Below are 72,089 nucleotides of genomic sequence, written 5' to 3'. Positions count from 1 at the left end.
AAAAATATTGACAAATTTCTACTGATGCAATTTTATCATTTTTACAGGCTTGACTCAGGAGCACTCAATACTGAAAGTAGCACCTGATTCATTTGGTGCAGAATCAATAACACGTGTTTCATGCACATGTATGTAAACAAATTGCCGCGGGTCATATGGTGTTCTCCACACATAAGCTTGCACCAAGGTTAGATGTGCACGAAAAATTATAGGTGTCATTATCAGCACTCATAAATTTTAAGTTATTGAATTTTGAATATGATAGTGTTTCCATATGTTTACCATTGGAGTGGAATTAGTACCGTGAGTCCTACAATGACCTCTCCCTGTATGATGCAGCCTCTATCAGCTAATTAACTGTTATATGCGTAGTCTTACTTCTATATATCTCGCCGTGTTGTATGGAACTATCTCCTTGTTTAAATAGATAAAACGCAACCTAACTATTTAGTTAGATTCTTACTACAGGAATAAAACATTATCTCTTCTCTCGTTACGTCAGATATCGTCACATCGTAATTAAAACGGACACTAGGTGCTAATGCAGTTCTCAGGTCGCAGGCTGGCATTTCATACCATATAAATTCTAAGTTATTTCTTTCTATAATGCAAGAATAATAATGTATTTCGCTACACACTATTTCAAATAACGAATCGATCTATAGCACAGTCTTGTCTCACTTAATAAACTAAAAAGCCCCTGCCGCCGCGTGAATTATTAATCGCTATTTTGACTAATGTCGGACCTTTGCACATATACAGTCCACATTACGCAATCTTCCTTGCTGCTCCAATGCTAATACACGTCTTCGTATGTTAAGAGAATTCACATCTTAATTATGGGAATGAATTAACGAATTCACTTCTAGTCTTATCTATAATATTTGCTAACTAACAATTCAGTGTCATCACTTCCTACAGACCTAACGATATAAATTCCAACCACAAATGATTCATATGACATACAGACGAATACATCCAAACAATTATCTTATCAAGAAAATGACGTACGAAATTCTTAGACTTAAAGGAGTCATATAACATCAAATACAATGAATTCAAGCAAATATCTTTAGACTCCTATCAGGGAAAATTCTATGAATCTAATATACATAAATTCAAACATTTATCTTCAGACTCCTATCAGGGAAAATTCCATGAATCTAATATACATAAATTCAAGCAAATATCTTTAGACTCCTATCAGGGAAAATTCTATGACTCTAATATATATAAATTCAAACATTTATCTTCAGACTCCTATAAAAAATTGTGTGAAATTAAGATACTGTACCTTGCTCTCTTTTACCCCTTTTAAGATTCATCTCTCAAGCATATATTGTATCTTAATCGTTGATAATGTAGTGATTCAGCACAATACATTGAAAGCAATTTTAACTGTCTTCAGCTCTCATATACGAACCCCGCCCCTTTTTTTCCCCGCCTGGATGCAATATGTCTCCATATATTTAACGTCAGTATCTCTCTTAATCTACTCTCCGATTTTTCTCTATTCTAATGACTTAAAAACACCGATACCTTTAAAATGAAAAAATCGAAAGTTCTGACATTGAATCATTTTGTTTGGGTACTGTTACTTAACATAAAATTATTATGGACGTAAACATTGGGCTCGGTTACTATACGCTTTCTTAGGAAAGTAATGTCCTGTCTAAAACAATTTTTTTTAAAAAACTTCACAGTATGTTCCAATTGGAAAATAATAATCTGTAACTGTGGAAATATTGCCACAATTATAAAATGATTTCGCTTAATTCTTATTGAGTTTAGAATTATTAATTTACGTGTCATAGCAATGCATTGCAAAAACATAATTCAGTAGTAGTATGCTAATTGAGCGTGATGGCGATCGTCCGATATTTAAATTATTACCATCTAAGCTGTTGTATAAAAACAAAAACTACTGAATAAACTGAATAAACTTACTATTAAAATCTTACTAATGTGATAACTGGAATTGATGAAATATTACATTTATGATGCTGAAAAATCGCAACTCAGAATAATGTGAAGTTCTTAGAACAATATAAATGATGGAACAAAATTATATTGTGATCAACTGAACAGATTGCAGTTAGATGATAGAACTATTACATTAGTTCAAAACAGAAGCAACACTGTTCACCGTAAAAGATAACATGCTCTTGTTTACAAGCTTGAATGGGATCAAAGTATGGTTGAAGTTCACTACGACGCTAAACATCATTCAATTAAATATAAATATAAATGTCAATTAGCCTACTTCAAACCTAGAAATATACATCCTTCAATGTTTCGGGAAAGATACCTATTTACAGATTGCATACAATAATGAGAGTACTGAGATAAGGGCATAAAAGCAAGATAGCCAGATGATGAAATTGGTACATTATGAGTATATAGAGTATATATGCATTCGATACATTTACGGATTTACGGCACGTTTTTAAGATCTCATCAGTTAACCAGGTTAATATACATCGATACGTAAAAGCAAAGATAGAGTTTGTAAGGCTCAAATTTATATTCCAAACATTGCGTGGTGATATTGGAATGGCAAAAATTTACATTAGTTAAAGAAAGGATTGAAAACACGAACCATTGGAAAATAAAGGTACAAAATGCAGATGAATATTGCTCGCTCCAAAAAGATATTTTTCAATCATGAAGTACTCTCTGGATATCGGTATTTCGTTTTCAATGCCGGCAGATGAGTGGTATGTAAGATAAATTTACTATGGTCTTGAAGGACCAACTACTTAGACGACGATCATTCTATTCTGGGATCAACTCAGACGTGACAAACGGAGAATGCATTGTGCTGCATTTAATGAATGGCATACGAATCATCTACAAATACATTGCCAACAACGTTGGAAACGATCTCGCAACAGAATGGACTGTGTTACTCACGTGGGTGACCAGAAAATCGTAGATTGTTGACATCCTAGCATGGCAAACATAACGATATAAACAACTACTTTTTTGGACTGCTTTTGTCTGTTTCGCTTTATTTACAATAAACATAGATTCAACGACCCCAAAACAAGAAATGACATAACATGCAAGATGGTTTCATATATATATATATATATATATATATATATATATATATATATATATATATATATATATATATATATATATATATATATATATATATATATATATATATATAGTTACAATTCTATGGTCTTAAACTAAGTAACAGAAAAAAGCAAATCCAACAAGATCTTGTTAAATTTAAGAAACAACTTAATTCTCTAAGTTAAAAAATGAAATTTTAAGAGGAACTTACATTAATGTGAATGAAATCCGAAATATTCCTAAACGTTCTATCAAAAGTCAAACATAATAGAATGTTCATCTACTGAAGTACCAAAAGTTCTTATATACCAATTTATATTGTACAAAACATCTTTGAAGGAATTCACAATAATTCCAAAAAATGTATTTTGATCAAACAATCACATAGGCACTTTGTAATTCCAATAGGTAATTTAAATGAATAACTCCTCTCAAATTAAATCTAAACAAAACATTGAATACTTCGGCTGGCTGAAAATAAAATTGGAAAAGTAATAAGAATATGAATATGAATAAATGTTCATTTATTTCTCCTGGTATACGTCTCCCCGACTCGCAGTACATCCTACCTGATCAAAATTTATAATGATGGCTGGGTATAGAACTCGAACCCAAGTAAACAACACATTAATAACGTTATGCTATCTTAAAATATAATCTAGCATCATAGATAAATTGTATCTATGTAATATGTTGTCTACACATGATTAATACACTCTTCTGACATGTAAAAAGTAAAATACACCATATAGATATACATAAGATATTCATAGAATTAAAGCGTGAAAATAAATGTTTGATGAGGGGAAATATTTTACAGCAAACGAGTCAAGCATCTGATGGGTAAAAATTGGAACCTTTAAACTTATTCAGAGAAAAAAGCACCTGTGTTGGAAAAGTTACCAGAACACTCAAAACTAGAATGATGAAGGATTTCAATGAAATGAAAACCAGGTGATGATTTAAGTGCCAAGTCACCAGTCTGGACTGGTCTTGAACTTTAGTACTATACTGGGATGATTTATGTCTCTAAAACAGATATTTACCTAGATTAATTAGTTGACATTTACCGCCATATCTACACCCAATCACGATCTGCTGAACGCAAGTTATATTTGATAGAGGTAGCAGAGCGCCATGCAGTCCAGATCAACCAATGCCACATAGTCTGTGCCATTTGCATATTGTTTACAACATTATTGGGCTTTTATGTGGGTGTACAGATTGCATTAGAGGTAAGCAAAGAACATTTTCCTACAAGTTAGACCTCAAAACATGAATCTGTGTCAAATCATTACAGCCTAAGCGAAATTGGTACGTACCATATGGAAGAATGGGATATTTTAATCACTGGGATGAAGCGCAAAGAACGATCTCTTCAGTCAGGCTATAATATAAAGTATGTCCGAAATATCAAACATTTCTTAAAAAGAATGTCTAAAACATCACTTATCATTGAAATTAGGATAACTAACAGCTTAGCATTTACAGAAAACATGCACCTTTTTTAATCATTTGATACGGAACTAATTAGACACGACCTTTTGTAAAGTAATATCACTTTTGTATGAAGCAAAAACAACATGAGATAGACAAATTAAATTTAAAAGGCGTATTTATATTGAGATGCATGTGACTTGATTAGAGTTAGACGAAAACCATTTTAGCACGATTGAACTAAATCACTTGAGGTCGACTAATGAAATTTGTTATATATGTATCAATGAAGATATAAATTACCTGATTGTATTGTCATGTCATAATAGCGATTTTAAAATACAGCATCTTTTTAATCGTGACCTCATTTAATCTTTATTCCTTTGTAAAAATTTTCTTTGTTTTCTTTTTAATGCAGTGATTTTTTAAATTACCATTCTCATACTATTATGTTTATAAACATTCTTTGCACCATTAGGGAAAAAACACGTAAGATAGACAAATTAAATTTTATAAATAAATTAAATTTTATAAATATATTTTTACGCATATCTAGAATGCTTTAATGCCATGTTAATATTTTTTCAACGCCAACATTAAATTCACACAGTCAGTACGAAACTTATGTGTTACTCTGGACAGTACGCTCACATTGCACCAACATGTCATGAACATATGCAAGGCTGCATATCTTGAGATGAGACGCATCAGCTCAATTCGCAAATATCTTTCAGTTGATGCCACTAAAACACTTGTGTGTTCATTAGTACTTTCAAGACTGGACTATTGTAACTCAATTCTGTCTGGTTCATCTCAATATCTGCTCCAGAAACTTCACAAAGTTCAAAACACAGCTGCTCGGATCATACTAAGAGTACCACGATCAGAGCACACCTCCCCGCTGCTCTGTATCCTACACTGGCTATCCATTCGATCCAGAATCAAACACAAAATTTGTTCTCTGTGCTACGTTTCACTGTCGGACTCTAGTCCAACATACCTATCCCACCTCACCCATGTGAACACACCAGCAAGATACTTACGCTCCTCTTCTGACAATCGTATACTCATTGTTCCCACTATGAAAACAAAGTCATATGGACAGCGTTCTTTTGCATACCAGGGCCCAGGAACGTGGAATGAATTGCCCACTGAAGTAGTGAATAGGGATACCCTACGGACAATGGGAATTAGCATTAAAAACACCCTTGGGACACTCTACGGACAATGGAAATTTAACATGGCGAAAAATCGTGGGACAATCTACGGACAAGGGGAATTTAACATGGGAATAAATCGTGGGACAATCTACGGACAAGGGGAATTTAACATGGGATTTTTTTTTTTTTAAATTTTTAAAAAAAGGGGTAGGCAATTCAAAGACTATCTCTTTTCGAGAAATATGGCTGGCCCTGAAAAGGGCCTTTGGGTTTTCTTCTTCTAATTTCTTCTTTTCCTCCACCAACTTCTTATTTTAGCTCCAACACTCTTTCTCTTCTTTTTTTTCTCCTTCTCTTCTTTCTTCTCTTCCTCCTCTTCTTCTTTCTTCCTCTTCTCATTTTCCTCTTCTTTTTCAATTTTTTCGTTCCATGTTCTTATTCTTATCTTTTCCTCTTCATCCTCCTTCTCCTCCTTGATCTCTTTCATGACACCACTAATCTTGTCCTTTGCTTTCCTTAAATTGTTAATTTCCATCTTCACACGATGGGGACTATAGGAATAATGGTCTTCAACCAGTCTTATTAGCATCTGTTCCATTATTCCTAAGTTGTCTAAAACGTCTTGCAAGGTTTGTAATTTGTCCATTTGGTTTGACGCCATCTTCTTCTTTGTATTCTTTGCAGAATGGTTTGAACAACTAATACTGTGGGTTCTTATACGAAAAGCGCGAACGTGAAGGAAAACATCCCCCTAAAACATAAAATGGATCTTACCTAGATGATGACCAACATCGCGCGGACGTGAAGGAAAACATCCCCCTACTTTCTCATTTTATATAATATAACCCTAACTATACTCTCCACATTTGCTAAGAAACCCATACTCTACTATTCACACAAACATACCTGAGCTCTTACAAACACACAAACACATACACTTCCACTATTAATAAAGAGTTAGTGTTTATTTTCACACTACTCTACCTACACACATTGGCAAATTAATAGTTATTTCTTTTCTAGAGTATTGGGTAGCCCTGAAAAGGGCTTTTTTTGTTTGGAACTTCATGGACACCTGGTTAATGGTGGCACCTTCCAGGCCTGGCGCCACATACACATCTTATCCCCCAGTTACTTTTTACCTTTTGGGGGGAGAGAGCAGAGGCAGGATATGTCGCTTCAGAATCCCAATTTTCACTCTCTGGGATTCTGAAATTTTTTCTTCTCTCCTTTTCCTCCTCCTCTTCTTTATATCTTCTTTCCTCCTCTTCTTTTTTTCTTCTTTCCTCCTCTCTTATCCTTCCCTCCTCGACAATGGCTTCAGCGGCCAGTTCATTTAATATGCGCCTGGCATATTCCAGATGCACATGAAGTTCCAACAGTTTCTCCAGTCTCGTGTTCATTTTTGGTGTTGATCAATCAACAAGGGTAGCTGGACTGCCGAACGAGTTTCATTTTATACTGAAAGCGCGGACGTGAAGGAAAACATCCCCTAAAAACATAAAATTCATCTTACCTAGATCATGACCAAGAAACAACAACAACGCGCGGACCTAAAAGAAACACTCACTCACGTTTTTATGCTACCCATCACTTCAATAGACTATCCACATACGCAAGGCAATCCAATCTAACCCCAAATATACACCTCAAACAGCCAAAAAACTAACATCATTTTAATCTACTATACACATCAATCTATTTTTTCACTTACAAACACAATTACACAAACACACAAACTCATACCCTCACATTCTTTAAGAAAGAGTTAGTGTTTATTTTCACACTACTCTACCTACACACATTGGCAAATTAATAGTTATTTCTTTTCTAGAGTATTGGGTAGCCCTGAAAAGGGCTGTTTTTTGTTTTGCTATGGCATTCTTTTTTAGTTTCTAAGAATGCGATGTCCTCTGAGGATAGACTTTCTGGCAATAGGTCTGCTTCTTCGGAAAGAGAAGAAGAATTCTTTGGTGTCGATACGACAATCGACAAAGCCTCTGTCAGCTTCAGGTTGTTGCTGCTGCTGTTGTTGTTGCTGCTGTTGCTGCTGTCTCTGAAGTCTGTACTTCTCTGTCCATTCTTCTTTCTCCTTGTTCATTTCTTCTCTGAAGAGCTCTTCTATCAGGTCTTCAGTGATTTTTAACATTCTCACATTCTCTATTTCTTCTGGCTTCGGTATCAGACTGTGTCTGACCCTATGCAAATTCACGTAGGCTTCGTTGAGCTTAGCTAGTTTGGAGCACATCTTCTTAGGAGGATGAGTCGACAATGGATGGCTAGACTGGGAACAACCCGGTTCTTAAAGTTAAAGCGCGGACGTGAAGGAAAACATCCCCCACACGGTTTTCGAGCCGCAACGTTCATGAGAGGGATAGTAAGAAATGAAAGAGCATCAATCCAATATTCTTATAGCTAAACAAACCACAAAGGCATTTTTTTCAAAACACAACATTTTTATTCAAAAATCACTTAACACTAAACAACAACAACTCTAACATTTTTTAACATTAATCCAACACTATAACATCTAACAATTTTTTTCAAATCACAAACATTTTTTTCTTCAAATACGATCTACTTTAAACAAGGCTGACAACGTTGTGAATGAAATTGTGATTTCCACTGTTGGAAATCATTAGGCCATTGATGGACACTACGTTTCCTAGCTTGAGACAAAAGATAAGCATAATGGTCACAAAACCATCGATCTACTTTCACATCGTTTCTAGCAGAAGAACGAGGATCAAAATGAGTCACTAAATGTTCTAAGGAATAGCCCAGGCTGCGATGATGCAGAAAATACACACAGTACTGTCCACACACCAAGGAATCTGTGCCTTGTAATTTCACGTTATTGAATCGGGTGGTTTGAGCATTTCTTCTCATAAAGTCGATGATATCGTCTTCCAAAGGGGGCAATCCGTACGAATCGAAATATTCCACACATCCTTCTTGAGGAAAGTAGACGGCTACCCAGTGGGTTCCTGGGAGATGACTTTCGTCCGTGTTGATCACGTAAGCTTGATGGTCTTTAGGTTTGCGATGAGGGAGTTCATCTTTAGCACAGACGACAGGATTCCAAGAAGCCGTATACGAACTATGGTTCAAAAGGTAATAAAGTTCCCAGGTATCCATTGATTTGTGTTTTTTTTCTTCTTCACAGGTAATAATAAGTCGTCAATTCGATCCTGACTTTTTGCTTGAAAATGTCTGACGAATAAACGGTTATTCGTTCTGTTTCCTCACTCTGATTCAGGAGAGCTTCGATACGATGGATCTCTTGAGTGGTTAATGGTGGACAAGAATGTTCACGCAAGTCTTTATACCACTGGTGCAACACGTCTTTGTTTGAGATGAGACTCCAAGCTTCGTCCAGATACTCGTCCAATTTTTCTTCTTGACTCAACACCAGGCATTTATCGTGTTGAATTTGACTGGGATGATCGTTTTGACATCCATAACAATTTTTCTTGATCAATTCCGTCATTTTGTCGACCAAGTGTTTGGCAAAACAGGAGACTAAATGGGCTTCTTGTTCTGGCCATCTCGACTTCATCATGACAATTTCTTCGTCTTTGTCTTGGGATTCTCCTTCCACGGTCTCCTCACATTTCATGTCCAAAGTTTCTTCACTAGGTAAAGAGGGATAACAGTCTTCCATGGCTTCTAGTAATCTAGAATGACTTCTCTCAAACTGTTGATTTCTATCGTATTGTCAAATTCTGCATACAGGATCACGTTCAACGTTGGATCAGCAGGGTCTCGATTTGCAAACTGAATTTCCACACGAATCTGGCCAGATTTTATAGGGTGGAAATGTCCCTCGTCGCTGCCTTGGTCTGGAGTGAAATCGAAAGCCCACAAAGCGTAGCCTCCTGCATAATCTTCGTACGTAATACCGTGACTGGTATTGGTTCCTAACTGTCCGGTGGCTTCGTACAGGGACAAGTACGATCTCAAGTAATTGTTCTGGGCAAAGTTAGGCTCAAAGGGTCGTGTACACAAGGTCTTGCCGTCACGACTGACTTCGATTTTGGACACGCTAGAGTGTCGAAACTCAAAAGGATTTTCGTTGTGAAGTCCATTGAAAGCTGAATTCCTGACGATACCAACGATCAAACGCTTGGGTAACTGTCCTTGGAACAGATGATCTTCGATCATGGATCGCTGTCCAACAGGAATGGTGAACGTTTTCACTTCCACACGTCGTATGGGATACTTGGCGGTCGTTCTGCTCAACGTCTGACTGATGTCGTTTCCCACTTTAGGTAACACTTCCACACGGCGTACGTAAAGTCTGGCTTCTTGGATAACAGTTTTGTATTCGTTGGCATGGGCCATCAAATGGAAAGCGGCAGTGCTACGATTCAGTCTCAGGCGAATATCAACTCCGTTCAGTAAATACTTTTCTTGTAACCACATGTCCAAATGCAAACGATCCATCAGTTCTAAACTACGTCCTTGCAAAATTTTAGTTCTACGTGTGTTAAACCCCACATTGTGAGGATTGTCATCTTCTGTCAGGGCTGTGTCGCTAAACGTGCCTGCACCTGCCGTGTCAGGTTTCCATACCACGCAAGCATCCAGATGAGTATTCTTGGCTTCTTTTCCGTACGTCAAGAGATTTTCCAAGTAGGCACGATATGGGTAAGTATCCATGCTGCTGCTGACCAGTTTGTTATTCAAGTACAAGTCCACTTCGCTGAACAAGGAATGCATGAAATTGTTGACGGGCGCTACCCTATCATTGGCTCCAGGATTGGTGTTGTCAGTTTTGATCACTTTGACTTTCAAATACAGGTAACTGCTATTCAGATCGATGTAATCTTCGGGTTGTCCTTTGATTTCGAACTCGATGGGAGCGGAATCCGTCAAAGAGGAGACGGGATGAAATTCCACCCACTGGGATTCTTGCATCGTCATCATGGTGGGGGGCATGGCAAACATATCCAGTTCCGTCTTGGAACAAGCACATGACTCTCGGTGCATCATTTTTTCTGTGTCTCAATAATCGAAAACGTCTAAGTCTCGAACGGTTCTTCTTTTCTTGGTTTTTCTAGCTTGAAGTCTGGTGAAAGGGTGTTTTCTTCGTCGTCTCTTTCTGCCTTGTCCTTGCTGAATGCCTGACTCGGTAACGTGCAGGGCATTTATAGGTGTGTCTCGTCGGCCCAAAATGTCTTTACCCGTTTGCAGCAGGACATTTTTGCCTGCCCTCATGAAGGCTTCTTTAGGGTTTTGTTTGTCGATGATGACATTTTGGAGAAATTCTTTGCCTTGCGTCAGTGCCGCATCTTTCAAGGCGTGCAATCCGCGTGTCACCATCGGTTTCAACACCGGGGCCACCGAACGAAAGGCCGATTTTAACATGTCTCCTAAACCGTGTCCTCGCTGTCGTGCAACCCCTTGGTACACTGGATACATGACTTACTTACGAATCGTGAGAGAACCGTTTTCGAAAATGGAGTTTCACCGTGACTTTTCCTTTGGTAAATGGAATATTTTGTCCCAGATCTCCTTTTATAGTAATGTTGACCGTGTCCAAATACGACTTGCTGACGGGCAAATAGTGAGGATGGACAAATTCGCGGTGGACGTGGTAAGTGTTTCCACCTTCCTCGTCAGCGTTCGCGGCAGAATCCACTTTGAAAGGAATGACACGCAGTAACGGTACGGTGGTGTGTCCCACCACGTTATACTCCACCACATCGGAGTACACGAACATCAAATTCAGTCCTTGGTTCAGTTCTACTGGGGTACGAAATAACTTGCTAAAAGACTCGTTGTCGTAAACAATGGGTAATTCGTTGTTCTTGAGTATGCTCATTCTCAGATTCATGTCTCCGCCCAACATGTCAAACAATTCAGGACAAAATAAAATGGACATGATTTTACTCCGCTCAAATTTCATCGAGAAGCGACGAGCTACTTTGTGGTACTCCATGGTGACACTTTTGTTGACATGCTCCAAAGCTTTCCCAAACACGCCATTAAACTTGGCAGCTATGATGTTGACCAAATGTTGACCACTGAAATAATAACCTGGAGGAATGAAAAAGTGGTAGGTCCACTTTTGAGTTTTCTCATTATAGGTTTTATTGTCATATATGACTTTCTTATTCAACTCCTGTTGCAATGACTCGTCATGAACTTCCACATGAAAAAAATTTTGATTGGGAAGGACATTGAGGACTTGGGTCGGGTGAATGATTTCCACTAAAGCCACTTCCCAATGGGCTTCGTGATCTAAGGGGATGGCCTGAGGTAATTTGGCCCTGTAACAGCACAACGTGTTGTGGGGAAACACCTCCATGGAACTGTCACTGGGTAAGGTTAAGTAAAATTGGTTTTGGTGACTCATAATTCCAGAGTTCTGTGGCTGTCCGAGGGGTTAGTGGATGTCAGAGGCGTGTCTCCGTCCAAAATGGGGTTCTGGTTGTGGTTGTGGTTGGAGTGGTGACTGGCACTGGCACTGGACACAACGTTCCCGTTCGAGGAGAATTTCAGGGAGGGATTGGGAAGCAGGTAACCGATGCAACTGCTCAATAAAATGGTCCACAATTGTTTGTCTCCTTGTTGCAAACTCAAATTGGCGATGGCTGCCCCGATGACACAATACACCACGAAGATTTGGCAGAAAAAGACGATTTGCGTTTTAGGCACACGTTCTCCACACCACACCCACAAGGGTTGTTTTTGTAAATCTTGCACAGAAGAACTAGGGGAAGAAGGACTGGTCGACGTAGCTGCGTCTGCTGTGTGAAAGGGCATGATGGTCACTTCTTCTTTTTATAGTCGATGACTTGCGAAGCGTCGATCCAAGAATCGAAACTGGGTGGATATCCTTTCCAACGTACTTTGACTTCTTTGACACGTCGTTTGCCCACTTTACGGGTTCTGCGTTCGAGAATGCTTTCGATGTCGTACACGTCGTCTTCTTTTTTGGTGACACGTTGTAACTCGGGCAAATAAAACGTTCCTTTGAGTACTTCTCCGTTCATGTCTTCCAATTTATAGACGGCAGGATGACGGCCATGCACTCGTCCAGTGACGCGAAACAATTCGGTCGTCCAGTTAGGTAAGTAACCTTTGTCGAAAGTGCGTTTGGTTTTGCCAATGCGCACCCAATCTCCTACGGTCAACTCTCCACTTTTCTTGGGGACAGCCCTCGTCGGGGACGTACCAAACAGACGCTCAAACACCAGCACTTCGTTGTCGGGAGTCACTTCTTGCGGGGCACGTCCGATGCTTCGATGGTAAGATTGGTTGTACGCTTGCACCAGGTGCGGTAAGATGTCGATGTACTTCAGAGTGTGGTGATGCGTAAAATATTTCCACATGCGTTCTTTCAAAGTACGTTGAAAACGTTCCACGATGCTGGCTTTGGTTTCGGGATTCTCGGTGGTAAAAAAATGAATGTCACGTTTCTTTAATTCTTTTTGGAAAGCTTGGTTCAGAAATTCGGTGCCTTTGTCCGTTTGCCATCGAAGAGGGTGACGACCGCTTTGTTTCAACACCCGTTGCAGGGCTCGCACTAACTCGCTGCTCGATTTGGAAGTCAAGGGCACGACCCAGGCAAATTTGGAAAAGACGTCGATGACACAAAACAAATATTTGTAGCCGCGATTGTAGCTGGCCAAATGAGAGACATCGGCTAAATCGGCTTGCCATTGATGATCGATGCCTTCCACTCGGGTGCGACTTCTGGCAAACTTGCGTCGAATGGGTTTGTGTAAAGTGTAGGTAGCTTGTTCTTGTAACCATCGTTGCACTTGAGGTAAACGGAGACTTTTCAGTCGAGTTTTGGCAGCACGATACAATTTTTGAACTCCTGCGTAACCTGCAGGATGCGAGGGATCGTAGTAAATGCTGGCTAAGACTTTTTCCATTTTTTGTGTTGGTTGATGTGTTAATAAGGCACCCACTCTTGGAAGAGGCTACTCTTTTTCTCTTGGGGTATTTTCTTGGATTGCAAGGCTTTGCGTGTGCGACCAGCAATAGGTGTCGAAGAGGAGGAGGATGTCTGTGCAGGGGATATCGGTTCTTGTTTCACTTCTGTCTTCACTTTCTTTTTCTCTTGTGATGAAGAAGGGGTGGCCATCATCTTTTTAATCCATCCAATTCTGGAGGTAGGTGGTGTTGTTAACTTGCGTACTTTTTCTGGTGGAGTTAGAAACCCTTCCTCTTCTTCTTCTCCTTTTTCTGTCTTGACCACTGGTACTGGTACTGGTACTGGTACTGGTGATGGTGCTGGACTTTTCATCAAGGTCTTAAAATCTTTCAGAGTGGGTAGAGCTGTTTCGTCTAAAGCTTTCTGGTGAAAGAGTTGCAATCGTTGCAAGAGTTGACCGTACTTTTGCGATTTTTCTGTTTCGGACAAATCTTGGCGATCCATCAAGGACTGCAATTCGTGTTGTAACTGGGACATTTCGCTCAAATTGGGATTGGGAGGTAAATGCGGGGTGCGTTGTTCTTGCCACCGATGGTATTCCATCCATCGTTTGTAAGGCACTAAAGCTAGTTTTCGTCCTTCCATGGGGTTGTCAGGGGTCGATTCTGAGATCTTGGGACTTCCGAGGGCCTTTTTATCTTGCTCCCACCAGTCCTCCCAACATGGTTCCCAAGACTCCTTTCAGTATGGGGCCTAACAAGAGAGGCAAAATGCCTCCACGTTGGACCAACATCTTCTTTTTTGACGAATGGGAATTTTTTTTCGAACCATTTGGCGAAGAACGTGACGATGCTTGCTTAAGCATTGTTTCTGGTGTTTGGACAAAGGGATCGTGCCTTTCAAGACGTTCAAACAACATTCGCACACGGTATCGATGACCTCTCTGGAAGCCGTTTGAATGAGTTTTTTTCGTAAGGGTGGAGAAGCTTTGGACAGGACAGATAACAGGTCCCCATGTTTGACTAAACGTGGTGGCAGTCCTTTCCTTTTCTTTCCTTGGGGTTTTCTGGAGGGTGACATCTTTGAGTCTTTAGGAGCACCAAAAAACACTGATACCCTACTCGGTCACAGGCCTTTTTTATACTGGAACGCGTCGCCACTGATTGTCTTTACGGCGTATTAGTTTGAGGACAGGCATGACACGTCGTGCAGGGGTACGTAACGGACTAAATCGAGCCAGTTCTTGCTTGGACAAATCCAGTAAACTTTGTAACATGCCCGATCTTTCATGGACTTTGATTTTGGGAGAAGGTACTTTGTGAGCAGCAGCCACTGCCGCTAAATTGGAGGGTCCTGCCACTGGGGAAGTTCTTTTGGGGGTCATCAACGGAGAAGTTCTTGGTGTAATCAACGTCTCCAAGTACTCTTCAGTTCCTGGTGACATCAACGGAGAAGTGGCCAAACGTGAGGCTGCCGGAGACGCTGTGGCAGGTCGTGGCTTGCGAGTGTAAGGTTGCGTCCTGGCCGAAGTGCCTCTCTTGCGACTAGTTTTCTTCTTCTGTGGACTTTTCTTTTTCTGGGGACTTTTTCTCTGTTTCTTTTTCTGGGGGCTTCTTTTCTTTTTCCGGGGTGATGGTGGTGGTGTCTGGTAAGAGGAGGGTCCTGCCACTGGAGAAGTTATTCTTCTTGGGGACCTGGTCTTTTTCTTTTTCTTCTTGGGGATTCGTTGGACTTTTGTCTTGGGGATAACTTTGGGGGCATTAGGATCCCATCTTAAGAGTGAGCGAATGATGACCCCTCCTAGAGTACCGCTCCCTCCAGGTTTCAAAATGATTTGTTTTTTGGTTTGAGTGTCGATGCGGGGATCGGCCAGTTGGACCAAAGCGACTTTGTTTCGATCGAAAAAGCGTTTGGTTTGATGAGGAATCTGAATGATTCCTTGGAGTAATTGACGTGCCGTCACCGTGAACCATCGTAAGACTTCTTTGAGACTAGCTTCTAAGACACGGGCTCGTGTTTGTGGATCTTTTTCTCGACTGATGCCATACAAGGCACGAATCAATTTGACGGGAAGATGCGACTGAAGGGACGTCATGTTCACACTGTGTGAGACAGACGAAAAAGGGTCTGAGGTTTTTATAGATTTTTTTCATGGGGAGTGAAATGAAGTCGAGGACGGAGACGTGTACAGGACAGGCCCTCCGTCTTGGCACCAGTGGTGAAACAAGTGGGTACGAAATCGCAAATCCTCGGGGGTCGTAGGTTTCAAATCGACGAGTAAATAGGCGTGTGGCGTTTGAGTGGCATCGTCGTACGCCTGAGTCAGCCAAGGCGTTCCTAACTGTTTGGCTAAGACTTGCACTTGCGATTTATCTCGAGGACTTTTAAACAAGACCACGTATGCGCATTGAGACTGATGGTGCGATGGGCTTTACTTTGTTGAAACAAATTTTGGGTGATGTAAACGACACTGGCATTACGGTGATGCCCTTTGCGCGTAAACCACAATTTAATTTCTTCTTCGTCTTCTCCTAACATGTCGTCGAAAATGACCAAATGGGTTAGACGGGAGTCAGAGACGATGCCATCGTCTTCTTTAGGAATGCCTTCCACAAACACGATGGAATCGCCTTGACTTTCTCGCAAGAGGCTGTACGCCGATTGCCACTCTTTGTAACACCACACGATCCGTTGAGGGGGTCGATCGATCAAATGATGTTTATGTTCGATCAAACGTTTGACGAATTCGGTTTTGCCTGAACCGCTAGGTCCAGCAATGAGCATGTTAAAGGGATGGCGAAGATACAAAGCCTCCCAACTGGCACGATCTAAGTGTTCGTCAATGACTTTGACAGTAGAGGAAGAGGGAGCAGAGACAGCAGAGGTAGCCATGGTGTGAGAAATGTCACTTGTGACACTAAAAACAAACAAGACAAGAGTTTATATACTTTTTCAGAACACGTTTATTGAATGTTTCAAATATGAACACGAAAGACAAAAATACATACAACCCAAATAGTGATGTACAGGAATATAAAACACAGCAAAACAATCAAAGTGAAATATAAACAAGTGTCTGTACAACATGTTTTGGGTAACGAAGATGTCCTAGGGACAGTGTGTAATGTTCTTACAGTCTCTACTTGAGGTATTGTCACACAAGTGTCCTCCCGGAATGACCTTTCAGGTATGTCCATGACAGTCCTGTCCTGAAGCGAGTGGTTGTTCTCGGTGACGGGTTCTTCTGGCACCGTCACTAACACAGGTTGAAAAGTAACTTTTTTCCTTGAACAACTCTTGTGCATACTGGGCCACTTCTTGGGTCCAAACCTCAAAACCCCCCTTTTTCCAATCACGAACATCTGTCCAATGAGGGTGTAAGTCACAAGCTACACACACATCGTCATACACGTCTTGGGTCGCTAAAAGTTGACGAATCTTTTTTTCCTGTTGAGGTCGAGAAGTATCCAGCTGAAAACGCAAGGCTTTGAACAAAAGGAGTTTTTCGTGACCATTTAAGGCCATGGAGGTGGTAAGTACTGATCGTAAAGAGTCCACAAGGAATCGGCTGGTAAACGAAATCCCAGAAAACAAGTCACTAAGACACACACCACTTGTCGTCCAAAATTGAATGGATACAGTTCTTGTAATAATTGATGGTAATGATCCACGGTTTGAATATGGTCATTGAGTTCCTTCCACGGAATCTGTTGGATGACATGTGACATAAACCGTGGCATGGCAGCCTGTTTTTATATTCTCTTTTTTTCGGATGCAATAGACGTACTTTCTAGCCAGAGATCTTCGTTCTCCAGTAGGGAATCTAAATCTTGCATACTGTAACCGAAACGTTAGAGTTCGTTTAGGTGTTTCCTCTTCCTCTAAGTAGATTCCACGTAAAATATGTTGGTAATCCTTTAACTTGTCTTCCTCAATGCATTGCACTAGGCGAATCTCGAAGTAACCATAATCATGAACATGTCGATCATTAGCGACCTCAAAGTTTTGAACAATGTCTGACCATTGAAAGAATTTCTGACGAATCAGTTCTCTTATACCCTTCAGGTACCAGTGGTTAAAGATCTGGTGACGTATCGGATGCAATTGTTCTTTACGTTTCACTTGTATTTTGACCAGCTCTCGGTAAATGCGTTCTCTCAACTCCACAGGCAAAGCACGAATGTTCTCTTGTAAAGTATCCATGAATAGGTCATACTAAATCCTCCTTGGTCTGACACAAGAAATGTACTCTTTGCACAAACATGGTTTCACTTCAGTGTCGAATTTAAATCGTTGAGTCACTAATCTACACATTACAATTCGTTCAGAAGTTTCCTCTTTCACCAAGTTGACATTGTGTTCAAGATGTTGGTAATTCGTTAACTCTTCCTCTGGAATTCGATGCAGTACGTTTACAATGTAGTAGATAGAATCGTCAATACCAAACCAATCCTTTTTATAACCAGGAGGTCGTTGATCAATGTCTGTCCAATGGAACACTTTCAACTCAATCAGTCCTTGTATAGCCTTCAGGTACCAGTGGTTCAAACACCGGTGACGTAACGGATGCAATTGTTCTTTACGTTTCACTTGTATTTTGACCAGTTCTCGATAAATGCGTTCTCTCAACTCCACAGGCAAAGCACGAATGTTCTCTTGTAAAGTATCCATGAACAGATTATTATGGTAAGAAGTTACTTCAATGTCTCGGTCCCACTAAGGGTAAGTAATGACAATTCGGTGACCATCGAGCATGTTCTACGTAGGCCGAATCTTGCGGTTCCCAGTGGTGAAGTGACACACCGCAACTGAAGCACTTGACTTTATCTCCTTCGCCCAAGTAGAAAAATCCGGCTCTGGCTAATTCTTCGGGGGTCGGTCCTCCCAGATACTTTGGCCATTTTCCTTTGAACGATTGAAGACGATTTTCAAAGTCGCAGTATTCCGACAAACGCACAGGAAACGAATATTCGTTTTTCACAGGTTCGTTTCGATGAGGGTTGAGTGAAATGGGCAGGAGTTTGCTCAGGGCTGGATGACATCCGTAGGGAGGTAAACGTGAAGGTCGACATTCCCCTTTAAAACGAAACCCAGTAAAATGTCCAAGAGGACGAGCAGCATCGCTTTCGCATCCCACAGGTTTGACACGCACAGCATCACTTTCCATGACAGGGGTAGGGGCACTAAAGTTCCCATGATGCTTTACGGCATCGCTCAGGTCACAAGGTACAGCATCGGTCCCATCGCAAGGCTCACAATCGCACTCGTCTGCAAACTCCGTTACGCAATTACAATGGTAACCACATGGACAATCGCAGTTTCCTTCCGGACATTTTCCGTCGCAATGTCTGGGTCTTATCCATCCAGTAGAGAAAGATACAGCTTTTTTACAATCCCCAAACTGGAACGATGTCTCTTTCAAAGTATTCATCTTGTTAGCTCGGTCTTGGTAGTCACAATGAACTATCGATCTTGACCATAGCCCCCTTTTTATACTAGTCGCAATGCAGTCTCCAGTTTGTACATCTTTCCTTTTTTACGTTTTTTATGTCTTGTTTCGGAAGGTACCGTCTCTAAGGTACCGTCAACATTGTACCGTAGTGTAATGGGTGGAAAGGCCATAGAAAGGTAAGGGCAGTGCGGAGACCATCGAGTATGTTCCAGAATAGCTGAATCTTTATAGATACATAGATCCATTCGTAACTTCAGTCCGCAAGCGAAACACTGTACCTCGTATCCCAATCCTGACTCAGGTCCCAAGTAGACAAATCCTGTTCTAGCTAAAACATGCGAAGAAGGTAATCCTTCCCTATCCGTAGGCCATTTCTGAAACGTGTCCAATCGACGGGCACAATCACAATAGTCAGGTAAGAAGACTTGAAAATGGTAGGGTTTGAACTTGGAGTTCTCATCGGTTTTCTCACTCGATTCTTGCTGTGGCGAAGTCATCTTTCTGGTGGGTGGCTATCCTCTTACAACCAATGTTTTATACCAACGTGTCCATACGGTAAGGTGAAATGATTGGGAAGTCGAACTCGCTTCTGGTACACGATTTGATAAACTTTTTCCAAAGGTCGACTGACGATGTGGTGAGTGGGTAAACGTACAATCTTGTTCGGTTGATAGGTGGCCACTTTAAAGTGTCCATCCTCTCCCGATTGCAAGGCTTCTTTCAATACCCCAAAGTTGACCACACGACTGGTACGATAATTCAGAGTCAGTCCTTTCACTTTGCACGTCGTGTGCACTTCTCCTTGTTTGTCCCGGTATTCGTAGCCGTAATTTTTGGGACCGCCACTGACGAAACTTAGAATCTTGTCGTCGGGATGCTCGTCTGTCCAGGCTCCTAAACGGTCTCCTTCGATGTTAGGGTGATGTTGAATCGGGTGATGGATGTAAATGCAACTGTCCGTGTCAAAGTACAGGACGCGTTCTTCTAACAGTTCTAAAGCTTCGTACAATTTTAAGCGAGCATGGGCTGTCACGTAAGCCGCAATGATGACATTTCCAAAAGGATCGTCTTGTACAAAGTCCAGATCTTCTTCGTAATTGACCAAGATCAAATTCTCTCGAACGACGTCCACGTGTTTCATGTATTTGGTTTTGTCGTGAATCATCTGGAAGTAGCGGGAAGGTTCTGTCAAATATTCCGTCTTGGGTAAACACGGTCGTTGTGCCATTTTACCCCACAAGCAATTTAACATCACTTTGGCAAACGATCGCCTGCCTTCGTTTTTCTCGATGTGGTCTAAAGTGATGCCTTCTTGTTCGTAATATTTCTCTTTGAATTGTATTTGGTCTTCGGGAGTGTGACACCAGGAAGGATAGCCGCTGGCTTCTTGCTTCAGTTTCAAAAAGGCATCCACGTAGTCGGCGAAAATGCCTTTCTGACTGGGATCACCCTTGCGGTACTGTTGTGTCTTGGGAAAGTGGCAAATCTCGTATACTTCTAACAGTTCGTATCCCATGTCCAGAGCTTTGAACAATTCTACGCTGACCCAGGTTCCCGTCAAGGCCCGTTCTTCCTGGCTGTGATGACAAGGCTGGTCTTGGTTGCACGTTTCGGCACAAGTACGGCACAAGGGAAACATCAGTTTGCCTTGACAATGGTGAGGTAAGACGGGATGGTAGAGGTTCGTGGGAGGCAAAACTTTGCACTTGATCAAGCCTTCGTATTGTCGAATGTTTTTCAGGTCGATGTGTTCCGTCAGCAATTGCGGGTGCCCTACAGGAAAGCGACAATATTTACACACGTAGGGATACAGCGAACACACATCCAAGTATTTGATTTCTTCTCCTTTCTTTTCGTCGGCTTGGTACAGCAAACAGGTGGCATTGGTCCTTCCTCCGTACAAACTATCCCTCGGGTTCAGCGGGTCCATGAACTGGTAACTTTCCACGAGGCGTTTAAACTCGGGATCGGTTTTCATACGGTGATCGTACTCGTGTTCCCACATTTCCACCACTTGGTATCCTTGCTGTTCTAACTTTAGGCGTCGCTGACAAGTGTCCTGGTACAAGTCTTCCATGGTTCGTTGCAAAAACTGATTTTTAGTGCCACGGTCAGGGTAACAGACGGGACATCCGTGAAATAAGCAACCGTTAAACTCGTACACGATCTTGGGGTTTTCTAAGTCCCAGCCATCAACCGAATACGTTCCAATGGTCTTTTCGCCTCCTCCGTTGCGGGCATGCTGAATCCATTTGTCTTCCTTGTCGCACAAGTAATGTAACCAACGTAGGGCTTTGACCGAGTATTGACGCTTGACATAGTGGGTCGTTTGAGGACTGATGACAGCCACGGTATTTTCAGGCATGAATCGTTGGCGGTACACTAAGGAACACGCTTTGGCAATGGTGCAAGCTTCTTTCAAAGGATCGACCCCTCCGTGTTCCATGAACAGTTCTCGAAATTTTCCACAGCAACGCCGTAAAATGTCCACGTCGGAACGACAATACTTTAGCATTTCTTCCTGAAAGTCAAAAGGGTCCGAGGCGTGAATCTGGTACCAAGCGTAGAAAGCTTCTCGTTGTTCGGTACGCATGTTGTCGGGGTCGTAATAGTGAACCTCAGGCAAATGGGGTAGAACAGCATGTTGATTGGCTTCCGTATTGAAAAAGTGTGGAAAGTACCCTTTAGCCATTTCTGTCATTCCAAACGTTTTAGGCATTCGACTCAAAGGCATGGCCAAATAGCTCATCGAATCTTTAAACTGTACTTGTCCCACTTGCATGAAAATGATTTTGGCTCCGTTCAAAGTCACTTTAGGACGCTCGGTGCCTTGTTCCGTATAGTACCTCAAAAGAAACTGTCCATCGTATCCGGAGAAATTGTGAGCCATCACCGTGGCATGACGATGACAATCTCCGTAACGTTCGATGTCCTCTTGGCTCCACGTCTTGTCGACGGGGTCTAAGACCCATTGGGCAAAATCGGCTAACGTGTTTGGTCCCCGAAAGATTTTTTCACGCCCTCCGGGTATCTTGCTACAGTGAGGGCAATGACTGAAGATAGGTTCTTGAATGCACTTCTCGCACGCTCGATGAGCCACGCAGAAATTAGGAATGTGAATGCCGGTCTCTTGCATGCATTCGAAATCGAAAAAGATGAAATTGCCTTTCTTCTTGTGACCGTCCTCTTTCTCTGGTGGGGGTTGGTATTTTTGCACGTAGCATTGGTGTTCCAAGTCCACGATGTGGTGACAAATGTGACATTTTTTCTTTCCTCGACATACGTGTGCCTTGGCAGCATTGGTACATATGACTTGTTCACACGTAGGGCACAATCTCAGGAGTTGACAAGCACATTTCTTCTGTGAACCTTGCGTTTTCAGATGTTGTTGGTAACAGGTAGGGCTGACAAACGTGCGCAGACAAGTGGAACAAGGCACTGGTTCTTCGCTCAGACAGGGTGAAGAGGCCAAACTTCCTGAGCATTTCAATCCACAATGCTTGTGTTGCTCTCGATTATTATAACCATGGTCACATTTCTCACAGTAATAACCGTATCCCAGAAATCCGGTGATACTGGTAATCGTATCGAAATGGTCATCGTGATGATAAACATGAATGTATTTTCCGTCCTTAAAATCTTGGCCTCGAAACAATAGAGGTCCGCGCATTTCTTGAGGGTGCACTTTCAAGGTGTATCGTGGAGCTAGGACATCTTGCAATTTTTGCATCTCAGGAATGCCGCAGGGTGTGTCTTTGGGCAATCCGGCTTGTTGTAACAAGAGTTCTGCTTCGTTTCGTTGTTTGGCTCGGTCGGAACGTTGAATAGTGTCCCAGGTTCTTTTCCATTCTACCGTGTCGTTCTTGTTGGCATAGGTTCGTCCCACCACGATGGCACGGGCTAAACACATCTGGTCTTGAGGGTTGTTAATTCGGACGAGACTTGTTTTGGTGTTGCGAAGGTCGTCTACCAATAACATCTTTTTGCGTCCAGTCCCTTGAGGAGGAGAGACGTGGGTCATGTCCAGTGTGGCTTTTCCATCGGTGATGTCAAACTGGTCATTAGATTGTTGCACGTGTTGAATCTTGTCCATGACTTTGGAAGCAGTCAATTCTGCAGGGGTGCTAAACTCGATCCAAACAGGGGATTTCAAACCGTCGTGTTGTATGGAAAGTCTCAAGCGATCGTCTTCTTTGGGTTGACATTGCTGCTTGAGTGCAGTGAGCAAAGAATCCCACACCTCGGTGATGAACACTTCTGCTTTCTCTAACGGCACTTCAGCCTTGAAATCTTTAAACTTCACCGTGTATTTGTAAGCCGTGGTTCTAAATTTTCTAGAGGAGCGCTTTTCCGTCTCTCGAATGGAATAGTACTTTTCAGGGTTGACAAAGGGTGGTGAACTTGGTTTAGAGGGTTCGGATTCTGGTTCACTCATGTCCTCTTCAAAATCACTGGCATGAATTTGTGCCAAGATTTCAGCCCTGGTACGAGGCGATAGATCACGTTTCTGCCTCTTACTTTCTTCTTCTTTCTTCTCGAATGAATGGGATCGTTTCATCTTGAAAGCAAAAAGTCAAATGACTCAAGTTCAAACACCATAAACTACTTTATAGTCATAGCAGACCAGCGTATATAAAAGGGTGTGTGTCTTGTCCTTTCACTATTCATTTCACTCTCAAGCCGAACACAACGATGGAAGAGACTGACCAGATGGAACGTTTCGTCAGAGCTTTGCGAGGGGTCATTAGAAAATTCTCTTCAGACCAGCCTACGGACTACTCTCCTTCCTTTAGAGATAAAAGTCAAGATACTTGCTATATCTGTCAGAAGAAAGGGCATTGGTCTTCAGAGTGTCCAGACCGTCAAAAAAGAAAAAAAACAGGGGATAAAAAAGACAAAAGTCAAGATACCTGTTATTATTGTAAAGAAAAAGGACATTGGTCTCCAGATTGCCCAAAAAAGAAACAAGAGGAGTCAGAAGAAAAGAGGAATTCTTCAGAAGAAGAGAGGGATTCTTCAGAGGAAGAGAGGGATTCTTCTGAGGAAGAAAGAAGACAGGTGAAGAAAAAGAAACAAGAGAAAAAAAGAAGAAGGGAAGAAAGCGAGGAGGAAGAAGAAGAGGAAAAGAGTGTGACGGTGAAGAAATTCAAAAAACAGAGAGACTAAACAAGGAGACAGAAGAAATCAATGAACTTTTTATTAAAGTGTTGTGTTGTGAATTGGATTGTAAAAAATGGAGAAAAGAATAAATGAATGATATAAGGTAAGAGTCTTTGAGTTCTGATTTTAAAATAAGAAGCTACACTCACGCACTCATACACAGACACGTACTATAAGGGTAAAATGGGTGGGGTTTTTTGAGTTATTGGCAAATTGAAATTGTATTTCTTTTCGAGAAATGTGGGTGGCCCTGAAAAGGGCCTTTTTTCTTTATGGTGCAGGGGTGAGTTTAACCAATCAATTTTAACTGCCTTATGCCTTTGCCACGGCCAAGGCCTACTTCTGAACTGCGTAATGCTGATGATGATTGGGTTGAAATCACTAAGGGTGGTACGGTAGGCTTAGTCACAGGGTTGACGTGTTTAGCTCGGGAAGGTCGTATTCTCTTCGGTCGTGATAATGAAGTCTGATACATTTGTTTCAGACTTCTTAACTCCGCTAAAATGTCCAACAGTACCGTGACCGTTTGATTTTCACCCTCTTGTTTCTTTGCTGCTACTACTTCTTCTTGCTGTTGCTGCTGTTGTTTTTTTCTTACCTCTTCTTCTTGCTGCTGTTGCTGTAGGAGAAAAACTTGTTCGGCTTCCTTTTGTCGTTGTATAAATTTCTCCAATTCTTCTTTCTGTCTCTGTCTAAAATTCTCCACTTGCGGTAATGAAGAAGGTAACGAAGGTTCCGGAACAAATTCTTGCGAGGAGAGAAAATCCACAAAATCCCAATTCACCTCTTCTGAAAGTAAGTCCGAGTTCCCTTGGGCGGTCTCCCCTGCTGGTGCACCCCAATGGATCGTTTTCTGAGTTTCCGTCATGTTGAATCACTGTCGCATAGATTGACTGCACACAAGCGCTAGCGAATCTATATTGACTACGTGACGTCACAGACTGCTCTCTTCGGATTGGATGCGGGCTGACTGAATTCTGTAACGCGTGTTAGGATTGGTGAATGAACTCAATCCGTTTCAATCCTTTCTGTCCCTATAAATAAGCGCCGTTCACTGCATTGATTCACCTATTCTCGGAGCCTCAACATGTGGACCGACGTTGAATCTTCAACCCTTGTGTCAACAATGATGTTCAGGACGGACATGCTCATGTATGTCCGATCCAAGTGGACCGTTGTCCACAGGACCAACAGCAGCCTGTGGATAAGAAGAGTCTATATAGAGAGACAAGGTTGCCTCAAGAGGACTCTGATGTATGGCCCTGCTGTAAGACGAAGTTTGAGGACAAGAAGATGTCGCAAATGCCCTTTATGTTAAGGGCATATTAACATAAACCAAAGGCCCTTTTCAGGGCCAGCCATATTTCTCGAAAAGAGATAGTCTTTGAATTGCCTACCCCTTTTTTTAAAAATTAAAAAAAAAAAAAATCCCATGTTAAATTCCCCTTGTCCGTAGATTGTCCCACGATTTATTCCCATGTTAAATTCCCCTTGTCCGTAGATTGTCCCACGATTTTTCGCCATGTTAAATTTCCATTGTCCGTAGAGTGTCCCAAGGGTGTTTTTAATGCTAATTCCCATTGTCCGTAGGGTATCCCTATTCACTACTCACTGAACTTAGACACAAAGACACAGTGATCACATTCAAGAGGGCTCTCAAAACTCACTTATTTCGACTGCAAGAACAAACTTAAAGACCTAATAATGTTTCCTACCTGAAATATTCTCAGCATGTTTTTTATTTTTATTTTTTAATGTTTTTCTAATTTCATGGTGTTTGTTTTTGTAATAATATTATTATATGTTTTTTATCTTATAGGTGTTGTCTAATGTTGTAAAGCGCTTAGAGCTTCTAAAGATTAGGCGCTATACAAAGTCCTCATTATTATTATTATTATTACTATTATTATTATTTTTATTATTGTTATTATTATTATTATTATTATTATTATTATTTCAGTGTTTTTTGAAAACTCTCATACCTTTAGGCCTTTAGCAGTGCTATGCCTTTTTTAAATTTACAATCACATATATGTAATCCTCCTAACAAGCTTTCAACAAAAAGGCTACACTCAAAAAGTGCCAACAATGAAATTAATAAAAGTAAATTCTAAAATTAAAAATTATGTAAAGATTACCAAAATCATTTGAAGTTGTGCCAGGTCAGGTTATATATTTATGTATAGGAACAAGTCTACCGTATTTCATTTATCTTAGTGTCCAACGCCACACTCCACCAACCCTCCCGTCCATAACGGTCGTTGTTAAAAGAAAGCCCAATATGGGGATTATAACGTGGGGACAGACCAACGAAAAACATCATATCAAGATGCAAGCCGTTCGATATATTACAAACTCGACTTTGTAACGTGAATGCATTTCTAATACCTGACACTTATTTGTACACTTCTTCTAACTATAAAAATGCCTTGTAGTTTAAATGTCCCAAAAGTTGGCTTATTGTCAGCGGAAGAGACATCTGCAAGAGTCACACCGTCACTGCGCACCTCACTTCAGCTATGAGTAAGTTAACGATATGTTTGCTTATTTGTCATATGCGGAAAATGCTTATTAAGTGTAAATATTTTTTACAACAGGTTTGAGTAGCACACTAATTCCAGACATAAAATCACATAATCAAGTAACTGGAATGTGTCCAAAAATACTTCTTTCTGCGCATCTCTGAAATCGACGGAATAAATTAAATACATGTCTGCAAATTACATTTCAGTTATTACCCGATCCTTTAAATAGTTTTAAATACTTGACAGTTTTTCCTTTGTTTGACGTGAATTGAGGCACATGGAAAGTTTTGCGAAGTCATGGACGCTTTCAAACTCCTTAATACATTTAGAATATAAACCGTCTATGTAATCAATATTTTCGCACAGGAATTAATCATTTCAGTTAAACATATACGAGAGAGAGAGAGAGAGAGAGAGAGAGAGAGAGAGAGAGAGAGAGAGAATCGGCTTTGATCGGGAGTACATGTTAGGTCGAAATGGTTTGACAAATACTAAAGTCACTCCAATAAACTTTCTTTGCAAACACTGATTATAGGACGGCAGAGCGATAAACCCACACGACATACGCTTATGGACATCTTCACCAGACAAGTTTAAAAGTTATCTCTCCAGTCAAACAAAAATAGAAGCAAAAAAAAAAAACAACAACAACAAAAACAAAAACATCCCAGAAAAAACCCAACAAGCAAACAGTTAAACAAATAACCAAATACAAAACAATGACAACCTCCTCGATATTTTGCTTTTACTCTTAATTACAAATGGCTAACCATATTCCTCCTAATAAAGACTTTACCTGATAACAGCTCAGAAATTTGGAATTTTGGAAGAAAAACGAAACATCCGTCCAATAATAGAGTGGACCAATAGAGTGGACCATCTAACATTCAGTTAACGGTATAATTAAGTTATACGACATTTCCATCACCGGTTATTCCCCCAGCCCCAACAAACTATTTTCAAGAAACACGGACACTATCTGGTGACAGAACGACAGAGGACGATATTTTGAACATGGGTAGGTGTATTAATATTCCACATGATAGCTCAAGTTACAGTTACAAGCCAATGAAATTTCTTATTTGTTTGAGATTCCTTCGCCCTTTCTTCGGAATGTCTTTCAGCGTATCAGAAATATGAGTTGATATCTATAATCATCCACGCAACGTAATGAATAAAAAGAACGAAAAAGCGCCCTTAGTTCCGACTACGCTTCCCTCTTCCCTCCATACACACAACCAAACCATCCAGAGACATTCGGGAGCTGACACATTCCTTACCCTCTTCTCCTTGCTCGTGAGGCACATGAGTTCATATTACAAAGGCAAACAACTGCCAGATAGTTGAGAAAGATTAATCGCAATATATTCGAGAGAAAAAAATCGCCGACCTAATAAAAATTATACTGACCTTTAATTTCCATCAGGCATACTTTTCCAGAGGCTTACAATCATGAATGAAACAATGATGAAGGAAGAAAGAGATATCGCTTAGCTTTTATGTGACTGGTATTTATGTAACGTTGACTTAGCTAAATGGGGGGTGGGGGGTGGGGTGATTCTCAGACAAAATTCGATGTTTTAAGTATTTTCCGTCGCAAGATTAGTTGGTCTAAATTTCACAGCGGAAGGCACGAATTATGACCCCGAGATAGACAGCAAGTTTTTTTTGGTCTTTAAATTAATTTTTCAAGGAACGGGTATCTGGAAATTTGAGAGACATGAAACCTTAACGGTACAGAGATTTTGCAACGATCAAGTCTAAAGCACAGAGTATTTATCTCAGTCTCATGTAATTTTTGTTTGACAAAAGTTGTAATTATTTGTTTAATTTCATACATCAATTTTCCTGGTAAGAGTTCAAAATATAATTGTTTGCATTCATTTATCTTAAATCTTGTATGACTTTGTTATTTAAAGAATTTCATACATTATCTTCATGAAAAGAATCTTGAAATATTTGTTGAATTGATTCGTTTATATGTAATGCGGATCACGTTGGCTAGTAATTGATATTGCTCTCTCTGGAAATGTTATGCCAATCAATTGTTAGTCAGCAAATAGTGTAGATAAGACAAGAAGTGAACTTCATTAGTTCATTTGCATAATCAAGACGTGCATTCTTTTAAACGATAAATCGAGCACATGCCTGATGCAGGTCGTATGGATTTATTGTGTCTAGTTTATGGTATAGTTCAGTTAGGAATGCTGTATTGCCCATTAGGGAGCTACATTAATCTTCTTTTAATAGAGTTTTTGTATGAGTTGTCAAGCTGATAACTCATCCATATTAACCTTTGTTTCTGTTGAATTACGATATGACGATACATGACTTAGCGAATGGGGTAATGATCGATCTAAGAATTAAAATGCTGTGAAATATTTAGGTTCTCTGTTTATTTAGTATAAAGGGAAAATATCTACATATAGCTCCATATATGCACTGTCTGTGCTCAGTTCTCCGTTTGTTCCATCTAGTAATTTCATAATTTTACTATCCACTCGATCTGGGCAATAACACCGTGGTCGATCATGCTCTAGATAACAAACAAACCATCGCGTAACGAAACATATTGTTTATCAAGTTTTTGAAAAAATACCTGCATGTGTGTATAGTGTTAGTTTGACAATTGATATCTATCCTCCGACTAGTCAAGGATTAATTTATAACGGATCAAGACTAATTTATGAGTTATGAGATAAAAACTAATTAGATGAGACTTTATTTGTACTGTCTTCTAACTCTAACATAGATAAGAAAAATATGATAGTAATTTGAAAGACCCAGAAGCCGATACAAGTTGAAGATCTCATTGTTTTGTTATAAACTCAGGGTAGTAGCTCCAAAGACTATCAAAACATTGCCATAAACGTATTTTTTGTTGTTGTTCAGGCACTCAGGAATTTGGATGGGTGTAGGTGTGTTTACATTGAAAATAACTACCTGTGGGTAGTAATGACAAATTTGAAATTACTATATGTGGGTGGTAGTGACATATAAAAAAGGTAATATTAAGACAAATCCATACATGATTTTAATTATGTACCGTCGGTGGCATTTTTGTGTTATCATGTAAGCTGACTCTATACTAGTCAAAGCACATTAAAACGATTGCTCCAGTACCCATTTTAGATGCTATCGGTCCTCCCATTCTAGACGTAATCAGTGTAATGCATTATTACGGACTTCTCTCTTCTAATAAAAGTTTGTTCTAACATATGTAAACCCTAATACATATTAAATACTAATCTGAGTGAATGTAAACATTTTTTTAAAAATCATTATTTTAAAGGTGGCACACCAGGGGCAGATTCTGGTTGGGTGGTGGGTGGCACAGCCAAATCCCCTTCCCCACTCCAGCCCATCCACAAAAAAGAGTGTGCGAAACAACTGGAATGTTTCCTATGGTATGTTTTCTTCACAGCTGGAAGGTTAAAAGTATACCACAAAAGCACGTAAAATGCAGGAGCTTCCGGTCGTTTCACACAGTAAACCAGCATGGGGCGACGGCGGGGGTCTATTATAGAGACTACTCGCCTACTTGTTTACGCTTCCGCCAGAAAGATATTTCTGAAACCCCTCAACCCCAACCCATCCTTAGACAGCGCCTAAGATAACACTTTCATAAATGTACCGTACGTATGTTTTGCGGCTTTTCTAATACTTGTAAAAAAGTATTTTTATATACAGAATCTAAAGAGAATGTTGATCTAGATTTCTCTAATTCAATGAGGTAATAATTTAGCTTCCTTGTCAAGCCCACGTTAGAGTTAAGGGAGACAAAAAGCTATCCCTTTTCAGGAGTTCAAGGCTTAGCCTTTGGTAACAGTTTGTTAACGATTTGGTTGACGTTTATCATCTACATATATCTCCCTTACACCTCACTAGATTCTCGTCATATTTAGCATGAATAATTATGAAACTAAATTCTTTTTACGACATGCTTACATCATAGCAAATAACGTCACATTCATAGAAACATTGGGCTCAGATTCTTGTTAAATATTTATTTCCAATTTGCTTATATTTTCATAAACTCTTGATAGATTTTCAACTTCCTGGAGAAAAAGCATTATGAAGCTATGGCAGTTCATTCCGCGACACGCGCCCTTGCCCCTTTGACCTTTTGGATCTTTAAAATGAGCGTCCATTTGAATGAACCAATACTCACATTATTGACATGATTTTCAAAGCGACTGCATTTTAGAAACCAGTCTGTAACTTTGATAACCAGAAATATTAGATTTACAAGTCTCCATTATTACCGCAGAAATTACAAACACACCCAAATCTTTTAAGTACATCGACACCTATCAAAAAAGGAAGTTCATCAACCTTTTGGAATCCCCTTTTCACCATGAATGCCTTGCTTCTTAAATTTAAAATAACGCTAATATCCGAGATCTTACAGAAGCATAATTTGTTCGCAGTTTGTTGACTATCTGGTCACAGTGTTGTAAAGGGTTTTTTGTTGTTGAGTTTAATTATAGTGGCGTGCGCACAATTGTGCATGTGCCACTTTTTTCTGACTGCACCGCAGCCTGTTAGTTGTTCTTGGAGAAGGGAATGGTGCCACCTCCCCCAGGGCTTTTATGGATTCAAGGAACCCTGATAGTTTGGCCTCAATCTTTGGGTCCATAAAGGTCCCTTACAGTTGAATGGTAGGCTGTCATTAGTGGGAAGGAGAGCTCGGGAACGGTCCTGCTTGCTTTACATCGCTGGTTTCTTGTTGCATTTGTCTGGTGTTTCTTGCGATTTTTTTTGATTTGTTTTTTTTTTATTTTTTTTTTCCTTCTTTTTCAAAATGTTCTAAAAAAGAGGGGGGATGTTTCTATGCTGTTTATAGAGGATCTTTGCAGAAATCATGTATGAAGAGAGATTTTCAAGGTTATTATGGTATTACTAGTCGAGGTGTTTAGAGTGTGCTTCCTAAGTTATGCTATTTATAAGTTTTTAGATATTGCCTCTTTAAGTTATTTATTTATTAATGTTTTTAGAGACTGAATGTTATTTATACTTTATTTAGCAAGATACCGGAGTCTTAGCCGATTACACGGTTCGTTAAGGACATCTAGGACCGGAGTCCTAGCTGATTACTCGGTCCGTTAAGGACATCTAGGATATCCGATTTTGCGGTTTCCTTAGTTTTTTTTATAGGTGCTTCGTAAGTGAATTATTTATTAATACTTTTATAAAATTGAATGACATGTTATGGGTTTTTATGTGGTGGCTTCTAAATTTATTTAGCTAATTACTGGGTCTTTTGGTTTTGTAGGGATAGTAATTATATTTCATTCCTAAGTCCTGCTGAGCCTAAGAATTTGTTTATATTTTTATATGCTGCTTGTTTATTTTTATTAGAGTCCATAAGTAACTCTGGTTATGTGTGTGGTTATCCAATCTCTTTTTGGTTTTTGATAAATATTTTCCGAGCGGGTTGATATTTTGGGCATATATTGAATACATGGTGTAGATCTTCGGTGGTGTGGCAGTTAAAGCAGTTAATGGTTGCTGGTTTGGGTTGTAAAGGGTAATGAAACTGCAGATATAGCAGTCAAACCTGCCCTGCAGTTGCCCATGTAGAAACTGAAGGATCAACATAGACACTTCAGCCATTATAGAAGTCGGCACGAACTGTATGTTTGTAAAATATGTGGGATGAAAACTCCATAAACACCGTTTCCAAGCATAAAGTACATCATTAGAGAGTTACATCTCTCGTTTAGCACATATCGTAGAGATGACTTGGTGTTGCGCAGGTCGCACATACCTCCTGAAGGGTGAACTTTGACCCCTGTTGTTGTTGTTGTTGTTGTTGTTGGGTTTAACGCCATTTTTCAGCACAAGATAGGCTGGCTATACATGACGGACAGTATAAATGGTGGAGGAAGAACCCGAGAAAACCCTGGAAAGAACCACTGACCCACGAGAAGCTACTTGCAAGCTTTCTCGCGTACCCAGACTGGACCCGAACCCACGCAGACAGAGGTGAGATGATAGTGATCCGTAACGGTGAGCGCTTTAGACCACTCGATAACTCGGGGCGCCCTCGACCAATGTGAATACCTTACTAGCGTCCACTCACAGCGGAACACATTCTTGTTAACTGTGTAGACTTTCACCATGTAAGACAACGGTTGATTAATGTGAATTCTGTTAAAAGTTTATGATGATATATCAGCACAGTAAATATTGGACTTTTGGGGGCAATGTGGTTGATATAGGAAATTTGACAACGTACTTTTAGGATTTTATATTTTGCCTTTATCTTTTATTTTAAATACCTTTTACAAAATTTTATCATCTTTACCTTTTATCTTATGACACTACATGTTTACGCTTATCTGCAATGTTTTGTCTTACTATATTTTAGTATTTTTGAACATTTCTAGAACCCAAGTTTAAATCGACGCAATATAACTAGTGTTGTTATGGTATGACATTAAACCCTATCGCTCTGGATATTTAATTTGTATTATTCGTTGGATTTTCTTAATGACTGTATGTTATGATATTTAATTTTTATTATTTTTGGTTTTTCTTAATGTATGTATGTCATCTATATTTAAGTTTTTTTTACTTCTTGGCTTTTCTGATTGACTGTATGTTATGTATATCTATATTTTGTATTTGACCTTTTCCAAAACCAAATTCACGTGTACTTGATCAGAAACATTTATTTTGTAAACAACAGAATACATAGCTAAAATCTTCTTTAAGTGTGGATTAAATATTCAGGTCACAATTAATGTGAACATGTTTACCTGAATTGAGTAAAATATACAGTTTTGATTCTGACCCTAGAAATATTTTGGATGGGAGTTTTCATTAAGTGAAATAGTATTTTCAAAAATGGTAATTGTAACCTATGTCGAAAAGAGTGGTATATCATCTTGTTTATCTATAAATTACACAATTTTGCCTTAACATCTTACTGTTGAGTTCAGTTTTTAATTGAGGTGGATGTATTATTCTCTAGAATTACAAAGTGCTCAATAATATACTTGGATGGGAATATTAATTTGGAATTATAGTGAATTCAGATACGGATATATTTGGATTAAATTAGTGTGAGACATCAAAAGACTTAGTATATTATCATAATCCAGGCGATTGGCACAATATCTTACTCGAAACTAAAGACGCATAAAAAATTCAGCACTAGAACTTATTTTGAATAAAACCGAAAATAAATTGGAACATTATGCATTTAGACTTGTGTACAACTGTTATAGTTATTTGGGAATAAATTCATGATACTGTAAGCTCTTTTTAAATTTTCACTTTTTTTTTCTATGGAATTAATTATTTGTTGAGTTTAACCAAATTTGTTGGTTTTATCGGTCTTTTATGTTACTTAGTTAAAACACTAGACCTATATGCATGCTTACACGTACATACATACATACATACATACATACATACATACATACCATCGGGTACTATATAGTACACGTACACTGGACTAGAAACGTTTGTGGATCAAATATATGACGTCTTGACCAGTATGACCGCCCTCCCCCCATAATATAATGGTAAAAAATCTTTCTTTGCCTTGATAAATGCACTTATGATAAAATAATGCCAATTTATTTGTCTCTAAACAAGTTTTGGTTGGAGCACTGCGATAATAACATTTGTAGACCGACAGTATAGCACGTGTGTGTGTTCGTGTGTGTGTGTGTGTGTGTGTGTGTGTGTGTGTATGTACGTGTACGTGTTCATATCAACAAAACATATTATATAAACTGCAGGTTTGGTAAAGTTTTGAAAATTATACTCTCTTGTCTTTAAGTTCTTTGGTAATGTATGATCGAGTTGTTTTACACCTGCTTTTCTACAGGTAATTATACAGCAACACTACTTAGTCTGGCGGGAGAAAATAGAGGTAATAATTTTTAATGTGAAACTCTATTCGGTGTCTCACATGCTGAGTGTTACTGAGTGTTGCGTTAATATTGTTACATAATGAAATGCATGTAAGTGAATCAAGAAGTGCCAGATCATGTTTACGGGAGTTATTGTGAGTTTCATGATCAGTGTTCGTATCCAAAGAAATATGTGAGTTTTAGTTCCTCGAAAATTCTGGATGTCAAAATTCAACAGTATATTTATATAAGATCCTCGGTGTATTTTCACAGGAAACTGACGATACAGAGTTTTCGTTTTCTTAAGAGTGAATAAAGGCAAGGTTGGACAGCGAGTGCTATCTGAAAGTTTATACATAACGTCCCTTCGCCATGTTCGTAGTTCATTGCATGATATTACATGGTATTGCATGGTATTGCATGATATTGCATGGTATTGCATGGTATTGCATCATATTGCATGGTATTGTATGATATTGCATGGTATTGCATGATATTGCATGATAGTGCATAGTATTGCATGATATTGCATGGTGTTGCATGGTATTGCATGATATTGGTAGGTTCAGCTACACAAGGTGAACAGGAAATCGCGCGCAGAAAGCGCTCCTGTGAAAGAAACAAAAATATCAGACGATATGCATGCAATAGTTCAGGTTTTAGAAGGTGATGGTAACACTAGAGAAGTGAGGGTATGTATGCATATATATGATAAAAACAAGCAGAGTGTAACCGACAGTTTGAGCTACATAAAGAATCTGCTAGAAATTAGACAATCGAGTGATATGGATAAATCGAAAGGCTGCGTCAATTGACGATTTTGGAATTAATAATCCAGGTAACTGAAACCAACATTTCCATATTGCAATATGAACAATTTGTCTTGAACAACTTTGGATGAACTAAACGTTAATTGTGCAATATTATAAAAGAAACGCGAAGGACGAGAAGAGATATTGCTCGTTTGAATGAGATGTTACAAAATATGGATGAGAAAATTAAAAGATTCTAGTCTAGCATTGACAAGGTAAGGGAGTTGGAAATGTGTCTGGAGGCAGATTTACATGCAGCAGCTCAAGCGATTATAACAGAAAAGCTGCAGGCCCTAAACGAATAGCAAATATTGAAACCGTAAATACGCAGATTCGTGAAATTCAATTTCAACTAACAAACTTTATAAAGCTTTCTTGCTCGTGTGCAAAGATGACCAGTTCTTCTTGTCTACGAATACACCACCGAGTGTACCGAATACACCACCGAGTGTACCGAATACACCACACCGAATACACCACCGAGTGTACCGAATACAACACCGAATATAAATGTAATAACCATCCTCAAGAGTTTCATAGAAGAATTTTGTCAGATCAAAATAATTACAGAAATAACGGCTTAACCAACGTCAGATATCAGACAGAGGAAAACTAGGTGCAAAAGTGTTACAATCTCCGGCATCAAATACTCCAAACACTACAGCACGAAGTGTAATGCGAGCAACAGAAAACGATAAAACAGGAGAAAAGAAAACAAATGAGTGAGACTTCAATGCAGAGCTACCGAAGCAAAGTGGTTCCGAAATGTAAGAATGACAAAGGTTATTAGTTGCATTTCTTTCTTACAACGAACTGCAGGAACCGACTTTTTCGAACCATCCAGTTACAATCAATAAACTGGAAAGAAACTTCCCCAGAGTTGTTGTTGTTGTTGTTTTGGGGTTTAACGCCATTTTTCAGCACGATAGGCTATACATGGCGGCCAGTATTAATGGTGGAGGAAGAACCCGGAAAACCCCGGAAAGAACCACCGACCCACGAGAAGCTACTGGCAAGCTTTCTCACATGCCCACATTGGCTGAATCTTAGACTCGAACCGCCGCAGACAGAGGTGAGATGGCAGTGATCCGTAACGAAGAGCGCTTTAGACCACTCGCTTCCCCAGAGTACCTGGAGCTTTACTCTCTTGGAGTTAAAAGAAAAGTGTGGAGTTAGATTCATAATTCTTTTCGAAATGTTAGGGGTCATGTTCTCTCCAACAGCCCACATTCGAAACCATACTCAGCAAATCAATGAGTAGGACAAGGAAGAACGCTATCAGCGTGCCAATTCTTAGTCATGATAAATGACCTAATATCTTTATTGATATCAATACAATGTGGAATACAAGTTGGTATTTATTGATATCAATAAAATATAGAATACAAGGTGGTACCTTAAGCATTCCATGTGTTCTACTAGCTAATGACAGGACCATGCTATCATCATCATTTAATGGCATGGATGTTGTGTTTCGCAACTTACCTGCTTATGCATCTATGTGGAGACTGCGATATAATGCCTTAATTTCAAATAAAAGAATGCGTTAAGAAAACACGTTCATGCTAGGAAATAATTAGATTTATATAGTTTCGTCATGAAAATATGCTGGGGGTACTCTCTCTTCTGACCTTTCTAATAAAGCTACAATGAATAGTGCCGGCGAAAAATGGAGATCGGTAATTTATTCTCTTATTGGAATTAGTATTGGAAAGAATTATATGAAGCCAGTTTTAAAATCTGGTAAAAAAATAGTTTTGCTTTCTATGATGTATGGGTGCGAATTGTGGTCAAACATCACTCAGTCACAGATATATGACCTAGACGTCTTCAAAGACGAATTATAGGTTTGGATCAACGCTCACTTCAAAAAGCAATAATAAGCCATCTTGAATTGTGGTCAGTTGAGGGATATGTTGATAAAATCAAAATTAGGTTTCTTCAATAAATTGTCCAGAGCTAATGGTTCATTGGCATGGAAAATTGTGTTCCACAGAAGAATTCTTATTTCCTGATACAAAAGTTAGAGAGCATTGGTTTTGTCAAAGACATATATCGTGTTCTTGTGAAATATCACCTTGGAGATGTTTTCCATTTATTCGTGCACAGCCTATACTCTGCCCCAAAACCTATCTGGAAAAGGATTATTGAAACAAGAGTTTACTGCTTCGGATAGAAATTGTGGAGATCTAAACTGGAATCAAGGCCGGAAATTTCTGCATTATGCAAGTGTCGATACCTATCTCGAATCATTTGCAGTTTGGAAGCTCGGAAAATGTTTGCCTGATGCAGCTTGGTCTTTTGCAAACACTGCCTGTTAACAATGTGTTAAATTTCGTCCTAGAATGAATATAAATGTAGACTCTGTAAACCTTTATTTGTAGACAGACCAAAGCATATGCTTCTTTACTGCCAAGCCGACAAATAATAGAGGCAATAGACATACTATAATCATATTGGCTTTTCTGCCAATAAATAATATAGGTGATAGACTTACTAGAATCACATTGGTTTTTCTGCCAACAAAGAACAGAGGCCATAGGCATATTCGAATCACAATGACGTTTCTGCCAACAAATAATATAGGCCATAGACATATTCGAATCAAAATGACTTTTCCGCCAACAAATAATAGAGGCAATAGACATATTCGAATCACAATGACTTTTCTACCAACAAATAATAGAGGCAATATACATATTAGAATCACAATAACTTTTCTGCCAACAAATAATATAGGCCATAGACTTATTCGAATCACAATGACTTTTCCGCCAACAAATAATAGAGGCCATAGACATATTCGAATCACAATGACTTTTCTACCAACAAATAATATAGGCCATAGACATATTCGAATCACAATGACTTTTCTACCAACAAATAATATAGGCCATAGACATATTCGAATCACAATGACTTTTCCGCCAACAAATAATAGAGGCCATAGACATATTCGAATCACAATGACTTTTCTACCAACAAATAATATAGGCCATAGACATATTCGAATCACAATGACTTTTCTACCAACAAATAATATAGGCCATAGACATATTCGAATCACAATGACTTTTCCGCCAACAAATAATAGAGGCAATAGACATATTAGAATCACATTGACTTTTCTGCCAGGACAGTGAAATTCTACTTCAGATCATTCGGGGAAAAGAGTGGAAAACTTTGACTTCATGGATAGCCTAACATGGCAAAAAGTCACCTGTCTGGTGGCAGAAGGATTATAATAAATGTATAGAAGAACAAACGAACTTGAACACGATATCTGACATTATGCTTGAAAATTAAATTAATTCATTGGACCCACTTCAGTTTTGACTGCCATCAACATTACTCACAACTGTTAGATTCCTAGTATTCTGACGGAGATCCAGCGCGATAATCGATTTAAAAGGTGTCAGACAAATGTAAATAATTCTAATTCTTCCATGATGTTTGCATTTTTCTTTGCGGGTTATTTTCGATCATAGTTCCAATTATAATGTTTTTTCCAGCGAGTTTTCTCGTTCTTGTCTTTTTATATTGTGTTTTCCTTCAAGTTTTCCATTTATATGGTATTATGTATCCCTTACCCTTATATTTGCATTTTTTAACACTTACACATACATACATACATAAATACATACATACATACATAACTACATAGATACATACGTGTGTGTTTAAGTGTGATTTAGACTTTTAACGTAGCTGTAAAACGCACCAAATCTTTGTAAATGGTGAGGGTTGATTGGAGGATTGTACCTTCTTTGAAGGTGTCCGCTTTATTCGGTTCTCGTTATCTAGGAGATGACCACCCTCTGTGTTATTGCCCGGATAGAGTAAACTTATATTTAGAATAAATAGAGATCTAAGGTGATATACAGAACAGAACAACTCGAGCCCCCGGTGCATAGAAAATCAAAATTTAATCAATTACATAAACAATGGTGATAACACACGATACATTCGCAACATACACTTCTTTTGGAATAAATCTTTCACCGAATTATATATATAAACAAATAAATTCATGCACATATTATTAAATAATTCAAACAAAATATTATATTAGGATCAACGAATCTCATGAATTGGACGCAGATACCTTTTGTGCTTTCAAGCGTTGTTCGTTTATACCGTCAAAATTGTGTCCGTCGACCTTCCAGACATCCGGTCCTTTGGACAAATGTTTTACGAGAGAATTTCTTCTAAATTGACTCTCGGAGTCTCCTGTACATTTACTCTTGCAGCAAAACTTAGACTAATAGGATTTCTCGAAGGGGGGGGGGGGTATTCACAGCTAGGAAATTTGATGTGGGAAACACGCCAATTATTTAGCATAAATATCAGGATGATATGTATTTACCACCTTTTCCTCTAGGCGTCAAAACTGGGGTCAACTTGTACTTCCAGGTTTTCGAATAACGGTTTCTGGAAATTTCAATTTCCACAGTTTCACTGTGAAATGGATGTTAGCCGAGTCCCTAATAGTCCGTCTCGAGGTTAAGTAGAAGAATGCTTAATTTAAAATTCTCTACCTCTACCGACTAGACATTATAATCATTGTACAGCAATTTTACATGTCCCCATACATCTAATTAATTGTTCTCTGGCCCAAACTAATGTGCTTTTCTTAGATCACAGTAGCTTTAACAATTGTTCAATCATATCGCTACGATATCTGCAGTGTGGCAGTTTATAGTGATGTCTAGCACTGGGGCATCATGCCGCAGACATGTAGCATGATATCCTACCCAGTCACATTATCCTGACACCAGGCAGACCAGTCCTAACACTAACGTCTTAATGCTGATCGCCTAGCGAGGCAGCTGTTAGTACCATTTTTTTAAAAAAGCATTTGGTATGACTCGGCCAGGGTTAGAAACCGCGACCTCACGCATCCGAGGCGGACGCACTAACCAATAGGCCACCGGAGCGGTCACATACATACATACATACATACATACATACATACATACATACATGCATGTATCCATCCATCCATCCATCCATCCATTGATCCATCCATCCATCCATCCATCCATCCATCCATCCATCCATCCATCCATACATACATACATACATACATACATACATACATACATACATGTGATTTGGATTTTTAACGTAGCCTTAACAATTGTTCAGTCATATCGCTACGATGTCTGCAATGTTGCAGGTTATAGTGATGTCTAGCACTGGGGCATCATGCCGCAGACACGTAGCATGATGTCCCACCCAGTCACATTATCCTGACACCAGGCCGACCAGTCCTAACACTAACTTCTTAATGCTGAGAGCCAAGCGAGGCAGCTGTTAGTACTATTTTTGTAAGTCTTTGATATGACTCTGCCGTGGATAGAACCCACGACCTCCCGCATCCGAGGCGGACACACTAACCAAGAGGCCACCGGAGCGGGCACATACATACATGCATACGTACGTACGTACGTACGTACGTACATACATACATACATACATACATACATACATACATACATGCATAGATACATACATACATACATACATACATACATACATACATACATACATACATACATACATACATACATGCATAGATACATACATACATACATACATACATACATACATACATGTTCCTGTCCTTGTGTGCCTCATACATATTTCACGTATATAATAGCTACATGTTTAATATACCTTACTAGTAGATGACAACAATATTTCAAATCAAATATATGGTATACTGCATATTTAATATATATTGTACTACATACACATGTCTAAATCACAAACTTACACACTAACGTACAGAGGGATCACCTCTCAATTATGTAACAGAGATGAACTGTGCATTATTACAGAGGGCAAAGCAAGTTCCAATTATTTGGCTTTCTTTCATTTCTTCCTTTGTTTGCTACCTCGTTTTTTTATTTTATTTTTCTTGTTGCTTTGTTCCATTAATATAACTAATTATCTTTTCAATATAAAACTTAATTATACAGATCCTCGTAAATTTATATAAAGTGGTTACGAGCCAGACTGAATACAGTAGGAGATACATTATATATGTACTTCATTAAGATCACCAGGATGTTCGATAGGATGATCGTTAGAGAAGTCGTCCAGTTACAAGTGATCTAACGCTGTCTTTCATACAAATTTCAATAAAGACATTAATTATTTTTCAAAAACCAAGCAAAACAACGAATATATTGTGCAACATTTCAATTATGACGGAAATGTAGATGGATTGATTTATAGTTGGAGGAAGAGAAGTAAGGAGGTGTGCACTGATAAATAAATAAAGAAAGAAAGAGTACAATGATAAATAAATAAATAAATAAATAAATAAATAAATAAATAAAGCATAGGAATATATGATGAATAAATAAACTCAATATTGGCTGTACGCTTCACAAAGTTTGGGAAAAACGGTGTTCCGTCACGTTTCGCAGTCTCAAAACTGAACATATTTATTTTAAAAAAATGAGATATATTACTACATTTTTGCTGATGTTTTGAAATTAAATATCAAAATAAGTGTTTTAATATGCAATAAACAGGTTTGGAATGGCAATTATCTGTCGAAAACCTCAGCAAGCAACATAAAGCGTCTCTAAAATTTGTAAAAGCTGTTTCGTTTCTTTCTACACTGTCATTTAACGTAGCTCATGATTTAGTCGTAAAGCTATCTCACATTTTAATTTACTATCAAGCAGACAGTTACTGGTTAAAGATTATTTCTCATGATGAAATTCAAACGAAACCACGAAAATCAAAATCAGCGACGCAAATAATTGGTGCAGTCTTTGCTCAATGCATTCCCTTGCATTCCACCTTAAGAAAAAAGATGCCAAAAACTCAAATATTAAAATAAATCAAACAATGAATTTTTATAAAATTGAACCACAGCGTTTCGTGTTTCCTAACATCGATTATTTCCACAAATACTTCATCTAAAATTTCACTTTCCGAAAGTCTAGCTACTGGGGTGAAGAAAATTATTTTTGCATTTTGTCCATTTAATTGGTCTTTTCATTCTAATGTCCATCTAATGCTCATCTATTAAAGTGCAGGAAATGTGGTAGCGTATTTGGTAGAGCGTCGGACTCGTGATCCAAAACAAAAAGCCATTCAAATGCAGAAGGCATACCGCAAAATGGATGTAATTGTATCTCTTTTTACTGTTCTACTAAACTAACTAGAGAGGAAATTAACCAGTAAGCCAATGTACCTTCATGGTTTTGATTAAATCCATAACATTTAACACGTTTCATCGAGTTGACTGCATGCGCAATCTAAAGGCCCATGAAACAAAGTCAATAATGTAACTTTATAAATGCTGTATTAAACTTTCTTTGCATGAACTTGGTTCCACAGGCCAGTATTTATAAGACTGATTGAAGGTCGTCCAGTTAAGTTCCCACAAGCCAGTAAGTATAAGAGTGATAGACGGTCGTCCAGTCAAGTCCCACAAACCAGTACGTATAAGAGTGATAGACGGTCGTCCAATCAAGTCCCACAAACCAGTACGTATAAGAGTGACTGACAGTCGTCTAGTCAAGTCCCACAAACCAGTACGTATAAGAGTGACTGACAGCCGTCTAGTCAAGGTCCTACAACCAGTACGTTAAGAGTATTGGCGATCGTCTAGTCAAGGTCGTAGAGTCAGTACTTATATGAGTGACTGACGGCCGTCGAGTCAATTTCCATAATACAGTACATGTAAGAGTGATTGACGGTCGCCCAGTCACGTTCCCAGAAGCCAGTACGTAAAAGAATGACTGATGGTATTCCGGCCAAGGTCAGTGGCTTTATTGGATATTTGAAACTCGTCCAGATATAAACAGATCTAGCGCCAGCAGTTTCCTCGTCGATAAAACTTTAATAAGATTTTATTTAAAAAACTGCAATCGATGCAACATAGTTTAAGATTCTTCTTTTTCTTATATGCATTCTGTTTTTCATTTTTCTTGCGTTCTATGCAAAATATCTCCAGTTAGTTCTTCTTTTTCATATCAGTGGACACGCATTTGGCAAAATATGGAAATGGTTATTGCAACATATATCATGTTTATGTACTATATGCACTATTAGTAAAGGGAAGGACGATAAAACCATCTAATAGCCCTTTTATCAATTTTATTAGCAACGAGTACGATATATATGGGACATGATCGAACATAACTATAAGAAAAAGGATGCACGTATTGCCAAATTGATATTGGTCGTATCAAAATTTAGACAGGTCGATTTATGCATAATACATGAATGAACGTACACATATACATGTAGATAGAGGACTAAGAAGGAATACTTTTATCTACATTACCATAATAATAAGGATGATATGATCCATTGTAATGTTTTAAAACACCGACACCGATTGGCTTTATGCTAATCAAAAAGTTCATCGGTAAATCGCGATGGTCAAATCCGAATAAAATGGAGCCCACAGTAAGTGTAGTTCTTTTCTTCGGCACAAAAGTGTAGACTGAACGTATGTAATTTATGTTCAAAGACACTCTGTAAAGACGGACTTGTAATCAAAGGGTCGTCGGTTCGATACCCGCCAAGCCAAGACAAGGTCGGCTGCTACTTTGTGTCCTTGGGAAAGGTGTTTTGCCCTCATTCCATTTTCTGGGTATGAGATGCCAAAAAATACATTAAAAGCGCTAAAACAAACAAATTAAATACCCTTTATTGGTATTTGCAAATAATAACAAATGTCATGAACATGGTATTATAAAGCACTTGTCTTTGGTGTCATTTCGTGTGTTCTAATAATTTTTTTTTTGTGTGTATACAAATAATGCTGTCATCTATTCTGGCACTCTACGTGCATATGTATGTACTGTATTTACTCGTGAATAGCGTGCATATGTATGTACAGTATTTACTCGTGAATAGCGTGCATATGTATGTACTGTATTTACTCGTGAATAGCGTGCATATGTATGTACAGTATTTACTCGTGAATAGCGTGCATATGTATGTACAGTATTTACTCGTGAACAGCGTGTATATGTATGTACAGTATTTACTCGTGAATAGCGTGTATATGTATGTACAGTATTTACTCGTGAATAGCGTACATATGTATGTACAGTATTTACTCGTGAATAGCATACACTGAACTGATAATGACATAGGTCAAATAACGTGACGGCATACATTGGTGATCGCTGTTTGAAGTCATCAGCAGACCGAAAAGTGTACAGCCTAACTGGACTGATTTGTATGCTTCGTATATGCTGTTTACAGTTGGACACTTGTAGACAAAACTTTAACAATCAATTAGAAATAAAGCGGGAAGTAATGTAGCGATTTTACTTGTCTCGTCTGCTTTAGTAAAGGCGAGAACTAGGTATTCCAAACTCTACGACGAGCAGCTGTCATATCTGGACAGAAGAATTTGTAAGAAAGGCCTTTTCTTATCCATCCATCCCTACTCTCACTGTGACCATCATGCAAGGCCAAGGTGAAAAGGATACTTGTAGCTGTCATAATTTGACTTTATAACCAGAAATCTACCCTTTCGAATTTACGTACATCGACCGTCCATGTTAAACTTGAGTAAATTCGCGGTTATTTGAAAATGTGGGTTAATTATTCCATTAAGATCTGTTTCATGCATGGTCATAAGCCTCAAATTTTGGGAAGAATAGTGTCAAACTTAGACTGTAGAATCAAATATATCTGCCCTTTCACATTCCTGCTTCTCTATTCCCTTACTCTGACCCCACAGACCAGATCAAGGACATTTGAATGTATTTGATAAGTTTTTGGTAAAATGTTTATATATATATATATATATATATATATATATATATATATATATATATATATATATATATATATATATATATATATATAGAGAGAGAGAGAGAGAGAGAGAGAGAGAGAGATATGTTTGTGTGTTTGTGTTAAGACTGTATAATGTTTGCTTTGCCCATTCATATACAGGAGCTCCAAACATCGATACAACACCCAGACGATGTCAAAGTCATTTTAAATTATTGGTCATGTTTTAAGTTAATGTATTTGCATGGTCGTAGGTCCTGAAAACTGAAGGATATAGCTAAAGTAGAATTAGTAAGCACTGCCATTTTAAATTCAAGACTACATCCCTCCCTTTGACCTCAGGCAGAGCCGTATTAACCAGTAAGCAGACTAAGCACGTGCTTAGGGCACCAGGGCCAAAGGGGGCACCACAAAGTTGAGAAAAGGGTGAAAAGAAGACGAAAAAAGAACGAATGAAGATTTTTTTTAAAAAATTGATAAAACTAGTGCAAATTGATCATAATGTTCTGTTTCCTGATTATGGTGCACCCAATGGTTATCTTCCCAGGTGTCCGTGGAAAGGAGGGGAGCACCAAGATTTGTCAGTGCTTAAGGTACCAGTGAGCCTTAATCCGCCCCTGATCTCAGGCAAGGTCAAGGTTATTTGAAAGTGAAAATGCACATGTATCTTTATGACCATGCGAGACATATAATTCGGTGGAATATCTTGTTTAATAAAAGCTTTTATAATTAACTATAGGCTTTACAGTTCGCTTCTTATGTTGTTTCCGTAAAATATATGGTTTACTGGCAAAAGATGTTGTATGCAAATAATGAATAAAGCATGCTTTCGTAGAAGAAAAGAAATTTTGTTTATTAACAAACTTGGCAGTAATGTTTATTTTTCTTCAAAGGTTTAAGTTGACATTAACTCTCTGCTGCTTTTAGGTCACGTTGATCGTACATGTCCTTGAAGACACGCTGGTATAAGTGGTTGTCGCAGAGTCAATTTACAGCATAACGTTAACATAGCGCTTTGCACCAGCTGTGCCAAATCTTGGTTATTTGTTTTGTCTCCAACATACCTATTAACAAGAACCAGGTATGTCACCACATTAGTTGAAATATAATTGACCTCTGTATCTTGAACATGAATGCATTGATATATTTTTCGCGGTGTTTAATTTTGGCAGTGTTTGCATTGTGCAGCAATTTTGCTAAAATTAAACCACGCAACAAACGAGCGCTGTACAATTAAGCGTCCAGTATTCAACATGTTATTAGATGCTCTGATATTCGCATGAGCAGCACCAGGGGCAGCAGCAACAGCAGACAACAAGGCCAATGAGAATGGCGATGAATGCTATGCACCCAACAACTATGCCGACAATGGCGCCTATCGTTAGAAGGAACTTGCAGTTTTTCTCATCAGAGTTATCTCCACAGTTATTGTAGCCATCGCAACGTAGGTAGCTGGCAACACAATAACCATTGCTGCATGTATACTCATCTTTGAAGCATTGACCTGAAAAATAGACAGACACAAAATGAGCACGAAAGTTGCTGAGGGTTCATTGATCATAACGCTCTCATTTCTTTTCGCGCCCCACCTCCTCCATCAATCGTGTTGTAAATTATCACAATATGACACTGAGAGGAAGGTGTTACATGTGATATTTCGCTTAGACAGAACAGAAAATCATCCTGATGTTTGAATCTTTGTCAAAATTAGGGAAACATATACATATTATGGCAGGATGAAATGTGGTCCGAGTTTCCCACTCCACTTTCGACATTTTGACATTTATGCTAGGGTGTGGGGTTGGAGTCAATTGCCTATCGAAAAGTTGGAATTCGCCATCTCCGTGAGGTGGCGGCATAAGTTAGCTGCTTTATTAGCGGATGTAGTAAACTTAAACAACATTACATCGAGTGATAACTGCATGAAATCAATGAAATGATTAAATATATTTTCTTAGAAATTGCGAGTATAATATTCGTTATGTCTTTAATGGGCCGACACACGAGACGAAATTGCAACTTTGATGACATTTGACCTGGTACTGGCCATTTGTATTGCTAATCACATGCCAAAAAAATCTCGCAGCCTCGATGTCTATGATATCAGATGTTCAATAGTCACGTGATATCAACAACTAAACCTCTATCCAATGTTGTACAAAAATTTATAAAATATTAAACTAAAGCCACGTGATATTTAAATATTTAAAAACCCTCTAAAGGACGCACAATTCTCAACATATTTATTCCGAGAACAGCGAATAAGAAAGCGGTTGCTGGTATGATGATGGATCATGGGAAACTCGGACCAGATCATTTGGTAAATGTTATATAAGAAGAAAGGTCCCGGTGACAGATTTCAGTCAGCGATGACTTGGACCAACCAGCGCTATACAGTTGATGGACTATCTAAAGTCACTTGTCTCACAATCTAAATGATCATTTGCAATGACATCAACAACAAACTGTATGAAAGCAATTAGAACAAATGTTGGGCGTATATAAAAACAAAAAGAAGCTGGTAAAAGTTTGCTCTGTTTAGTTTTTCACCTTTTGAATGATTATTGAAAAGATATTTTCAGTTGAAGCTAACGACAAGTTCTCAGCGACTAATGTGAGTGTATAACAACCTACCTTCATGATATGGAGTTATGACGGCTTCAAACGACTGATATGAGCTGCTCCCAGTTTTAAATCCAAAAGTCATGTAATTTGTAAATGTATGGTAGCTTCTTTTGGGTGCACTTTTTCCACAAAGCCCATAATTACCTACAGGTGAAATTAGCGATTATATATATATATATATATATATATATATATATATATATATATATATATATATATATATATATATATATATATATATATATATTGTTACGACTCAATGTCTTCAACTATGTAAAAGAAAGAAACGAAACAAACCAGTTAAGTAAAAGCAACAAATAATGTATTTATCTGTGTAACATAATGAAAATTTAAGAGATATTTGCAGTATTATGAATTAAATCCGAAATAATCCTAAATGTTCTATCACAAGTCCAAAAGTATAGGACCTTCCGAATGAATTACAATAGTATTGAATGTCATGATTGACCACAGTGAAATAAAACTTAATGTCTTTAAATGGGTTTTCAAAAATCCCAAAGTAGTCTTTTAGTGCAAAAGTCAGTAAGCGCTTTTAATTCCAATAAATAATTTAAATAAATAATTCCTCTCAAATTATATCTGGATACAAATATAAACTCGAATCATTGATTCACAAAGAGAGATATTAAACAGAAATTAATAATTGTTTACCAAAATCTTCTTTATATCCATCCACACTTGGCCTACGTCGCAACAATATGTCCTGGAAAACTTAATCATTTATGTAGAACCTTACACTTACCATTAGACTCAGATTCTGGTAAACATCTTTTGCACCACTTATAAGCATGACAAACGTCAGGTATACAACAACTCTATCTATAATCCACAATTACAATAATCATAAAGGTCGATACGCAATACAAATTAACATATTGGACGATATGCAACCGAATTATGATGTTGTATTTGAGTTGTATAAAATGAAGCATACTCGCTTTACACCTCTGAAGCTGCAGGTTTGACACGTTATTCAGCACTTGCAAGAGTAAATTAGCATCCATTTAAGTTCGATTGTTTCCTCCTGGGTCGGGGCCATGAGTGGCCAAGTGGTCTAAAGCGTCCTCCGTTACGGATCACTGCCATCTCACCTCTGTCTGCGTGGGTTCGAGTCTCGGATACAGCCAATGTGGGTATGTGAGAAAGCTTTCCAGTAGCTTCTCGTGGGTCGGTGGTTCTTTCCGGGCTTTTCCCGGGTTCTTCCTCCACCATTAATACTGGTCGCCATGTATAGCCTATCGTGTGCTGAAAAATGGCGTTAAACCCTACAACAACAACAACAATCCTCCTGGGTCTTCGCTTTTCCCCAGCCTGCGATACCACTTTAAAACAATATCGTAACCGTACAACATAATTACCTAGGTAACTATATTATTGTCCAGTTATGGTATTTCTTGCTTTTAGGGATTTCCATACATATTTATTTCTGCAATTTTTCTATCTCTTGAAATCTCGTTAAATGTTGTCTTGCAAAAGAAGCATAACATTCGTATCTTCTTTCCTGTTTAAAAAAACACACCAACATTCATGTCCAAATTCTTATTTACTCGTTAGAAAACTAAATATTTACCCTTGATAAGTTCGTTGATTTATTTTTTATTAATGCAAATTTCACACATAATATTGTCTGCTGTCAAGGATCGTCGGTCCAATTCGTCCCACGTCGTAACTTGGCATGCGTAGCCAAATCCGAAACAGTATATGCCGCTTCGCCATCTGATTGGATGCAACTGAAGGAAATTTATCCAGTCAGACTGCTTGTTCTGTTTACTTATTTTGATAGGTGAAAACAATCATCGCGGCCTTTATAGATAACGACACGTGTATCAAGCAGGTTTCTCCAATGTGAACTGTTTACACACGTTTTTCGTCTGAGCCAATCCACGTGGACATCGTGGAAGTGATCATATTGAATCCATATTTGTAACAAGCGTTCTTACTGGTCAATTGCTTTTGTTTGCTAAAGGCAAAGTCTCGCCCATCCACAAGAGAAAATGCATTTAAGACGTTTCGGCTACGTATATATGCCAATGGCCAGTGTAGAACGAAATGGATTGGAGGCCATTCGTTATTTAAGAGTTCCGCTGTCATGGTTTCATCACATGTTTATAGATCGGCTTATAGGAATGGTATGTTTTCTTTTTACATCGACCAATCAAAGCGAAAATGAGATCAAGACGTAATAGATGCGATTTGAATGTCTAACTCTAAACTGGCGCCGTAAAATGAACATAGTTATATTTCCTCTGTTACAAGTGAAAAGAAGAAAGGAAAGCACATAACTACTGTGAACTACTTCCATTAGGCAGAACACTATTCAGAAACGTATGGTCTTGGGTGCAGTAATCATCTTGATAATCAGTCTGATGTGTATTATGTCTGATTACTTTGTGATATAAAATCTTTAATCTCAGTTTTTAATAATCCAGATCAAGGCTATCCTAAAATATCCTAAAATAGAAATAAGTCCAAGCTTTTGTAAATAGTTTACAATTATTGTTCTGTCAAGAGCATTGAGTTTTAAGCTGCAGCGGCGTCGCTAGGGTTGGTGTCATCCAGTGCGGTAAACTCATGGTGTCACCCCTCCAGACTTCCACAAGGGATTTCTTCTTCTTAAAGTAAATAACTCCAAATTTTGCTCCGACCAGCTCTGAATCTCATTAAGCACCAGACGCTCTGCAGACTGCATGGTGGCACCCCGTGCCTGCTAGTCATGTATTTAACTATGATCGGTTATCCGCTTATGAAATCCGACTAGACCGAGCAGTGTGTGCTCTGTAAAATTTGCAATTTTTCATTTTGGTGTCACCCCTCTGAGATGGTGTCACCCGGTGCGGTCCGCACCCCCAGCTACCCCCCTAGCGACGCCACTGTTAAGCTGTGCTTGCTTACATACACATGAGTTGGATGATTACTCCAAGGACGTTGCCAAATATGTGGATCCACATCACATGAATTGAAAATTATGGCCAGGTTGATATTGTTCAGTATAGCAATATTGAACAATATGTACTTGTGTTGTAAACAACATTATATATATATATATATATATATATATATATATATATATATATATATATATATATATATATATATATATATATATATATATATAAACAACATTATATATACACATATATACGTACATACATACATACATACATATGGGTGTGTGTATGTGTGTCTACGAGATATACAATTCACTAATCACGTTATTTTCAAAAGGTCGTCTTTTGTTTAGATACAGTCTGAATCATCATTTTCAAGGATGGCGTAATTTGAGGTTGTGTATGATTTCACTCACCTGTAAGAATCAGTCCTGTCCGATAGTATGGTCCATCATAAATGTCCAGTCTACTAGTGGTGTAGCTACAAATCCCCAAAACGGAGGAAACAGTATCCATGCGTCTAAATGTGGTGACTAGCCGGTTCACGGAAGGTGACGTCGCCTCTACGCTCGTATTGCAGCCAAAACCAGCATATGGAGAACCCCCACGGTATAGATCCAACCTGATAGCTTCCCTTTGAAGCATAATAATTGATTGACATTTTTCATTCATGTAATCTGAAAATGCAATTATATATATATATATATATATATATATATATATATATATATATATATATATATATATATATATATATATATATATATATATTCGTACAATTTGGGTTAAGTGTTTATTTTGTTTATTTATTTCTCCTCTGACAAAGAACTTTGAATTTTTGAATTTGCGCCATTATCAATTTTTTCTCTCGCTCTCTCTTTCTCTCTCTCTCTCTCTCTCTCTCTCTCTCTCTCTCTCTCTCTCTCTATATATATATATATATATATATATATATATATATATATATATATATATATATATATATATATATATATATATATATATAAGATCAAGACTGTAATTCACATTCAGTCCACTTCTTTATTTTTCCCCCGCTTCTCTTTTGATTTCGCTGAAGTCCTCGCTCGTGCACAAACACTTACAGTTTCAGGCATTTTTTTTTAAACTCTAAAAATAAATTGTTTCTCTTTTACAGCAATATAGAAACCAACATTGTTCTATTGTTTTCGTCACAATGTTGTACTCGTTTCCTTTCTGACCATCCCAATTGTTTTTTAATTTTGCTAGATTGTACTCTGCTTGACAAGTTTTACTGATTCTGCTCAATCGAACTGCGGCACCTTTATACGTTTCAATTTTGGTCGATTCGTTTGTCCGCCAATAACGTTACTTTGCTGTTTGTCCTCCTGATTTCACCGTTATGGCTACCTTTGGTCTTAGCGTTATACACCAGAAATAGTTTTGCCTTGGATTCGGATGGACCGAAGTTCAAACTTTAATATTACAATTAGGGTTCGTAAACGATTTTTAGCACCAACTGTATCGTCCTTAACATCGGCACGAATGGCATTTTCTTCTCGTTATTTCCAAGATTGTTTTATCAGAACAAAAACAAAATCCATGTGTCGTTTCAAGGACAGAACTCACGTTTTTAGCCAATATATACTTTCTGCAGGCATGTTCATGAGAGCCTAAAATATTTTTTTGACATCATCGGGATTTCGCCTCCGAGTTTCTTGGCACGCAAATATTCATTTTAGTCTCGGCTAACCAAAGACGTGCTAGTATATTATAGCATTTTAAGAGAAGCTGCATTGCTGGAGACTCTAAGCTTTAAGTAGCAGTTCCCGGGCTCACTAACAGCGCATGTCATAAATAATGCTCGGATCACTCAAGGATTCACGGTGTTAATTTAGTTCCCATGGTAAACCAATGCCAACCCCATGATGTTAAAAATTCATTAACTTAAAATTTCTGAGTGCTCATGATCATGATAAAACCTCAAGTTTCTTTGTGGAGAAAAGGACATGAGCTGCGGCATTTTCTGGAACTGCATGTGTTTGAAACTTGTGCGTTTAATTCCGCACAACGAGTGAGATGCTAATTTCAGCATGGAGTGTTCCAAATTCATGTCTGTCAAATGACAGAAATTCCATCAATAAAACAATATCTTAATTTTTTTCAGTTGCAACTCGGATAAGCTCTCAAAAGGTTCATTTGTCTACATTCTAACTTTCTTTTTTTAAAATAAATTGTATTGACATAGAGATAAATAATACATGCATGTATCATAAAATAAAACTTTCATTATCAACCACTCCTGGCCAGACAAGTATATATATATATATATATATATATATATATATATATATATATATATATATATATATATATATATATATATATACAATTTTATCTCCAGCCATTTCTAGACTGGTTCTCATTTATTCATGCCATTAACACCGCGAGTCCGCAAAGTATCACCGTGTCAAGGGAGGTAACCCCATAACGCTTTGTCTTTCATACCTGACCTCGCTACGCGCCCTTGCTACAAATTTCTCTTGCACAGATTTGTAAAACAAAATGTAATCCATTTCGTAGTTGAAAGAAACAAAATTATCTTTGTAAAAGACCAAAAACGAATACCCCGGACGAAATAAAAATGCATGCCGATTCAACGATTATCCTGGTATCGTTGAGCTGATTCTGAAAGCGCAACAGGTAATAGACTAAACCAAATGTATTAAACAATGACTCAGTTTAAAGAAGTATCTGATCACGCGTTTCACATGGAAGTGTCTGTGTTGCGAGATAGCAGCGATCAAGATTACCAATATTACTCTTTCGAGGCAAGGGTGCCAGACCAGGAATAATTAATAGAACACCAGGTTTAGGATACCTCTCATTATTTTTTTATATATACAAGACATCCATGGAAGTCCAAGGAAAGCTCATACGCAGAAACAACAATGATACATGCGGTGAAAACGACAAAAATAGACTTGTCAACAGTACACGTTATCTCGCCGATGGTTAGGAAGTCGAAACCTGCTTGAAAAAAGTTGACATTGCCCTATGATATAAGTATTCGGCAGATGCTGTGACGATTATGCAAGATGTACTGGCCTGTCTGAGATGTATGCCAGGGATAAAGGCAAACATGCAAATCATTTACCGTATTTAACGCAACAGGTAGTGAACCGCAGAACCCGCCCCCTCCCCCCCCCCGCCCCGTTGTAGATGATGCATAAACTGTATCGTCTCCTAACCGTAATTTTAAGCATGGTTTTGCAACGCGACAAAAAGAGATTACTGACAGCGTGGAGTTTCCTGAACGATTACATTCTCACACATATTTGGATTCTATAGAGAAAGGTTGTAAGTTTATTTTTCAGGACTCAACGCACAGTTACCTTAACTCGCAAGAACCACGCCAAAGCTAATTAGCATGGTGCTGTTGTCCCCAACAGCAAAGTTGTGCTTTCCAAACTTTCGCATTTGATACCTTAAATGAGTCTATCAGTAGCCAAAGAATAAAGTTTGACATCGTTATATATACGTATGTGATGTTAGGGGGAAGTAATGAGGGGTATATAAGGCTTTGATCTTGATCACTTTCCTAAAACTGAAACTACTATTATCATACTACTAGTTTCCATTTCAAGTCGTAAAAGGAAGTTGTTCAGTAAACACCCTACTGTAATATTGTCATCAAAGGGCAATCCCTTTCAACAGCTTGATGGCTGTCGAAAAGTACATGACTACAACTAAACGATTGTACCTTAATAACATTATAGTAGCTATAAATCGGTAAAGGTTAGTTTTCAAAATTTCATCAAAAGTTGTCCAAGTGCAAGAGTCACAATCAGTTTTGAATCAACCCCTTACACATTTATTTGTTGGTTTACCGCCATTTTTAAGCACGTGATAGGCTTCACATGGCAGCCAGTATATTTCGTGGAGGAAAAATCCACCAAACTTTCTAACATACCCACTTTGGCGGAATCGAAACTAGAACTCGGGCGAAGAGAGGTCAGATGTGTGAATAATCTATGAAGATGAGCGCCTTCGACCTTGACCACGCGGGGCCACAGCTTCGAGTTGAATCTGTTAGGTAACATATGCTTCTGATATATGTCGGCATAGTAAGTTGCAGAAATTATCATGCAACAGAAATTGTGTGTGTGTGATAAAATAAGCCGCAATTTGTAAAGTCAGCCTCGGCTATTTCTATGCTTGGAATCACCGTAGGACTGGCCGAAAATATGCGAGTAAAATACAGCTTGATGCATTCTCAGCTTATCGGTCAGTTCTTGTTTCGTAAATAACCGAGGTGATGCAAATTGCAGCTAATAATATATATTGATATGCCTCGAGGTAAGAGCTCTTACAGTGAGGTTGGCTGTGTCGCCCCACTTAGCATCCTTTATATTTGGTTAACTTTGTAACGCCCAACTACATTGTTTACTTTACAGATCATTGTGTGTCCACTGACCTTGTTCAAACTGTAGATAATCGTGTGTCCCCATTAATCGTTGTTGTTGTTGTTGTTGTGAGGTTTAATGCCATTTTCCAGCACACGATAGGCTATGCATGGTGACCAGTATTAATGGTGGAGTTAGAACTCGGGAAAACTCCGGGAAGAACCATCAAACCACGAGAAGCTACTGGCAAGTTTTCTCACATATCCCCATTGGCCGAATCCTGGACTCGAACCCACGCAGACAGAGGTGAGATGGCAGTGATCCGTAACGGAGAGCGCTTTAGACCACTCAGCCACTCGGGGCTCCTGCCCCATTAATTGTGTTTACTGAGAGTTTCATCTTTAACACGCTCTATTTTTTCTGCGAAACAAAGCCATTAACTCCATTTGATCCCATACTGCAACACTATCGTATACCTTGTAACTCGACCCCATACTGCAACACTATCGTTTACATTGTAACTCAATCCAAAATTGCAACACTATTGTATACCATGTAACTCGATTCCAAATTACAACACTATCATACATCTTCAAACACGATCCAGAATTACAACACTATTGTACACTTTGAAATAAGATCCCGAATTACAACACTATCGTACACCTTGAAACTCGATCCCATACTGGAACACTATCATGCTATCATATGCCTTCAAAGATGCTGTTTTACTTATCCAGAAAAATAGGACTAGTAGAGATACTGTAAAAACTGACATTGGTACAGAACTGTACCAAACTGACCGTGGACTATCTTGGTTTCATGGCAAAGCTCTTTCTGTTACGACAAATATATATCTTTGGGTTGTTCAAGTTCAGTACAAACTTGTTAGCAGTGGATTTTTTGCAAAATCATTTTCGTGAACTAGATATGAACCGATGAGATTATTTTCCCTGGAAACATTAAATGTCTTTGCAAGAACAATCTATTATGCCGAAGCAGAGCATCCCAAAGTTTCGGTGCCCTATCTCGGTACGAATGGTTTTCCAATGCATTGAAATAATTAATCAATACTAAAGAACTCTATCGAACAGCATTGTCTCTAGGGCCACCTTCAAAAAAGAATAACATCCATTGTTTTCTTTCTGAGAGCGCATTGACTGAACAGTGATATTATGATCAGCACGTTTTAGGTTCTAACCGCAAAATTGTAACACGCTGTCGCAACTTTTGGCTTTTATTCGCAAAATTTCAACACGCAGTAGCCAGTTCAAGTTTTCTTTAGTGCAAACGATATTATTGCTGATAAATTATCCCTTTTGCAGGTGGATAAAGCTAAATACTACCTGACCCAGTCATCTTTTTTAGCGTTTGGTCAAGCAAGTTTAAACCTTGTGTACAATAGTCGGCGTATTCTTCCTTCAACACTGATCACGGTTAAGAGCACAAATTAATTCTTGTTCCGACATCTATTCAGTGGAGTTTATATTAATTGGTCTTTCAAGCGTTTCTTTAACACAGGCGAGTTGCTTTCCCCTTCAAGTCAGGCCGCGTCATTTAATTTGAGACTTCACCATAGCAAGAACACCGACATCAGTCATTATCACGTGTTTCAAATGCAATGCATCCCATAGATCAGCTGTCCTTTTCCGCTTCTAGCGGTACACCTTTTTCTGTCTTTACACTTCAACAATGCATTTCAATTGCGCAGAACTTACACCGGCCTTTATGTATAAAAAAGTCCACGTAACGTTTTGAGATAAAGCTTTGACATATTCTCACAAATATTCAAGTAATTCTCTAATCTGTCAGCAAAACACTTCAAGGCCACAGCTTTAGCATCATGCAACAACTCATGATGCACTTTCCAGTGACATAGGACAAGAACATTCAAATCTTGTCCGTTGAAAATAAGATGCATATCGGAAATATATTTCTATACCTAAACTTTAATATAAACAGTAAGTTTTGAACAGGTGAATTTTCATTTTCCCTTTGTGAAAGTTCTGTCTGTAAAGTAGTATGTATACCATGCATATTTCTCTATACTTTGTCTTTCCCTCCTTCCTTCCTTCATCCCTTCCTTCTGTCTCCTCAATTTCTGGCTTTTTGTTTAAAAGGAAAACATGGGCGGTAATTTCTTTTCGCGAAGTCATTGTTGAATGTCTACACGTCATAGAAGAAAATTTGATTAAAGTAATACAAACTGCCAGTCAGTTGAACATGTACAAGGAAAACTGCAAAGCAAACAACGTGTTCAAGGAAAACTAAACATTCATGAAAATGTATGCACATTTGTGTTTCTTCCATTCAATAAACTGGATGAATGGATGATATCGCTTGAAATTAACTCTTTAGTTTAGTTATGTGTGTACGCGTGCATGGGTGCACTTGTTTGCATGTGTGTGTGTGTGTGTGTGTGTGTGTGTGTGTGTGTGTGAGAGAGAGAGATATTCCGAAACCGCACAATCCTTCAGTGCCGAGTGGACTAATTTGCTCGACTAATCACTAACGTCTCATCTGTTTCTGTGCGGGTTCGAATCTCGGGCTCGGCGAAAGTGGTTATGTGAGAAAGCCTGCCAGCAGTTTTCATAAGGCAGTGGTTCTTCCAGGGGTTTCCCCGAGTTATTCCTTTACCAGATATACTGGCTGCCATGTACAGCCTATCATGTGGTGAAAGATGGCGTTATGCTCACAGCCTCCACACGAAAGAAAACATGATTGCATTTTTACAAGATATCAAGGGTACTTACACAACTTTGTCTCTTTAGATTCTGCCGGTATTACGACAAGCAGTGGAAGAAACATCATCAATGTCCACGTGAATAATGTTTTTCGTCCTTTGATACTCATTGTACAGTTTGTTATGGAGTACGTTCCTCAAAGAAAAGAAAGAAAGCTGTCGGATACAAGATATTGACACCACAGCATAAATACGTCTGCGTTATAACGAATCATCAGCCTGAGCGGAAAGTGAAAGGAAAGATACTAATTGGACAGTATATTGTAATTCAGTGTAAACTCTTAAGCGCTTCCCGGATCTATCTAATCCATAAATTGTTATTGTCACATGTGAATTACTTTTAGTCGATTCAAGAATGTATCCGACTAAGTGTAAATACTCTCTCTCTCTCTCTCTCTCTCTCTCTCTCTCTCTCTCTCTCTATATATATATATATATATATATATATATATATATATAGAGAGAGAGAGAGAGAGAGAGAGAGAGAGTATATATATATATATATATATATATATATATAGAGAGAGAGAGAGAGAGAGAGAGAGAGAGAAGAAGAAGAAGAAGAAGAAGAGAAGATGGCAGATGAATATTGTGGCGTATTTACGTAATTACGATTTGTACGATGTTTGCGCTGGCTTTGCTCTATGCAAAAGACCTGCAAAAACAGACAATATAAAAAGGCAAATACTATACTGATATTGATAAATTCTAATTCAGTCTCTCCCTGCTAGTTAACTATTCACGCACAGCTGCCAAGATAGCACACAAGTGAAATTTAAATTAATAGCATATGTACAATAAATAGGTCACGGTGAGTATTCATGAGTTTGCATAACACATCTGTAGATTTAGCACGCATGTGACATTTAAATTAGCACACAATGTTTCTCCTTTATAGTCAAATTAAATAATCACATACATTAAAAAATTTGTGCTTTGAATATGTACACATTATTTAGTTGATTATAACAGAAACACAACATAAATTACACGACGAACCACTGGATATATATATATATATATATATATATATATATATATATATATATATATATATATATATATATATATATAGAGAGAGAGAGAGAGAGAGAGAGAGAGAGAGAATTATAAATATACACCAGACAGAAGGGAAATTGCTATCCCTGTATTCTGTAGAGGAATGCTTGATAACAGTAGGCAGAATTAATATTTTAAAACAAATATAATATCATATAGGTTAGATAATTTTTAATTCGTACTCTACTGAGATTCGAACTCGGGTCCGCGGGTAAACGGAACCCATCGCCTTGTCTGCGCACATGATCCCATATTCTCTTACGAATAAGCACACATCACCAAAAACGATGTTGCCCAATCGGTGTTATATGTACTCGTGCGTAGCAGACACTCGCATGACGATCAAGTAATTATTTCTCATGTATCAACACAGTCATTCCGGATTCCAGTCGAAAAAAAAAAAAAAACCTTAGTAATTAATTCACACGTATCTACACAGTCATTCCGGATTCCTATGAAATATATAATCTAACTCATATGGTGAATAACAATCCATTCAAGTGCCCTGTACCCAGCAAGGGATCACGTGTGTCAGGGATTGATTACGATAAATGCAATAAACTGACAACGAACAGTGTGAAACTAGTATTTAGCTAGCCTGAGCGCTTTCGACTCTTGAATGAGACTTTTCCAAAGGCAAATACAAAACACAGGCAAGACAAACAAGTAAAACAGAAAAACGGTTGTTTGCGAAACTTTACATGGCTGTTTCTTCTCCTCCCGTGGCCACACTTTTAGTGATACAACACTTATTACAATTGCTCACAACCCCAACTGTAGTCCCCAAAACAGGAAAGAAGAGGAATCTTACTGGATACGCCGCCTTAGAACATTTAAACCAAGAAGACTAGAAAAAGACAACCATTCACAAATAAAATTATATTTTGCAGCCGACACATTTTCTTTTAAATAATTCTCTAAATTTGCTTAATACCCTAAGACTACTATAACGATAAAAGATCCGGGATATAATATGCGCTTACATAATATGACATAAAATAAGAGATGTCGTTATGGCTCATCAATTTCTAGGTCAATACAAATATTTTCCAGAATCAGCAACAAGCTGAAATAAACTAGTTGACACATAATAAGAGTTAAAAGGTTGAATTCCCGTAGAAACAGCCATTAAAGTTTCGCAGATATATATATATATATATATATATATATATATATATATATATATATATCTTCACTCTGTGTCCCTGTCTGTCTGTTTGTCTCTCTCTCTCTCCCTAAAACTCAGACATATGCCAAGGTCCTTTAAAGAAAGAACAGTTGAGCTACCCACCCGAGTGGAGATATTTTGCAAGAAGCAATATACGATGTTGCAGAGTTGCGGCAGCATGAACACCGATAACAATGTTCAGAAGCTATTGTTAAAAGCAACGAAGCAAAACGTCTCTGCAATATTTACCCGCGTTCTCAGAAATGTGTTGTTATTACATACCAGCGCATAGACTTTTGTCCATCCCGCCCTTGTATAATACTCAGTGACGGGTCATTTGTGTTTATTTTGACTGAACTCGGAATGGAATTTATTTTATCTAACTACCAAGATCTGGAATTTTATGATGTTTACTATCCGCCCAACTTTAAAGACTTTACAGTGGAGGAGATAATAAAAGCGGCGACAGGCACATCATCGTTATAAACAAGGTGTCGCAATTATATTAAACGCTCGCTCGTAAGTATAGGAAGCTCAATGGCATTGGGACACAACAATCACAAAGCTGTATTCCTCGGAAAATACGAACGCTGTAGAAGAACGTGCCATAATGAGTTCTGTAAACACATAGGAAAATATTACGTGATAGCCTAGGGGCACGACACTACCTTGAACGTTTCATCGGAGTCAAATCACGCAATCAAATTTACCAGGGGTGTGGATCAGTTCGTCAGTATTATAAAGCACGCAGAAATAATTCAAAACCAGAAACACCTGTGGCTGCCCAAGCACAAACATATACCACAATAACAAATTAAACCAATAAAAGAGAAAGAAATGAAATATTAAACAGGGCTGAAGCTATTGCAGTTTATGATCCATTGACAAAATTTACGCATTAGAAAGACTCTTCACCTTCTACTTATTAGGAATATGCGTACAGTACCAGAGCTTAAACAGCTCGCGCGGCAGCATGAAATATACATACCAAGCGGTATGAAAAAAGCAGACACCCTTGAATTATTTAGACCCATGTTGTACTGAATTCACAGCTATCACCACCACCGATAGCCACTGCGGCAGAAAGAGAAGCAATCACCAAAAACTGCAACGAGAAAACAACTAATACAATTTGCACGTGACCATAATATCAGAATACAGAGAGCTGCAAGAAAAGATGACATCCTTGCTGTGGTAGGCGAGTATGAACAAATCCGTCGTCGTCGTCTCGCATCTGCTATCGCTAGTAAAGCGGCTGAGTATGTTCGTGCAAAGACATCATTCACAAAGTGGCCGAATTCAAATTTCAAAAACATAGTTTTGAGTTTGAAAATCACGTGTTGTTCGAGCTGACGGTGTCCTTAGCGCTGATCTGGTTATGCCGCTGAATCGTAACAAAGGTGGATTTAACAATACTATTCACAGTGGTGCTCGCGTAATCCTGAAAAGGAAAGACAGCAGCGCCATCAGTCACTAAATTTGCAGAGGCATTGAAAAGATTGGCGAAAAGCTGAAAAAATATACCAATGCAAGATTGGCATGGACTCTCTAAAATTAGACGCAAGTTGAGGTCCATCTCTCGCCTTATGGACCGTTTCGTGGATCCAGTTGCATACCAATACCAAACTGGGTATCATCATTGTCAGTTATAAACGGGGAATACTTTGACAATAGATCTTTCGAATGGGCAATTTTGTCGGTCAATGACAATCAAGACTTGTCCCGAAAATATTAGCAACACTTGGGTGAACTCACCTTTGGTGATACTGAATTTCCCTTGCAGGTTACCAGAGCCACACTGAACAAATTTCAAACACTTAACCCATGAATCACTGTAAATGTGTTCAGTTATGACAATGGCATTTATCCACTGGCACTATCTCTATATGGACAGAACGGGCTAACTCAGAATGAGTTGTTGTTGATGTGTAAAATGAAAGAACATTCAGTATCGATATTGCGCTATGTATGGATAAAAAATTATGATCAAATACTTAACGGACACAGAAAGAATAAGGATAGAAATACCCGTGCAGACGTTGCAAGCATACATTGAAAGCCCAACAACTACTAACCAGTAGTGACTTTAATGTCGGTGGTATCAGTTAAAAACCACAGCACACAATCATGCCAGAGCCTGTTGAAAACATTGTTAAATTCACGGCAAGACAAAGAAAGATTTTGAATGTGTGAAGGTTCCAGTAGAAAGCTCGGTTAACAAAGACACAAATGCGTTTGTTATCGAGCAAACAGTGCAAGTCGCTGAACCAATTCCAGATTTTGTTTTGTAGTGGTACGATGTGTTGGAAACATAGATCAGCCAGTCCTTTATCATACTTAGAGTACTAGCTAGGTATTTCTCAGATCGATCTAAGTTACGGCGCTTTGGATGTCAGCATCTGTGTTTACCAGCAGAGATAAATATGACAACATCTGTGAGTTCTTCGCAGCCACTCATTGCTGGATTTGTGAAGATGCGTTTATTGAAAAACAAAGTCCAACCAACAATGAAACTAAAAGTCCGGATTATAAAGTTCGTGATCGTTGCCATGTTAGTGATACGTTACAGAGGTGCTGCGCACAACGCATTTGGTTCGTATTTGAGCATTTACTCCAATGAAACAAAATTCGTATGCTGCTTGGTAACTTGCGGGGATACGATGACCACTTAATAACGCAAGCAGTAACCACAGCACCAGACTCTCATATAAGCGTGATCCCCAACAACATGGAAAAATACACGACGTTAAGTCTGGGACAAGTGCAGTTCATCGATTCGATACAATTTATGAATTTGTCCTTGGACAAGTCGGCAAACATTCTGACGGCGGTAAACTTCAAAATCACTCGTCGATACTGTCCAACCAATACAGATCTGTTGACGATAAAAGGTGTGTATCCAGACGAGTACATGAACGACTGGAGAAAAATTGCTGAAACTCATTTGACACCGATCGGAGCGTTTAATTCATCGTTGTCACGTAAAGGTATTTATGACAGCGATGACTAACATGCAAAGAAAGTTTGGACTGCATTCGAGAGCAAAATCCTCGGCGACAATAACAATCTGCATTTATGCATTAATGTGTTGTTGCTTCCTGATTTGTTTGAGAAATTTCGTGAAACGGTCATGCACGTGTACAAGCTCGATCCCGTGCATAATTTCTAGTCGGGTATGGGCTGGGATGCATTGTTATCCAAAACCAAACTCGAGCTTCAATTAATCACTGACATTGTTCAGCATCTGTTTACGGAGCGATCACTTCGTGACGGAATATCCATGTCAAGTCACATATAATCTAGTGCCAAAAGCCCAAACGTGGACGAATATAACCTCTCTGACCCCAGCAGTTAATCATGTGTTTAAGTCAGATAAACGTTATGGCTGAGCTATGATGCAGCCACTAACGGATGGTGGATTTCAATGGATCGACTATACGCACATTAACCTACACAAACACGTGCACCATCACATCACCAAAAGTGACCACGGATACTTCTTTGAAGTTGATCTGGAATATTTCGAGCATTTGCATGAGTCACACAACGATTATGCGCAGACCCTTTACATGGTTGTCTCAGTATCAGTGCGCTATCATTGATAAGTCCGGTCGCAAATACATTAAATGCACCAAACTGGTACCAAGTCTTCAGAACAAACACAATAATGTACTGCATGATGCGAAATCTGAAGTTCTATTTGCGATTGTGTATGCGTTTTATAAAGATTCACGGATTGCGTCAGAAAGCTTGGATGACTCCGTACATTCAGATAAATACTGACCGACGCACAAATGCCACCAATGACTTTGAAAATATCTTTTTCAAAGTCATGAACAATGACGTGTTTGGGAAAACCATGGAAAGTCTGCGGAAACGAATTCGAGCTTTTGAACCCAGAAATGTTTTTGATGGTGGGCTTATTGCCGTTCACATTAAATAAAAGATCAAAACTGAAACTGCTAAAACAAATCTATGTTCGATCGTCTGTGCTGGACTTGTCAAAACTGCTTTTGTGCAACTTCTACTATCACACAATCAAAGCGTTTTATCAGGATCGCGTCAATATGCACTACACCAACACCGACTCGTTATTGATGCATATCATCATCAATGATGCGTACGCGGACATAGAAAAACCAAGTTTGATCAACGAATCTGATACCAGTGATTGTCTGAGTAACGTCACTAAAAAGGTGGTTGGCAAGTTCAAAGAAGAATGCTCGAGCAAACTAATCGAAGAGTATGTGGGACTGCGATCCAATATGTACATATCTGTACCGAACAGACTTGCCTCAGAGTGACTGTAGTAACGGTGCTGGCTGCGAAATCATTTTCTGAGTTACAGTAACGGTCTTTTATTGAATTGCATTGTATGGTTTTAATAATCCAGTCGTTCGTTTGACTTTGATTATTTAAGGATGTTATGACAAATTGAAGTCGGGTTACCCATTCCTGAGATCTGGTTTCATAAATAATTTGTGCGTTCTGATGTTTGAATAACCGTTCTGCAAGAACATATCATCTTTGCTTACCAATCATTTAGTTCTAGTTTGTGCCATTCATACAATCCTTAGAAACGAATTCTGACTATTTTGAGTGTGTAATTGTTATACGTATCTTCAAAGGTGGAAAAAGATCAGTTTGACCTGAATAACTATAGAGACATATCAAACATTCCTGTTTTTCAAAAAGTAGTAAATAAATTTTCCTAACCTCTTAATACAGGGATTTCGAAACCAATTTGGTGACATTACTGCAGCCTTAATTATTAAAGAGGGAGTCCACCACTGTTTTGAAGGTCACTCGAAAGAATATGCTGCATTCCTGGACAAGGAAATGGCATTCATTGCAGAATGACATAAAAAAACGTTTCTATAAGCATTTCTCTCTTGGAGTTAAAGCAAAAGTGTGGAGATAGATTTCACAAATTTTTCGACATATTACGGCCTGTTTTTTTGCTAAACCGCCAATATTCGAAACCACACTCGATAAATCAAGGGGTAGGACAAGTAAGAACGCTATTAGCCTGCCTATTCTTTTAGTCATGATAACGGGCCTAATATCTTTAATGAAGTCAATAAAATGTGGAATACAAGTTGGTACCTTAAGCATTCTATGTGTTCTACTAGCTGATGACAGGACCATGCTATCCTCATCATTTAATGGCATGGGTCTTGTGTTTCGCAACCTTCTTGCTTATGCATCTAAGTGGAGACTGCAATACAATACAGATAAAAGCAATATTGTCATATTTTCAAAGAAAAGAATCTTGCACAAAAGCTCATTCATGCCTTTAGAAGACAGATTTCCATAGTTTCGTCAAGAATATATGCTGGGGTTAATCTCTCCACAGACCTTTCAAATACTGCTACAGTGAAACATGTCGATGAAAAAGGAATATCAGTACTGTATTTTTTGCTGGAATTATTTGGAGAAAAAGGATGGTATTAATCCGCTAATAGTGCTAAACACTGTTCGAAAATAGTTTCGCCTCCTATGATATATGGATGCAAAAATGGTTAAAATTGACACAGTCACAGATATATGTCCTAGATGTCTGTCAAAGAAAGGCTGATAGAAGAGTTATAGGTAGATCAACGCTCATCTAAAGATAAAACAATAAGCAATCTTGGACTGTGGTCAGTTGAGAGATATGTTGATAAAAGTATTATGTTTCTTTAATAACATCTGTACAACTAAAGGTACAGTAGCATGGAAAAGTGTGTTCAGCGGAAGAATTTTTTATTTCGTGATACTTGAGTTTGAGAGCATTGGTTTTGTTAAAGATATATACCTTACTCTTGTGAAATACCAGCTTGTAGACTTTTTCCACTTATCCATGAACAACCAACATCTGTATGTATGTAATGATGAACGGAGAGATGTAGTATCTTTGGATGGATGGATTTTGATGTATGATGGTGTGTATAAATGGATGAAATTTATGTGAGGAAACTTAGTCTAAAGGTGTGGTACCAAGTCATAATGTCTGTAAACATTTCTTTCTTAGCATATTTGCTTGTAATAATCTTTGAAGGTATAATTTCAATTATATAATAATAATAATAATAATGAGTTCTTTGTATAGCGCCTAATCTTTAGAAGCTCTAAGCGCTTTACAACATTAGACAACACATATAAGATAAAAACATATAATGATATGATTACAAAAACGAACACCATCAAACTAGAAAACATTAAAAAACATGCTGAGAATATTTAAGGTAGGAAACATTATTAGGTCTTTAAGTTTGTTCTTGGAGTCGAAACAAGTGAATTTTGAGAACACTCTTGAATGTGATCACTGTGACTTTGTGTCTAAGTTCAGTGGGCAATTCATTTCACATTGCTGGGCCCTGATATGCAAAAGAACGCTGTCCATATGTCCTTGTTTTCATAGTGGGAATAATGAGTATACGATTGTCAGAAGAGGAGCGTAAGTATCTTGCTGGTGTGTACACATGGGTGAGGTCGGATAGGTATGTTGGACTAGAGTCCGTCAGTGAAACGTAGCACAGAGAACAAATTTTGTATTTGATTCTGGATCGAATGGATATCCAGTGTAGGGTACAGAGCAGCGGGGATGTGTGCTCTGATCGTAGTACTCTAAGCATGATCCGAGCAGCTGTGTTTTGAACTTTTTGAAGTTTCTGGAGAGATATTGAGATGAACCAGACATAATTAAGTTACAATAGTCCAGTCTTGAAAGTACTAATGAACACACAAGTGTTTTAGTGGCATCAACTGAAAGATATTTGCGAACTGAGCTCATGCGTCTCTGCTCAGGATATGTATATGTTCATGACATGTTGGTGCAATGTGAGCGTACTGTCCAGAGTAACACCTAGGTTTCGTACTGATTGTGTGAATTTAATGTTGGTGTTGCTGATATTTATTGTTTGAGGTTGTTATTATTGTTGATGTAGAATTTAGCGCCATTTTTCAGCACACGATAGGCTATACATGGCGGCCAGTATTAATGGTGGAGGAAGAACCCGGGAAATCCCCGGAAAGAACCACCGACCCTCGAGAAGCTACTGGTAAGCTTTCTTACATACCCACATTGGTCGAATCCGAGACTCGAACCTACGCAGACAGAGGTGAGTGAGATGGCAGTGATCCGTAACGGAGAGCGCTTTAGACAACTCGGCCACTCGGGGCCCCCATTGTTTGAGGTAAAGGATATATATATATATATATATATATATATATATATATAATATATATATATATATATGCAAGTTATGTTATTTTTGCGGCCGCCATGTTTGCCACATTCTCGCTTGTTACAATGGTACATTATTTTGATAAAATCTTAGCGTTTTCCTCAGTACTTAGTAACACATATTGAGAAGATGTTTTGAAGCAGATATCGTGTAGATATGCGATTGTGTGTATACGCGCACGTGTGTGTGTGTGTGTGTGTGTGTGTGCGTGTGTGATTTAGATTTTCAACGTAGCTCTAACAATTTTAGTCTGATCGCTACGATGTATGTAGTGTGGCAGTTTATAGTGATATCTAGTAGTGGGGCATCATGCCTCAGGCATGCAGCATCATGTCCCACCCAGTCACAATTCCCTGGCACCAGGTTGACCAGTCCTAATACAAACCTCTTAATCCTGAGCGCCTAGCGAGACAGCAGCTAGTACCAGTTTTACAAGTCTGTGGTATGTCTCGGCTAGGTACTAATCCGCGACATGCGCATCCGAGGCGGACGCTGTAATGACCTAGGCCACCAGTGCCGTGACTTCTTGAAGATAAATACTGTTTATATTTCTTTAGCTTGTTTCACTTTTCCTCGAATTAATTGACACTTTACAGTTTATAGCAATATACCCATTTGACCACAACAAATAAAGTGTTTTAATTTATGAGGAGAAGGTTCGAAACATTTTTTTTTTTATAGTTGTAACATCTGCTGTGTCTAACGTTTGCTTTGATTTGATGTGTATTGGAGAAACGATTTAAAGAGAAGTAGCTTAGGGTTGTCATAAATAAAGTCCGCTTGCCAGAAAGCGGCATTTTCATAACCTGAGCCGACTGGTACGCTCTGAACCATCGCTACTAAGTAAGCGACTCTGCTATCTGGCGATTTGCTGTCCAAATTTCGATGTTATCCCAACGCCGACCAAATCTGCAGACACGTCTGTAAGTTAAAAGTAACAAAATAGTTCCAAACACTTGCGCGTACTGACTTATTTATTTTCATGACTTGCCAAGGACAATCTAATATATGTCTTGACTGTGATTGAAACAAATTAAAATTCTTCTTAAAAAATATGTTAACATGTGTATTACCTAAACTTCAAATTGCAAGTGCTTCATGCAGCGCTTCCGTGTAAAAATCGTTAGATTCGGAGGTGAGGACATGTATGCCATCAGGCTCTTCCATTTCAGAGGTAAGTAAATCTTGCATGCACTTGAAAGCCTAGATAGAACTGGTCGGTTGTGAAACACACCGGAGCTATTAAAGTTCGTCGACGTAGGTCACTTGATTGAGAATAAATGCAATGTGGCCCCTCACGTGAAATGGTTGGACACCCCTTAACTAATTATAGTCTATCGTCTCTTATAACAAAATTCCAATAATTCAGTCAACTTGCATATCAATTAACACTGAGGGTTGTCATCTTTTTATTTGAAAAAGAAATATCGACTGTGTATGAACTCTAGCTGAAATGCATTGCATGAGCCAGGCGTTTCCGCCAGTGCCAGCTTGAAGTATCTACCCACTTGATTGCAATAATATATTAAGAGATCGAAATTTGGAGATGTATATTTAACTGAGATCGGGCCTTTTGATTAAAACCTCTGGAATTAGATTTGTTTTAGATTTGTCACAAACATTATTTACTTAGTTTAAAGCTGCATCTTATTTACGTCGATTGTTTGTTGTGTCCCCATTTGGGTTTTGGCGCCATTTTTTCAGCACATATTTGGCTCTTTACGTGACAGCAGAAGAACCAGGGAAAACACCGACAACAACCATCGACCCACGGGAAGCTACATACAAGCTTTATGACATACACACGAGACTAAAACCAATGGGGACAGAGGTGAGATGGAAGTGATCGGTAAATGCGAGAGCTTTAGACCACTCAGCAACGCAGGGCTCCATGTGGCGATTTTACAACTTGTGCCGCGTATTTTCGATGGCACACGTGGTGAATTAACGCAGTCCTTTGGGTGGTGGACATCTGAAAGCCAGCATTAAACCACTGGCTTTGAATTGGCAATCAGACGTCCTTGCACGTACTGGACTGAGAGGTAAATGAACCACAAAACGGTGGTCCAATACAATGAACGAAATAACTGTTATTTTAGCGTTAAATTCCGATAATTAAAATAAACGCTTCCCCTATCATTGTTTAGTAATTAAATCCAATTCATTTCAAATTGATTCAATTCGAATATATAAAATTCAGTTTAGGTTCCACTACGTATCTTGCAAATTACTTTGTGCTTTTTGAAAATCAGGTAAAACTAACTACATGTCAAATAAAGTTTTGATAAATTCTAACAAATCGAGCTTTAATTCTAATTTAAACAGCAAAACAGTGAACACAGACACATGCTTTGCACCGAGAACTCATTAAGTATCAGCGATACTTACAACTGCATTAGAGAAGGACTTAAGTGTTCATTCTACGTCATGGATCAGCTGCAAATGATGTCTAGTCAGATATCCTAGTCAGTCTGAAAGAATATGCAAACTAATTGTTACAAATTACATGCCAACAACGCTGTCAACCAAACAGAAAATTTACTAATCTATGTAAGGACGAAAACGACAAGTGGAACAGCTTCATATTTTGTAATTGCATTTTTCTCAATATGCATATTGGAACCGATTCATTCAAAAGACATCGAACAATGTAAGTACCTCTGTGAAATGCTTTTTGGAAATCTTAACAACCCGAGAATCGTACCATTTTATTTATAAATTCTGCCGGTCGTATATTCCCACTGCGTGTCCTGGCAACACTCCTTGTCTTGGCCTTTTATACTTGTACTTTTTCTTAAATAATTTATGTTTGGGTGCCACGGTAGTTCAGTTGGTAGAGCTTCAGACTCGTAATGCAGGGGTCGTGGGTTCGATACACGCCCAGGTCAAATTTGGTTGGCAACTTAGGCATATAAAGTTGGAAGTGCAATTAATTCCCATTTCTTCGCTATGATATAGTCAATAATGAGTTTGAAGAGCCTTTAAAACTTACAAGAAAAACATATGCAAAGAAACATATATTGTTTATTTTTAATTTGGTCACTCTTGAACTTGTGTCAGACTTGATTTTTTTTCTTCACCTTTGATCCCGAGTGACCGAGTGGTCGAAAGCGCCGTCTCAAGACTCGGCTTGGCCACCGTGGATATATGAGAAAGCTTGCTATTAGTTTCCCGTGGGTTGATGGTCCTTGCCAGAGATTTCACGGCTCCTTCCTGCACCAAATATACTGGCCGCCATGTATAGCCTATAATGCGCTGAAAAGTAATTTTAAAATAGGGGTTGGGGTGCAAAAACTTCTTCTGCTATGAACTGCCATTGACTTCTCTGGTCAAGTGAATAGTATTCTTATGCTTTGTTTTAATATAGGTATCTAAAAATATGGACCTTTTTGACCTCACTTGTGTATTTGATTTTTTAAGATTTTTTTATACTAGGTCGCTGATTGCGGTAATAAATTTGTACATAAAAAGTGGTCCCTGCCCCCTTAAGGAAAATTGATAATTTTTTATGGTCCAGTCAGCCACATCTATTATACTTTTCTATTTCTTTATGTATATTTAAATAATTTGTATGCATTAGCTTCATTATATTTCCTTCCTTTTTCCATATATCACTTAGTATTGTATGTAATGCTCTTTGGAGAGGGAGGTAACTGTGTTTTGTACCTCAATGTGAGAACTGTTTACATCATGACAAAGTAGCATATTTTGGACTTAAATAACTAAATATGGGAACAAAATGGTAACCATAATGTATTGTCTTGCACTTTCTTTAGCTGTCAAGGTTTGCACCCCTATTTTTGATGAATAATATTCACATTTCAATACAGACACACAGAAACAATTGCATAGCATGTCAACATGTATTCTTAAAAGTAATTTTACTCCACAGGAGCAGACAGAATTCAGAGGAATCATACATAAACATACTGTTGTGAATAAAGAATGTCACCAGTGGAACGGTATTAGAAATAATGATGCATATGGCATATTACTTGCTATATTTTGATGAGAAGAATGAAAGTTTTAGCACAACGACATAGTTTCTACCTTCATGACCCCACTCATAAGTTGACATAAGAGATTCATATCTCACACTTGGGTGATAATAGGAAATGTTTCAGTGTTATGCATATATCTTGAAATTTCTAGGTTCAGTTAACAAAGGGGGAAAAGCTTAAAATTAGCTGGCAGTTTCATGTACTTGACAATACACATACAGTTTCTCCTCTGAAAGTCTTATGTTTTCACTGAATGTTAAAAGTACATCAATATCACTTGTTTCGTTTCTTTTTGCAGGTCTCACTTTGCATGTAAGAGATTAGGATTAATCGGTTAGTCATGCTGAAAGAAACAATAGCTTCAGTCTCATCCAGATACCCATTCTGATCTAAGTGCACAAGAGAGTGACTTTGACGGACATATTTAGTTTCTGCAGGAGTTGTTTTATGGTACGTGCTTATCAAAAGCCAAGCCGGTGAAATGCTTTTTACCTTGAACTGAATTTTCCACTGTAAATATTTGTTCTATACCTTATCTTATTATTTACTATGATTTTGTAAACTCCATAAAACATTAAAGTCAGTTGTAAGTAAATTGGTGTCTGAGAAGAAATTTCTCTGTTAAATTGTATTGAGTAATTTGTATATATATATATATATATATATATATATATATATATATATATATATATATATATATATATATATATATATATAGTCAATTTCATTGGCTATGTATCTGTGAATTTATTTTATATGTCACTTTGTAAGTTTTAGGGTCACACACATCAG

At 38.4% G+C, this 72,089-nt stretch overlaps 1 protein-coding gene across 1 annotated transcript; it reads right to left on the bottom strand.

The window, feature by feature from the left end:
• Positions 1-46,005: 46,005 nt before the first annotated feature.
• Positions 46,006-58,073, bottom strand: LOC149780604 (uncharacterized). The gene is made up of 4 exons (XM_089937725.1): positions 57,851-58,073; positions 51,129-51,389; positions 47,813-47,947; positions 46,006-46,682 (listed from the first exon to the last, which is right to left on the bottom strand). The coding sequence occupies exons 1-4, from the start codon at positions 57,948-57,950 to the stop codon at positions 46,438-46,440; spliced, it is 741 nt and encodes a 246-aa protein (XP_089793851.1). The 5' UTR covers positions 57,951-58,073; the 3' UTR covers positions 46,006-46,437.
• Between the last annotated feature and the right edge of the window lie 14,016 nt (positions 58,074-72,089).

The sequence above is a fragment of the Sinohyriopsis cumingii genome, chromosome 16 (genome assembly GCF_028554795.1).
Source record: "Sinohyriopsis cumingii isolate HCF-2022 chromosome 16, ASM2855479v2, whole genome shotgun sequence".
NCBI lineage: Eukaryota > Metazoa > Mollusca > Bivalvia > Unionida > Unionidae > Sinohyriopsis > Sinohyriopsis cumingii.
This window is presented reverse-complemented; position numbering and strand designations above follow the sequence as displayed.

Bases quoted from the DNA above. Each gene is read 5' to 3' on its own strand.
- LOC149780604 (XM_089937725.1), bottom strand. From the start codon at position 57,950: ATGAGTATCAAAGGACGAAAAACATTATTCACGTGGACATTGATGATG. The intron at 47,948-51,128 runs GTGAGTGAAATC...TTTCACCTGTAG, and splicing joins GACAGGACTGATTCTTACAG to GTAATTATGGGCTTTGTGGA. The intron at 46,683-47,812 runs GTAGGTTGTTAT...TCTATTTTTCAG, and splicing joins CATAACTCCATATCATGAAG to GTCAATGCTTCAAAGATGAG.